Below are 70,810 nucleotides of genomic sequence, written 5' to 3'. Positions count from 1 at the left end.
TTTGCGGTACGCGGGCCTCTCACTGTTGCGGCCTCTCCCGTTGCGGAGCACAGGCTCCGGACGCGCAGGCCCAGCGGCCATGGCTCACGGGCCCAGCCGCTCCGCGGCATGTGGGATCTTCCCGGACCGGGGCACGAACCCGCGTCCCCTGCATCGGCAGGCGGACTCTCAACCACTGCGCCACCAGGGAAGCCCTATTTCTTTTTTGATATGTAAGTTATTTTGACCAAGACACAGAATCTAATTAAGCTAAACCCTTTAAGCACATGAAACAGTTCTATCTTCCTTCTCATTCTGCAAATGTGCTCAAATCTGAAGGCTGGTCTCCTACAAAGTGCAAAATGTACTGTTGGTCTCTTGGAGTACTGCTCCATAATGTCACAGTCTCCATAAGGAGCCGAAGGGTATTTCTGAAGTCCATTGCAGGCAAGCAGAAAAATCACATGTGGGATGCCCCTCTGGCAGTCCTGTTAGGGGACTTCATGGTAACATCTGTAAAAGGCATTGAGGTGAACAAAAACCTGAATTATATTTTTGAACTCAAGAAATTCACTGCAGTTTTAACCTTGAGCAGATGCGTGACTGTGTCCATAATCTACCGTTAAATCCCTTCAGTTCTTTCTAACCAAGGCTCCTAACGTCCCATCAGCTGAATTATAGGGCAGCAGAACTGTGGAATAACATCATCTGTGGTTTTAGGGTTTTCAGGGGAAAAAAGAGACAGCTCTACTAGAGTCAAGATTGTGGTGGGACTCAGTCAGTTACAGCCTGCTCTCTGTTCCTTTTCGACACTTGGCTCTAAACGGCTCTTCCACGGCTTGGAGCACAGGGAAAGCTCGGCTGGAGGAAAAGGCTTTGTTTGCTGCTTCCCTTCGGGCACACGGGGGGCCGGACAGAGGCAACCTTTGCTCTCGCCAGGAACAGTCAAATAATTTACCTCTGCGGCAGGTTAATTGCCCTTCCCAAACTGAGCTACCGTCTGTGTGCCAGTGTCTGTTAAATGACCGCAGATGTCCTGTTAGCAGATGGGAGCGGAGCCCTGGGAAGCATGGCTGTGGAGGGACAAGGACGTGACATTCGAGTTCAGGGGAAATAGCTGTGCGAGCACAACCCAGGGATGTCCAGGACTGTGTGTTTACCGACCCCCTGCTAAGGCTCTCATCCACAGTAAGAAGATGGCCTCCTTAGAGAGACACCAGCATGAACAGGAAAGTCAGAGAGTGACGAGCTTGCTACAGCAGGTAGAGCCGACGGTGGGCGTTCCCTTGGCCGGTTGTTCCCAATTGGTCCATGTTACTTGGATATGAATCCATTAAAAATGACAGATTCTTGGGCCCTGTCATGGATTAAATGGTGCCTCTCCCGGAAAAAGATATGTCCCTGTTGGAATATCTGGACCCTGTGATTGTGACCTTATTGGAAAGAGTCTCTCTTTTTTTTTTTTAAAAACTTTTTGTTTTATATTGGAGTACAGTTGATTTGCAATGTTGTGTTAGTTGCAGGTGTACAGCAAAGTGATTCAGTTATACATATACATGTATCCACTCTTTTTCAGATTCTTTTCCCATGTAGGTCATTACAGAATATTGAGCAGAGTTCCCTGTGCTGCACAGTAGGTCCTTGTGAGTAATGGAGAGTCTCTTGCAGACGTAATCAAGGATCTTGAGATGAGACCATACCATACGGGTGGGCTCTACACCCAATGACAAGTGTCTTTTTGAGGGAAGGGGCGGGGCAGAGACACGCAGAGAGAAGGAGGCCGTGCGACGAGGGAGGCGGCCATGGGAGTGACGCTGCACAAGCCAAGGAGCGCCCAGAGCACCGGAGGTGCACAGAGGCAAGCAGGATGCTGTTTTCCCTCTGGAGCCCCCGAGGGGCGTGGCCCTGCCCACAGCTGGTCCTCGGGGTTCTGGTCTCCGTCTCTCCTGTGTACATTTCCATTCCTCGTCAGTCCTCCTTCCTACCATCTCCCTGGTCTCCTTCTGCCTCGGTGTCCCCGTGTCCATCGCCCTTCCGTTAGGCCTCCATCACCTCCTGCGACCTCTGCACAGACTGAGCGAGCCTCGCTCTTTTTAATGTCTCGTCTCGTTAATCCAGTCTTCACTTCGCTGCCAGAGTATCTTCAACACAAGTCACCTTCTTTCTTAAGACCTCTCAATGGTACCCTTCCCTTGGAGGAGGAGGTGTAATCTCCTCAGCAAAGGAGCGAACATTTTCCTGACCGCAGCCCTTTCTCCTCGTAGCCAGGCTCCATCCCAGCTTTGTTGTGAGGCCCCGGGGAGGCTTCTGGGAGGCAAAAGAAACAGGACAGCAGGCTTGGAGATGGGGCAAGGTTCGGGCAGGGCGACAGGGGGCACCTGGGAGACCAACCCTGGGGCCGCAGCGCTGGGCTGTGAGGGGAAGGCAGAGCAGTGGCAGAGCTGAGAACCAAAGAGAGGCTCAGGGGCAGGGGGGACGGGAGAGGGCGTGCAGCGGAGGGAAGGAAAGGGGAGCTCGGGGGGGCGTGGAAGGGCCGAGAGGAGGCGGCAGGGAGAACGAGAGCTTCGCCGCTGCGCATCCTTCATGCAGACCCGACCCTCAGCTAAGGCGGGACCCCGCAGACATTCCTACCCCACCTTCAGCTGCTTCCCTCCAGGGACCTTACGGTTCAGCCCTCTGATGGCCGACAGCCCCTGGTCACTTCATGCCCCGCTGGGCTCGGCTCATGAAAAAGGTGTCTATTGCAATGCCACCCCCTAACAGATGCTCTTCCTTTCTTTAGTTCCTCAGAATTTGACTTCTCTATTTTTGACATTTTTCTGCTTTATTTTAAAAATCAACTCTTTACTTTTTTAGAGCAGTTTTAAGTTCATAGTAAAGTAGAGGGGAAGGTGCAGAGATATTCCACAAACCCCTGTCCCCACGCAGGGTACAGCCTCCCCTGTTATCGACACCCCCAGCAGATGGTACATTTGTCACAACTGATGGACCCACAGTAACACATCCTTATCTCCCAAAGGGTGTAGTTCTCATTAGTGTTTATTTGGAGTAGATTCTGTAAGCTTGGAGAAATGTATGATGACATGTGTCCATCACAGTACCCTGTGGAGTATTTTCACTGCCCTAAAAATCCTGTGTTGCACCTATTCATCCCCCGTGCCTGCCGTAAACCGCCCCCCAACTCACCCCCTCAACCCCGGCAACCACTCTTTTTATTGTCTCTATAGTTTTGCCTTTTCCAGAATATTATACAGTTGAAATCATAAAGTATGGAGTCTTTTCAGATTGTCTTCTTTCACTTCGTAAGACGCATTTAAGGCTCCTCCATGTCTTTTCATGGCTGGATAGCTCATTTCGTTTTCGTGCTGACTGATAAGCCGTTGTCTGGATGTACCGCAGTTTACTTATCCATTCACCTACTAAAGGACATCTTGGTTGCTTCCAAAAAATTGCAGAGGAAAGAACACTTCCGAACTCATTCTTTGAGGCTGCCATTACCCTGATACCAAAACCAGACAAAGATACCACACAGGAAGGAAAATTACAGGCCAGTATCACTGATGAACATGGACGCAAAAATCCTCAACCAAATATTAGCAAACCAAATCCAACAATACATTAAAGGATCATACACCATGATCAAGTGGGATTTATCCTAGGGATGCAAGGATTTTTCAGTATATGCAAATCATTGTGATACACCATGTTAACAAATTGAAGGAGAAAAACTATATGATCATCTCAATAGATGCAGAAAAAGCTTTTGATAAAATTCAACATCCATTTATGATAAAAACTCTCCAGAAAGTGGGCATAGAGGGAACCTACCTCAACATAATAAAGACCATATTTGACAAACCCATAACTAACATCATACTCAACGGTGAAATGCTTAAAGCATTTCTTCTAAGATCAGGAACAAGACAAGGATGCCCACGTTTTGGCAATTATGAATAAAGCTGCTGTAAACATCTGTGGGCAAGTTTTTGTGTGGACATAAATTTTCAACTCCTTTGGGTAAATGCCAAACGTGATGGCTGAATTGTGTGGTAAGAATACGTTTTGTAAGAGGTTAGTTTTGTAAGAAACCGCCAAACTGCCTTCCAAAGTGGCTGCACGCTTGTGCGTTCCCACCAGCAATGAATGGAGTTCCCGTTGCTCCACAGCCTCGCCAGCATTTGGTGTTGTCAGTGTTCTGCGTTTTGGCCATTCTATTAGGTGTGAAGTGGTGTCTCAATTTGTTTTTAATTTGAATTTCTCTGATGACATAGGATGTGGAGCATCTTTTCATATGCTTATTTGCCATCTGTCTGCTTTAGTTTTCAATCCTTTGTTTACATTTTTGTTTCTACATGCTGGCGCTTGCTACAGGGCTAGTTGGGACTGTGGGGGTTTGTCACTCTTGATCTCAATGTTTCTTTCACTTACTGAGTGTTTAGTATGTGCAGGCACAGTGAGATGATCTATACTAATGAATTCATATGTTGTCCTCAAAATAGAGGATGCCTTTTCCTTTATTCAAGTATTTTTCTTTTAATCTCCTTCAGTAGAACGTTAAATTGTTCTTTATGAAGTTCTTGTGTGCTGCTTCTTTTTTTTTTTTTTTTTTGCGGTACGCGGGCCTCTCACTGTTGTGGCCTCTCCCGTTGCGGAGCACAGGCTCCGGACGCGCAGGCTTAGCGGCCATGCCTCACGGGCACAGCCGCTCCGTGGCATGTGGGATCTTCCCGGACCGCAGCACGAACTCGTGTCCCCTGCATCGGCAGGCGGACTCTCAACCACTGAGCCACCAGGGAAGTCCATCTTGTGTGCTTCTTGATATGTTTCTTCCTAGGTGTTTTCTAAGCACTTTACACATAATTATCAAAAGAAATTGTGAGATAGGCACTATTATTATTCCATTTTACAGAGAAGTAAATTACGTATCACACAATGGTGGGCAAAATTGGGACTTTAACTCAGTTAAGATTTTCTGAGTCCAGAGCCCAAATGCTTGATCATAAAACGAAATAGCTTTTTAAGAAAAGTAGATTGAGACCTTGGACCTATTCACTGCAAATAAGAAAACAAAATTTTGAGCAGCTGCTTTGAGAATAAAATGGGGTCCTGGTGCAAGATCGTTAGCAAGATCGGTGGGATTCTCGGTGTCACTTAACTGACTTAATGAAATGACACATTTCTAATTCTATGCTTCTTCCAATTGGTGAGACACATCCTCACCTCTCCTGATCCAGTGACACCCACAAGATCTATCTTGCCCAATTTAAATCAGGAAGAAGGAACATAGATGTTTGTAAGTCTTTATTACAGTCTGTTAAGGAGCAAATAGGGAGAAGATGGAGAAATGGAGGAGGGAGGAGGGAGGCTGGAGAGAATAGAGACAGAGAGTCGGAGAGTGATGGAGAGAAGGGGACACACTGAGGAAGAATGTGGGGGAAACTGAGGCTTGATGGGTTTTAAACGAGAGTTAGAGACTGCATCCTGCCATATCCCCAGGGCACGAGCTTCTGTGCGAAGTCGCCTGGTTATTGGAGCGTGTGGCCCCTGTGTGCTTCCCTCCCTGGAATCCCGAATCTCTAGTCCAGCCTCTAGAAGTCTGCAGGTGCCCTTTGTATAGGAGGAGTGTCAGCAGCCCACTTAGAACACATCCTCGGGGCTACAACCACAGGAACCAAATCAAGAATGCTTCAAAGGCCGGAAGCAATCAGGCCACGGGCAGCACTCCTGTCCCCCACTGTTAGAGCGTAAGGCGAGCCCTGCAAGAGTGGTAGCTGCCAGGTGGCATCACTAATGAGAAGCTGGGCACATGCATTGGCATGCCCCGGTTACATAAATTAGAAATAAAATACATCAGTATTAATAATAATACAAACAAATGATGCCGTCATGCTCGATAAAGACAAAAATTAACATTTTTATAACTCTGACATGAAAAACAATAAGCCTATTACAATCCAATTATTTGAAACTACTTGAAATGACGTATTATTTTTATGTATTATGTCCATTTTGTACAAGTGTAGGTTAAATACAATGGATACCAATGACTGTGACACTTAGCTTAATAGGTTTATGGTTTTTATCTGAATCGTTTCTAAACAAAATTGGCAGCATTTACTGGCAGCCCATCACACACAGTGGCTTCTTGGGAAAACATAATAGCTGGTTTTCATCGTCTGTGCCTGTTTGGGTCCTTGTGAAGTCAGTACATGGCCCTTTAGTGTCTCCTCTGTAGGCAGAAAGCCATGTGCCTCGCTCAGTACACATTTGTTTTATACTGTTTACTTCTCTCTGAAACAGTGCTGACAGTTTTGCTTAAATAAATGAACATTCCCATTGCCACGTTCTCATGTGGCAGGAACAGTACGTGAATGTGAACAGTGGGTTCTCATAAACGAGGCTCCCCTGGACTGAAGCGTCATTACTGACAAGTCATTTGATTCTTCTCTTCATTGTTGTGCTGCCTCCTTCCCGTAATTCGATGCTACAACACCTATCAAATACAACGTGAGCAATACATGCCCCGATTGATACCGATTGCCTGCAGTAAAGTCAGGATTCTCCAGCTAAGGAATTTGACCTTTTCAACTAACTTTTCGTTTTGGCATGCTTCCTTTTATTATTATTTTTTAAATGGCTCAGATCTTTTTTTTTTTTTTTTTAACATCTTTATTGGGGTATAATTGCTTTACAATGGTGTGTTAGTTTCTGCTTTATAACAAAGTGAATCAGTTATACATATACATATGTTCCCATATCTCTTCCCTCTTCCGTCTCCCTCCCTCCCACCCTCCCTATCCCACCCCTCCAGGCTGTCACAAAACACCGAGTCAATATCCCTGTGCCATGCGGCTGCTTCCCACTAGCTATCTACCTTACTACGTTTGTTAGTGTGTATATGTCCATGACTCTCTCTCGCCCCGTCACAGCTCACCCTTCCCCCTCCCCATAACCTCAAGTTCGTTCTCTAGGAGGTCTGCGTCTTTATTCCTCCCTTACCCCTAGGTTCTTCATGACATTTTTTTTTCTTAAATTCCATATATATGTGTTAGCATACGGTATTTGTCTTTTTCTTTCTGACTTACTTCACTCTGTATGACAGACTCTAGGTCTATCCACCTCATTACAAATAGCTCCATTTCGTTTCTTTTTATGGCTGAGTAATATTCCATTGTATATATGTGCCACATCTTCTTTATCCATTCATCCGATGATGGGCACTTAGGTTGTTTCCATCTCCGGGCTATTGTAAATAGAGCTGCAATGAACATTTTGGTACATGACTCTTTTTGAATTTCGGTTTTCTCAGGGTATATGCCCAGTAGTGGGATTGCTGGGTCATATGGTAGTTCTATTTGTAGTTTTTTAAGGAACCTCCATACTGTTCTCCATAGTGGCTGAACCAATTCACATTCCCACCAGCAGTGCAAGAGGGTTCCCTTTTCTCCACACCCTCTCCAGCATTTATTGTTTCTAGATTTTTTGATGATGGCCATTCTGACTGGTGTGAGATGATATCTCATTGTAGTTTTGATTTGCATTTCTCTAATGATTAATGATGTTGAGCATTCTTTCATGTGTTTGTTGGCAGTCTGTATATCTTCTTTGGAAAAATGTCTATTTAGGTCTTCTGCCCATTTTTGGATTGGGTTGTTTGTTTTTTTGTTACTGAGCTGCATGAGCTGCTTGTAAATTTTGGAGATTAATCCTTTGTCGGTTGCTTCATTTACAAATATTTTCTCCCATTCTGAGGGTTGTCTTTTGGTCTTGTTTGTGGTTTCCTTTGCTGTGCAAAAGCTTTGAAGTTTCATTAGGTCCCATTTGTTTATTTTTGTTTTTATTTCCATTACTCTAGGAGGTGGGTCAGAAAGAATCTTGCTGTGATTTATGTCATAGAGTGTTCTGCCTATGTTTTCCTCTAAGAGTTTGATAGTTTCTGGCCTTATATTTAGGTCTTTAATCCATTTTGAGCTTATTTTTGTGTATGGTGTTAGGTAGTGATCTAATCTCATACTTTTACATGTACCTGTCCAGTTTTCCCAGCACCACTTATTGAAGAGGCTGTCCTTTCTCCACTGTACATTCCTGCCACCTTTATCAAAGATAAGGTGTCCATATGTGCATGGGTTTATCTCTGGGCTTTCCATCCTGTTCCATTGATCTATCTTTCTGTTTTTGTGCCAGTACCATACCGTCTTGATAACTGTAGCTTTGTAGTATAGTCTGAAGTCAGGGAGCCTGATTCCTCCAGTTCCTTTTTTTGTTCTCAAGATTGCTTTGGCTATTCGGGGTCTTTTGTGTTTCCATACAAATTGCGAAATTTTTTGTTCTAGTTCTGTGAAAAATGCCAGTGGTAGTTTGATAGGGATTGCATTGAATCTATAGATTGCTTTGGGTAGTAGAGTCATTTTCACAATGTTGATTCTTCCAATCCAAGAACATGGTATATGTCTCCATCTATTTGTATCATCTTTAATTTCTTTCATCAGTGTCTTATAATTTTCTGCATACATGTCTTTTGTCTCCTTAGGTAGGTTTATTCCTAGATATTTTATTCTTTTTGTTGCAATGGTAAATGGGAGTGTTTTCTTGATTTCACTTTCAGATTTTTCATCATTAGTATATAGGAATGCCAGAGATTTCTGTGCATTAATTTTGTATCCTGCCACTTTACCAAATTCATTGATTAGCTCTAGTAGTTTTTTGGTAGCATCTTTAGGATTCTCTATGTATAGGATCATGTCATCTGCAAACAGTGACAGCTTTACTTCTTCTTTTCCGATTTGGATTCCTTTTATTTCCTTCTCTTCTCTGATTGCTGTGGCTAAAACTTCCAAAACTATGTTGAATAAGGGTGGTGAGAGTGGGCACTCTTGTCTTGTTCCTGATCTTAGTGGAAATGGTTTCAGTTTTTCACCATTGAGGATGATGTTTGCTGTGGGCTTGTCATATATGGCCTTTATTATGTTGAGGAAAGTTCCCTCTATGCCTACTTTCTGCAGGGTTTTTATCATAAATGGGTGTTGAATTTTGTCAAAAGCTTTCTCTGCATCTATTGAGATGATCATATGGTTTTTCTCCTTCAATTTGTTAATATGGTTTATCACATTGATAGATTTGCGTATATTGAAGAATCCTTGCATTCCTGGAATAAACCCCACTTGATCATGGTGTATGATCCTTTTAATGTGCTGTTGGATTCTGTTTGCTAGTATTTTGTTGAGGATTTTTGCATCTATGTTCATAATGGCTCAGATCTTAATCAATGGAAATGACACATGTTAAACATCTCATGAGGTCTTTGCATTGTTAACTGTTTTTTAAAAAATAAATTAATTTAATTAATAAATTATTTTAATTATTAATTTAAATTAATTAATTAATTTTAGCTGCGTTGGGTCTTCATCGCCGCGTGCCGGCTTTCTCTAGTTGTGGTGCGCGGGCTTCTCATTGCGGTGGCTTCTCTTGTTGTGGAGCACGGGCTCTAGGTGCACGGGCTTCAGTAGTTGTGGCTCACGGCTTCAGTAGCTGTGACTCGCGGGCTCTAGAGCACAGGCTCAGTAGTTGTGGTGCACGGGCTTAGTTGCTCTGCGGCATGTGGCATGTGGGATCTTCCCGGACCAGGGCTCGAACTCGTGTCCCCTGCATTGGCAGGTGTATTCTTAACCCCTGCGCCACCAGGGAAGTCCCCTGTTAACTGTTTTTAACAAAAGTTTGCCATTAATTCCATGAAGAAGGGGAGAGGACAGAAAGAGGAGAAGGAGAGGCATTTTATAATTTACCAGAGATCTTATTAGTATGATGGTTGTAAACTAGAAGCACTGACTAATTTTTTCTAGGTTGGTTGGGGGATTTGGAGATGGGATGTTGGTGGAAGAGGGACAGAGGACCTCCGCAAGTTGTCTGGGTGTCAGGGGAGATGGGGGGCACCTTCCTTACAAGCTCTGTGTAAATCACTGACTGCTGGCAGCATCACATGCCTTGTGGTAAGAAGAGGGGTGGCCCTGGGATGCCACCTTGCACAGTCCGTGGATAATTGCAGAATATCCAACGAGTCTGGTTAATGCCAATGGTTATTCTGAGCTGCTTATGTTGGAGTTTTTGAGTAAATAGTTACACAATTTTCACTGCAAAGAAATGTTTGATCACAAAAACGTTCTTTTCTAGAAGTGCACAAAACACTTTAGGGTCAAATCAATAGACATGAATCAAAGCATTTACTGTGGCTCTACTAACTATTTGATCAAAATATTACTTTCTTTTCTTTGCATTTTTGTTTTATCATATTATGAAGTAGGTGGTTTTACAAGTTGGTTGTTCCATGAACCATCTTTTGCTGGTGTGTGTGTGTGTTCTGAAGAGGAATGTATGTTTTCCTTTTTCCAACCCTGCTCCTAGAGGAATTTCAATCTTTTAAAGGCATTAGATTTATGTTATTTTGGTTGTTATTTTGTTTTACTGGTGCAGGAATGCTCTGGACTGTGACAAGACTGCAGCCATAATTTTTGCAGTCTTGTTTCTTAGAGCTGGCATACTAGGACTTCAGCAGCTTTTAAAGTCACCCTCTGAGAACTGTGTTGCCTGTTTTAGAGGTATCTATAGATGCTTCTAAGGCTTAGTGTTTTTTTTGTTTGTTTGTTTTGTTTTTTTGCAGTACACGGGCCTCTCACTGTGGCCTCTTCTGTTGTGGAGCACAGGCTCCGCGGCCATGGCTCACGGGCCCAGCCGCTCGGCGGCATGTGGGATCTTCCCGGACCAGGGCACGAACCCGCGTCCCCTGCATCGGCAGGCGGACTCTCAACCACTGCGCCACCAGGGAAGCCCTAAGGCTTAGTTTTAATAGAACTTTTGAAAACCTACTATCATCGAAATACTCTAAGAACTGACGGTACAAAAATGAAAATGGTACCTCCTCTGTCTACCATCTAAACCTAAAGGGAAGACGAGATCCTCCAATAGCTGCAGTCTAACCAGCTGCCAGCTGCTGAGGACGTGCCTTCCGCACCAGCACATGGGATCCTTATAAAAACCTTACGAGGTGCTATTACTGTCCTCATTTGAGAGACGAGGAAACTGAATTGCAAAGAGGTAAAGAAATGGGAAAGGCAGCATCGGGTTACGCTTAGGACGTGAGTCAGACCAACCCGTCCGTATCCCAGGCTCCGAGGTCACACAGAGTGGATGAGCTCGAGCCCCTTGCTGCTGTAGCAGATGCTCTTGGCTGCTCCTGAATGCTGGGCCCCGGAAGATAAGTCCACATTGTGAACATTACCCTATAAGGCCCAAGGTGTGAATAAGTTGAGGATCTTGAGGGGGTGAGTTCATCCCGGATTACGCGGTTCAGTGGGTGGAGCGTGATTTGGCCCCAGGCTTCCTGTTCCTGGAGGTCTCGTCCTGACTTTTCTCGTATGATGAGTCCAGTGTTCGCCAGCCCCATGACCTTCGCTTGGACCATTTCCCTAGCCGTGCTCCCTCTACTGTCACTGTCTCCTGCTTTGGTTGGCATATAGTGTATATGTCTTTTCTGAGATACTATGAGGGTCTGGGAGGCGCAAAGGAAGGTGAAACAAAGTGGGAATCAGAAGAGGTTGGTCCCAATCCCCTAGTGGGTAGCGACCCCTCGCTCTTGTTCTGCATCAGGTGGACCCAGCAGGTGTTAAAAGACTCTAAAAGGTTGAATGGATGAGTGAGAAATCCTATTTCTGGTTCCCAACGAATAATAAAGCCCCATGTTCCCCATCAGTAAAACTAGAGCCCCTAGTCAGCCCCCTACACCTGTGAGAACCTAAGGAGAGAATGTCTGGCAAGAGGTGCTTCTGGTGGGCTTCACTGGTGGCGCAGTGGTTGAGAGTCCGCCTGCCGATGCAGGGGACACAGGTTCATGCCCTGGTCCGGGAGGACCCCACATGCCGCGGAGCGGCTGGGCCCGTGAGCCATGGCCGCTGAGCCTGCGCGTCCAGAGCCTGTGCTCCACAACGGGAGAGGCCACAACAGTGAGAGGCCCGCGTACCGCAAAAAAAAAGAGGTGTTTCTGGCTTTGCAGACATACGGCCGGGACTGCAGGAGATTTGGCAGTCTACTTCTTTGTGTGCTGTAAATGCACTGTCAATAATTATGGGGCAAAAATAATGCCTTGTGACCCCAAGGAATTTTATGGAATGCTGTAGAAAGCTTTTGAAACTGCCACTGAGGGGAGGAAAAATCCTACTCTGCCAAAAACTGGCCTGATTAAGCATTAAGAAAATTCCAAGTGCCTGAGAATGTTTAGTAGCAAAACACACATAACCTTCTTAAAACAGCCTACCAGTGAAACTTTGTAACTTAAGGGTCTGAAGGAGTGGCCCCGTGGAGTCTGAGCTGGTCCAGGGTGGCTGGACTAGGCTTGGGGGAGGGGGGATCAGGGGGAAGGGACTGAGGCAGAGTACTGGGACCTGACGGGATTTACCGTTTTCAGGGCATCTGGGAATCACTGAAGGATGTGAGTGGGCACAGGGCGCAATCAGACCAGAGTTTAGAAAGCGGCTCTTGTGCCATGAGGAGGGAGATTAGTTGGGGAGAGACAAGGGGCAGAGACTGGTGTGGAAGCCGATTCTAACTTCCTGGTCGAAGGCCTCTGGGAGCACCCAGCACACAGGGGCGGTGGGAACAGGGAGTAGGGGATGGATTAAAACTAATGTATGCAGGAAGGAGAAAAAGGTGTAGCCGAAATGGTAAAATTAGATACAAGTTAGGCTACTGAAAGAACACAATGTTATTTTAGTGGAGAAGAGCAGAAAACAGGGTTTTGACCTATCTGTACACTAATGCATAGTCTGGGGAGGCTTGAGGATTTAGGGTAATAAGGTAGATAAACTCTAAGGCTGAGACTAGGCTAAGGACACACTCAGGCCCTCTTCCAGGCTGCAGAAGTCCTACTGTGTCCTCACTTGGGGGAGGGGTGAAGGAGTTCTGTGGGGTCCCTTTTTTTTTTTTGGTCGTAACAAAAAAAGTTTTATTAGAAAATGTGGGGTCCCTTTTATAGGACACCAATTCCATTCACGAGGGCTCCACCCTCATGACCTAATCACCTCCCAAAGCACCCCCCCCGCCCCCTGGGGCTTAGAATTTCAACATATGAATTTTGCAGGGACACAACCATTAAGACCGTAACTGAGATTGCATACCACAGTATTTTAAAAATCATCCTTCCACCCAAACTTGCCAGGTTTCTGCTCTTACGTATCCTGTACTTGGCTCCGGGTACATGGGACGGAGCGAGGTCTGATAACACTAAGGTACCTGCAGAGGCCCACACACCTGGTGAGAGCCCAGGTCCACCCAACTTTAAAGCGTGCACGTGTCCTACCGTGCACAAGTACCCAACTCACAGAGGGGGAAACATGAGACAAACTAGATTACTAAAAACCATGCAACGTTGGGCTTCCCTGGTGGTGCAGTGGTTGAGAGTCCACCTGCCGATGCAGGGGACGCGGGTTCGTGCCCCGGTCCGGGAAGATCCCACATGCCGCGGAGCGGCTGGGCCCGTGAGCCATGGCCACTGAGCCTGCGCATCCGGAGCCTCTGCCCCACAACGGGAGAGGCCGCAACAGTGAGAGGCCCACGTACCGCAAAAAGAAAAAACAGAAAAACAACAAATAAAAAACATGCAACGCGTACACCTATCTATGATAATTTTGGAGAGTGTGTCACTTGGTTCCCTATATTTCTCAAATATTTTCAAGTGTTTCTCAAGTCAGATTCCAAAATATGTGGAAGGAAGCTGCTTCTGACATCTTTCTGTTAGTTTCAATTTTATTTCACAGACTTTTTACAGTTATACAACATGAAAAAGCATTAAATACCTCTATTTTCTTATTTACATGGTGTAAAATTTTTAATAACAAAAATTTCTTATCATAAAAGATGATGTTAAGTACAGCAGAAACACCGCTCATGATCAGCAATTCAATGATTTAACATAAGGTGTGCTCTATTTCATGATTTTTCACTGTACAAGAAAACCTCTAATTCAGTTTGTCTAAATGCAACAACTACCCAGTTGCCTTCACTTTTATGAGCTACACTCCTTCCTGTTTTATTCGAAATAGACTCTGGAAGAGGGCTGTGAAGATCAGAGCCTTCATGTGCATTTTTCCACATCCGTAAGGAAACACGTGGTTGCTTGTTCTTTTAATTGTCTTAAGATCGATTATCTTCAATGACAATAGTTCTTCTAGAATATGGTTCAAGTTCTACAAATATATATTGAAATTCATATTCGCCGCTTTCTGGGTTCTGGAAAAAAATAATGAGTATCAAGGTGCTGCCCTGCTCTTTGGCACTTTACGTTGAGTTTGCGTCCAAGAAACCCCATCCCCACATGATCTCACCTCTTTCACTTCAAGATGCACAGTTCCTTGCTTCCCGGGCTCGGAGCCCTGGATGTAGAATTTCACACGCATGTGTTTCAGCCCATCTTTTACGTATTCAATGAAACTGTCAAGACAATGAAAACACACAAGCCTGAATTCCTCCCACTTAAACATCACCCCAAGCTCTCAAATCCAAGCCGCCTGCAGTACCTGACATGCTGCCTTCTGCCACGTCTCGTCATCTCCCCATAGCCTTTAAGGGGCTCGCCGAAGACACTTAGCACCTGCAAAGTAAGGTGACGCTTCCTCAGTCAGGGCTACTTTTTTTAAGCTTCCTAGGGAAATATTTTCTGACAAACTGAGTGGTTTATTTTAGAAAAAAAAAAAAAGCCTGGGACTCTTTCAAAATGATATCTCCAATGATAAGAAAACTGGGAAAAGAGTTATTATGCAAAAATCATCCCATAATTAACACTCAAACTTTTCATGCACAGAGAATGAAATAGGTAACTTTATGGTGTTACTTGTAGTTTCAGAACAGTTAGGCTGAAGTGGAGCTGTTTCCACTCCCCTTTTACAAAAAGAAACACGATGTAACAAAGTGTTCAAATATTTAAATGTCTGAACATTTTTAGTGAAATTTACCCAATGGGGTCTAATACTAAAAGCTATGAGATCAAAATAATTTTTTAGTTATTAAATACACAAATAAAAACAAGTAATGATTTATTTAAAACAAACCAGATCTAGAGGTAGGAATCCATTATTCCCAATGGGAGAACTCACAATGAAGTGTAAATGTAATTTTTACTGAATTTAAAATGCAAATACTTCGGAACCTTTTCAAAAAAACAGAAATGTGATATCAAACTAAAACAAATATTGCTTCAACTCTGGAAATTTTTCTTATTTGGTCTGTTGGGCATCTTCAGTATCAAAATTTTCAGGCACATATAGACTAATATGTAAGATGAGACGTATTTAAGAACTGTGTAGCTGAAACGATTGTTCAAATAATTTAATAGATTAAACATGTCTGTATCAAAACATAAGTATTTTCTATTTCTCAACCAAGCAAAGTGCCTGGCAAACAATAGGCCCCTAATAAATCCTAACAAAATCGAACTGTTGAAGTTTAATTATTCTTCATAGAGCTCTTTTAGGCGGCAAATTAAGTTATGACCTTAATAATACCTCGCTCTCTGTGTTTATTCTGTGAAGTTCTGTTTTGTTCAAAATGCTGAAGATCTATGAAAGACCGAGTTTGTGAATAACACAGCAACTCTTCCTCTCTTCTTAGAGATGCACCCTGACATGTAATTATGCTACTGCTCGTGTTTATTTCTGGACCCTGTAAAGGGTTTCTTGTCAGGGGTAATTAGGACCCCCAATAACTCTAATGGGAACCTCCTTTACTCCCTGCTGAGTTTCAACTTACTCAGAGGGACACCTCCCCCTCTGCCTTCTCCTCCACAGTTCTCAGACTGCCCTGAGTCCAGGAAAAAGAAAGATGCCGGAGGCCTTAGCTCCTGCCGTTTGCACCCTGACAAGATTAGAGACACTCATGGAGCATTTGGAGGTGGTGCCCCAGGGAAACCCAGGGCAGGGCATGGATGCTGAGAGGATCTGCGGGTTCCAAAGCTTCCCCTCCCCAGGGGCCTCACGGCTGTTTCTCTGACATTTACTCCCTGGTCTGTGTGAGAAGCAGCCCTGATATTTATGATGCCACCTGCCACTTTCTTTCAAAGTACAAGAATTAAGATGTCAATGAGTAAGATGTTTCAGTGCCAACGTTTTCCACCCAGGAGTAAAATCTGGCACTGCACGGGCTACATGCACTTTCTCTCTGTGACTGGAAAGCCTTATGAGAAGCTTCCTCTGGACGAGATCCTTAAAAGAATGGAGGTGGCTTTTCCACATCTGCATCCTCCAGGGCGTGGCTCAGGCAGGCTGTGCTTAAGAGCCTAAGTGTGGAATCACCCAAACTGGGATTGAGGTTCTGGCTCTCCCTCTTACCGGTTCAGTCATGTTAGTGTAGTTACTTAATCTCTTTAAATATCAGTTTCCTTCTGCAAACAGGATAATAGTAGCACCCAACACAAGTGGTTCTTGTGAGACTCAATAAAGACGATGTGCTCCAACACTGAGCAGAGTGCTTGGTGCATAATGTGCTCTCAATAAGCATCAACAGTTACTATTATGATCACAAGATCATGAATCAGGGTTTTAAAAAGACTAGTGAGTTTAATACTCTGGTATATTCTAAACATTTATTATTGATGACAACTAGTACAACGACTCTCTTGTACCCTTAGGATGGAAACACCGCCGCATGGACCTTTGGGTGCTACTCGTAATCAAAGCATTTCAAGTACAGAACAAAGAGCTAATAACGTAATCACAATCCAACCACTACGGTTTTATTATTATATAAATCCACTAGTCTCAGAACTAGCACGTGACCTCTGCCTGCCCCTCCCACCACCACATTTCTCTCCCTGATCAGAGTCTGTGTAACGCAATCTTGAGGACTAACCTCGGGATTTAATCTGCATTTTTCTAGGGCTTTCCCATATATCTTATTAGGACTGGATGAAGAAAAGAGTTCTCTGAAGATCGTGTAAAACAAGCCACCTGAAAATCAAAGAAAAAGCTCAAGCAAAGCGAGAGCGAGACAAATGGAAAATGAAAAAGATATTCAGGGGTTTTATACTTGCTGTGTTTTCAACCTGTAATGGTGATTCCAATAAGCACCACTATTAAATAGGTAAAATCTCTTCCAGCTTCTTTCACTGTAAAGAGAAAACACCACTGGTTACATGTGTGCCGGACGTCAGCAGGGATGCTTCTGGCTTCAGGATCTCTAGCAGGTGAGACGTAGGCTCAGGACCTAATGAGGGGGTCGGTACATGTTCTGGAGCAGCTATTGTCAAATCTCTGTGAATCAGGACCACCTGAAGAAACTTTCTGAAAGAACCGCGGCAGGATTCTGGGAGCAGGGCTTAGGAATCGATTCTTTACTTTAGGTAGCGTTATGATTTTAATGCCTCCTTATTGTCTAAGATGAGGAAACTCTTTGAACAAGTGATCCAGTCCCTCTGAGTGGAAACAACAGTCCTTGATTAGGCACCACTGGATACGGTCTGCTGTTCACACAGTAAGAGACCTGTTGGCTTTGTCAGCTGCAGTCAAAATGGGCCTCGACCCTCAACAGTCAGTGACCTTCCCAGCCTGCCACCCTGCTGGCTGTGAAACAACAAAACAGAACTGAATTTAGAACAGGACTTTGCTTGGCCAGGCAGATTTGTGAATCGAACTGCTTTAGAAAATGAAGAACCTGCACAGATACTGCACTTTCTTTTTTTTTTAAATAACCCATCTCATTCTATTCTCTACCGAGGTCACAAAACACACTTAATGAGCAGTAACTGCCCGCTGTGAGCCCGGCGGCACGCTGAGAACACGGCACCCCGCGCTGGTCAGGAGCCGCGACGTTCCCTGTGACCCAGATCAGGCCTTTGCCCCAACACCTTTGCTCCCGATTCCTGCCCGGCACACTCACTGCTGCTTCGCTTAGGCTCTCGGGAAGGCTCTTCCCCGTTTATTCAACCACAAACATCGACTGTATGTACTACGTGCAAAGCCCGCACCGAGTATCACTCAGCCCACGCGTTCTCGAAGTTTAAGCATCATGTTATTCTTCAGCAGAAGCTGCTCATCGTCTACCTTCCTCTTCTTGACCCTTTCAGACCGTATACTTTCACACAGAACCCCTCCTGCCATCTGTCTCTGCAATGAGGGGTGTTGTGGTGACCACCCACGTGCTTCCCGCAGGACCGAGGCTCCCGTCACCCCCGGTGCGGGGAGCTGACATGGCTTCTGGCTGGCGGAATCCCTGCATCCAAGGCCCTGGCCCTCCCCACACCCAGTGCCTGGCTGGTGCCCAAGCCCCACACCTTGAGATGAGAGGACTGCAAGGGCCAGCCCAGCCCCCGAGCTCCTGCAGGACCGGCGGAGGCCCTATCGCAAACGCCCCATGCTTCAGCTTCTCCCTCAGCCCAGCCCAGCCTCCCCACAGGAGGCCCCCAAACCTCCTGCCCACAGACCCCACTGAGTCTGCTTCCCTGGAATTCGCCCTATGAAGGGACTACAGGAGTGGTCCTAGGAAGCAGCTCCAAACTGGGATTTTGGAGCTGGATCACTGGCCACTGGCTGGCCTCGATGACTCGTCCCTGGTGGCAGGAGGAGCTGAGGCCCGGCAGGGAGTGGTCGCACAACTGCCGCGGCTCTCACCGCTGGTGGCCTGGAGCACCGGTGGGAGGGAGTGCACTGATGGGTGTTGCGTTTTGGGAATTTAGGGGGAATAAGCAATTATAAGGACTCGGACTGGATGGCTGTGGTAGCGGGCTGCCAATGCGCTGGAGAAAGGTAGTGAGAGGACGAGGTAACTGATCACCAATGAAGGTCAAGTGTGAAAGTCAGACGCCTCCTCCACAGCAAAACAGGAGACTCCTTTGTTGCACCCAGAGGGCAGAAAAAGCTGAGGACCAGGCCCAGGGCAAAAGAGTAGCAGAGAGGCTGGACTCTCACCCCACCAGGTCTCTTGTGCCAAGGCCAAGGTCGTGACTTGGGAAGAAAGGGAGCCTGCAGCTTGGCAAGGGGGTATCAAGGCTGACGCACTCCAGAATCTTGAGTCCGCAGGTTCTCCTGAACCCTCTAGCGTGAAGCAGCAGCTCATGCCTCCCAGTTAAAGGCTAGCTCTTCTTCCTCCTTGAAGACCTGGCGGGGGCTTCCATCTAGCGAGACATGTGCTCTGGCCAGGTTACAACATAACTGGGAGGAAAGAGGAAACAGGCCATCCCCAAAAGGGGCTGGAAGCCCTACCAGCAGAGCCGGCTGTATCCTAACGGCAGCGTGAAGGGTCACAGAATACAGAACTGGACAAGTGAGAGGAGATCAACAGGGGCAGTACTCTCTGAGCAAAAACTCAAGTCTGACAAGCAGCCTGGGAGCTGGTGCATGGCTACGTTCGCTCTTGCAAAGATGAGCGTGATCCACATTAAGTGAAGTAAAAATAACAGAACTGCCATGGCAAACTATGGGCACGCTACAGTGGGTATAATACACCGAGGGCAAAATCCACCAGCCGACTGTCCTGTAGGAGGGCCTGGAAAACACTTCACATCGTTACAGAACAAAGCGCCCTGACGCCATGGGGACGGCCGTGGCATTGAAGCCAGGTGGGAACAACCATGATAATGAACGGCTCAATTTCTGGACGTGAATCAGTCTTCAGACCTGGAATCCATTTACTGAAGGAAGACCAGCCTCTATACTGAGCAAGTATATGTGATTCCCCTGGTCCTTCACCTGAGCCCTATGGCCATTCACTTGGTGACTGTATGCTGGAAAAGGGGGACACCCAAACACTTCAAGGTCTGCTGGACAGAGTCTGAGCTGACATCAATACCTCAAGGAGTCATTATGGTCCCTCTGTTATGTACGTATGGTGGCTGTATAATAAAGAGCCTGGCTCGTAAAAGGTTCACAGCTGGGCCATGGACTTACCTGGCAGTCATTTCCCCGATTCCCAACGTATAACTGGAATGGACATTCTCAGTAATTGGCAACAACAGTCCCTACTTTAGTTCCCTTGAGGCAGATTAAAAGCTACCATAATGGGTAAAGTCCAATGAAAGCCTGTGAAACTGCCTCTTACTGACCAAAATAGTAAATCAAAAGCAGTATCACATCTAAGGGGGAATGCCAGAGGCAGTGCTATTCTGAAAGACTAAAGATACAGGAGTGGTTGTCCTGGATATCAGAAAACTGAGACTGGGAAAATCTGCATTCAATTTTTAGTTGTGTGAAATTGGGGAAATATGCCTTATACGTACTAATGAGTACTAATGTCTGTCTGAAACAGTAAATTTGAGGCTCAAATGAGATGAACTAACATCTGGGAAATCTACTTGTTTATTATAAAGTTCTAAACAATGGTTAAGTTTTATATAGCTGTCACCAAACTAAGAAAAGTTGAGAAAAATTTATAGACATAATTCAGCAAAGTTATATCAAAACCAACTTTCAAATCTGAGTTCAGATCTGTGAAGAAAATTGTGGGCCTGTATTCTCTGGTTCTAAACTGTGTTTAACGGTTCTACCTTTTAATTTGTGTGAACTGTTTATTCTTAGCACTGAACTTGTGTAAAAGGGCACTGGCAGCCCTCATCACGTTTGCTGAAAGACTGACCGTTACAGGGACTTCCCTTTTACCTTTCTGTGACGTTGAGATGGCGGTCTTCCCGCTCTGACTTCCGTGCACAGACACTTGTTTGCTGCCGTCCTCCTTCGCTCTCTGCGGGCTCTGTCCTTGCGTCCAGATGGTTTTCTGGGTGACTCCCAAAAGACACCTAGGTCGCACCGTTTTCTTCTGCTCTTGCGGCTCCCATCTCCAATTGGGCTCAGTCTTCAAGCACGCTTTGTTAAGTACAAAGTGTGCCAAAAACAACCGCTCCCCCGAGGACCTGTGCAGCTTCTCCGTACACCGTACAGCTCGTAGGAAAGTACAAATCATGTTCCCGGAAAGCCGCTCCGCTTAGGGAAGATGCCAGCTGTGACGAGTAAACCTTCACTACCTACCACACACCCAGCCGGACGCGGACTCCAGTCGTCGCGTTCACACCGATAATTCTGGCTCCAGCAACGTAAATCAAGATAAAATCTCCCGAAAAGAGTTGATGTTCTCCTTCCCTTCTCTTCGGCCCTCTTTTTACTGGAATTAAAGTGATTTGATTACTTTCAATGCTGACATTCACCCCATCCCCGTCAGGCCTTTGCAAAGCAACCGGGGAAACCCCTAGGAGTCCTGGGAATAGTAGTTTGAGGGCGTCACTTCTCCCAGAGTTGCCGCAGCGGGGAAGGCACAAGGACTACATCTCCCACAGTGCAAGGCGACCAGAGCGCGCGCTGACCTCTCGCCGCCTCCCAGACTCCCCTGCGCGGGCCCCTGCGCACGCGCCGCAGTACCTGGCGCGACAAGAAGGCGGGGCCGTGTTGGTGGTGGGCGGGGTTTGTGCCCCTGGCGCTAATTCAAATAGAACTTGCAAAAGTCAATTTAGCAATTATAAACTGCTTGTTCCTGCGACCCCTAGAGATCCCCCTATAAACAGAAATCCTCGTTCTGATTGTCGCTATCATATTCCTTATGGGCAGATGATGTAGACTTTGCGTTTGTTCTTCCTAAGGAAACCAGACAGGAAACCGCGCAAACTACCCCAGAGCCAGCAGGTGGGAAGGGACAAAGTCACCACAAAGCCCACGGGGCCGCCAGGCGTCCTCGGCGTCAGCACGTCGGGCGTGCGTAGAAGCCGGGCCCCGGAAGTTTCTAGAACCGCCCCTGGAGCCCGTGGAAAAGCGGTACTGTCCTCGGCCCTGCCCCGCTTCTGCGCACGCGCATGGGGCGCGCGCTGGCGTAGGGTGGGCGTGGCCAGGGGCGGTGCGACGGCCGGAAGGAGGAGCGTGCCGAGCAGCATATGCGCTGGGTCTCCATGGCGACCGGACGCGGCCGGCAACTGCAACCGCCCTGGCGCGGCCTCATGGCGCGGACCCCGCCACTCGGCGGCGACGGCTCGGCCCGCGGGAGAGCGGGGAAGGCAGCCGGGGGCTCGGGGTTCAGGTGACTCGGGGGGCGCGCGCCCGGGGAGCCCCTGCGAGGAAAGCCCCTCACTCCCCCGCCTCCCTTTCCCTTTATTTTCGTTGGTTCCGCCGTGGCGGGTCGCTCGCCGCTCCTTTTAGCGCGGGAAAGGTCTGGAAGGACGGCGGGAGGAAGTCTCTAAAACTTGGAAGCGTGGGGTTACCCCAAGTCACGATACAAGTAGAGGAGCTTCCCGGGAGTATTCTTTCCTCAGTTCGTTCGGTTAGTGGGCCCTGCGGGGAACGGCGGCGTGCGAGCCCCGCGACCCTGAGCAGCCCTCGCGGTGAACCGCCGCGTGAACGCGCTCACCTGCGGGGGCTGGTGCGCAACTCCGCGCTCCACCCGCGGCTCGCTGGCAGGGTCCCCTCCAGAACGCGTTCCCAAAGTTGCTTCCTAATTCTAGGACCGGGAGTCACCTTTTGTGTTTTTTATGACTTTATAACTTAGAGAAGTAGATTCTTCTTATCAAACATTATCGGTTTTCTCTCCCGCTCCCAGTTCACGAACGGAGGACTCAACCCCTAACCAGGTAACTCTGTTAGGCAGGTTGGTCTGGGAGCTGCACCTCCGACGTCAAGGCCTGGTCTGAGTTTCTAAGCAAACCTGGAGGGATGCCTTCTAGACAGTTACCTCTTGGTGCTCAACCTCTAATCCTCTAATGCCGTCTTCATGCCCAAGCGCGGGGGCGTGGGGTGTTCTTTGTTTTGGTGTCTGGAGGCTCGTCTCGGTTCCATTTCTCTTGGGGTACCATGGGCCTGAAGGGTGGTCCTCTTCCACAGTGAGAGAAGGCAATTTCGAGGAGTGAGCTGGGGGAGGAGCGGGTAGTGGGAGCCGGCAGCTGCTTTCCAAAAGGAACTTCAGCTTAACTCCAAGGATAATGGCTCACTTCTCAAAGCGAGTGATCCAGTTTGTCAGAAATATCCACGTGCTGTCGTGATGCCTTGTTAAACCCCTCTTTCTTTTATCGTGAGCTGGTCCCAGCTCTGCACGCATCATCCCAGTTAGATTACCAAGTGGAGGGATAATGCTAAGGACTATTTGCATTGTTGAGGACTATCTTTTTCCTTGTAGGTATTCTCCATTTATAGATATAAACAGTCAGGCATAATATGCCTTCTAGGAAACCAGATGCCTATGTTTAAGCATAGAAAAGTATTCTGTTACTTACCAGCTCAACTAATTAAGGTATATTTTTTCCCCTGAATCTCCAGGACTGTGTCCTCTGTCCATCCTGGGATCCGCTAACCCTACTTACACTGGTTTCAGAAGCAGGGCCCTCTCCCTTGGTATTACGGTAATAGTTGGTTCTTGAAAATAGCTGTAATGCTAGACATATCACAAGCCTCTTGACAAAATGGTGACAATGCCTGCAAAATTTCTGTTATGTAGGAGAGAAAGACAGGAATTTAAAATAGGAAGCTTGAACTTTACATTAATTTGCCACTATTACTAAAAGTAGTCTTTATATATAATGTGCTTTTAGTGGAAGCGAAATGACTGTTATATGATGAATCTTTTATTACTTTGAAAGTTGAGTGAACTTTTTGTTGAAATGATGTAATTAGAATGCCTGTAATTATGCCTGGCTTGGGAGTCTGCACCTCAACCTGTGATTTGGTGAGATGTAAGTTCTTTTTGGTAAAGAAAAGTCAGCTCCTAAGAATGATTATGGTCTACGTAGGTGGTTATTTTTAATGTCTCGGTGCAGAAGAATTAGTTTTTAACAAGGAATCACACAAAATGTGTGATATGTGTCAACCTTTTTAACCCAAAATGTGAATTTGTATAAATAAATACCTTAAACTGTAAGAAATATAGCAGAAAGCATATCAAGTTGGCTTAATTTCTACTTGGTCTAATTTCTTTGATTTGTCAGATATTAAAAATCAGGCCCAGAAAGTAGGTTTTTAAAATACCAAACTTAATTCAAAGCAATCAGGTAAAGTTTGTCACTTGAAAAAAGGCGGTTTTAAACTAAATGTCATCTTACTAATTATATCAGCTAAATGTGTACTTAACTTTGTAGACGTACAGAGCTTGTTGCCAAAATCTTGGCTTCTATACACCGGTGCCGAGTAGAAATACAGAGACAGAATTTAGGAGGAAAGAAAAAAAGTGGCTTTATTTCTTTGCCAGGCGAAGAGGGAGCACAGGGGGCTAGCGCCTCCGAAAACTGTGACCCCCTTCCAGAGGGTAGTGAGAAGTTTTATAGTAATGGTTTAAAGAGGGCGTAATCAGCTTGTGGACATTGTTCTGATTGGTTGGTGGTGAGGTAAGTGGGAGTCGACATCATCATCCTGGTTCCAACTGGTCTGGTGTCTCGGTGGGTACTTGTGGGCAGCATGCCTTCGTTAATGGTTGACTTCTCCCACCTGGAGGACGTTTTAGCATCTGCAGAACAGCTCAAAGATGTGTGTACCCATTGATGGGGCACCAGGACCTTGCCCCAAGGCTGAACTATTGTTTTCCTTGACTTTTTCTTGCTTTTCTTGTATCCCCTCCCTTCCCTAGTTAGCAACTGTTTGAATCTGCCGGTTGGAACTCAGGGAAGGTCAAGGAGGCTGGATGAAGGCTATTTCCTATAATCAAAGAAATGGGGGGCACAGAAAGGCTTTGTGTCCAGGAGTCCCACAGGGCCCTGCTAGGGATCAAGCTCCATGAGCACATGCATGGAACTTACTGACTGTTAATTGTGTGGCCCCTAAAAATGTGCAGTTAGTTTATTTTATGGAGAAATGGAGATGTGCTTTCAATGGTACCAGAATCCATACTGATAAGATGTATAGTAACTATAGTAACACGGTGGAAGGAGCTCTGGCGGACAGTCAGGAGGAGAGGGCCCTGGGGCTCTTGACCTCTAGCTTGGGACCTTGAAGAAGTCAGTGTTGGCTGCCTCGTTAGAGACTTAGTCTTCTGCTCTAGAAAGGAGGGACTCAGGAGATCTATTTTAATTACGGAAAAACAAAACAGCAATAAATAGGCTGTACTTTTCGAACAGATAGGAGCCAGTGGGCAGGGGGCGCCTTCCTGACATGGAAAATTAATGTAACAGCTTTGGGGGAAAATGTTAAATAACTGGTGAGTCATATAACACATTTTTATGATAAGACAAACACTGATAAGATATCCAGTAGAATGCAATATTTGCATTAACTTTTAATATTAAATAAGAGACCTCAAAGAAGTTTTGTGCTTTCTGCAGGCTGTGCTCCAAGATTTCGGGGGGCCTGGTACCCAGAATGCTGTGTAGGCCTTTGAAAACCACGGCTCCAGCCTAAAGGATGGTGCTGTGAAACTGTGCTCCCAAACTTTCTTGTATATGGGCTCTCAGTTTTAAAGCAACAAAACCCCCACAATTCATTACATTTTCAGTATATTAAGAAACATTAGAAAGTACATGGTGTTCTGTCCCTTCAATCTTCCAGCCCCCGTTTAAAAACTACCACCTGTAATTCCATAATCTTGTGAATCGGATGTATTACCGGTTAATACCTTGTTATCTTCCCTCGAAGATCGCTTTTCTTTGTATGTATGTGTTTACATTTTCCCTTAAGAGAGAAATACAAAAATAAGATTATGTAGTACATACTGATGTAGCCTTTTTCAGTTGATGTTATTAATTTAGCAGATATTTATCGAATGCCTTCTGCATGCTGGGCATGTTGTGGGTTTTGAGGAATCAGCAGGGAACAAAACTCGTGCAAAAGACCTGCCAGCATGGTGCTTACAACCCAATGACAGCAAACAAGGTAGACAAGCAAAATGAGTGGTGTCGGATGGCGGTAGGTGCTGGGGGGGCATTGTGTGTGTGTGTGCGCGCGTGCACGTGCGCCGGATATGGATTGGAGTTTTTAGAGAGCATGGCTAGAAGATCTCAGGGAGACAGTGACATTTGAATGGCGGCCTGTATCCAGGAGGTGAGGGAGCTAGCTGGCCGTGCAGACATCTGGGAGATGTCACGAACTTGTTTTTGTGCAAACACTTCCACCTGTATTGAAACTGTCCCTTTTTATTGGCTGAACGTGGCTCACTTTACAGAGGTCGTGGGGTTTAACTGATGTCTATACAGTTTCTGGTACTTTTCCAGGTGCAGACAGCTTTGAGATGGACATTCCTGAGTGAAGTCTTTGGGCTCGTTTTTTTGCCTTGGGTTGTATTTCTAGATGTGAGATTCTTGGCTTAAAAAAACCTGTGCCTTTTAAGGACTTGACTGTCCATAGTGTTTGCACCAATCTGTGGTCCCAGCAGTGAAGGAGAATGCCTGTTTGTCTGCAGCGGAGCTGCCCTTGTCCTTATCATTTATTTGGTCTTTGCTAACTTGCTAGATTGAAACTGATCAATAGATTGTATTGATTTACTTTTTTTCAGTTCCCTTGGAAAGGTTTAGGGTAATAGTTTTGATTTTTTTTTTGCATCTTTTGATTGAGGAAATACATAATGGTAAAAAGCTGTTATCAATTTACTGATGCTTCTAGACAAATTTATATTTGATCAACCACAGCAGTGTTCATTTAAGTTAAAAAATAGTGTATCAGGGAGAGTCCTTCATCAGTCTTCATCAGTGTGTGTCTAGACTCTTAGACTTCTTGGCACGACCCTTCACACTTGTAGTGGTCTAAGGGTCACCACCTGGGGACTCTGGGTAGATATTGTTATTATTTGATGGACAGGTAAAAGAATTCCTTTTGTTTAAAGCCTAAGTGTCAGAAACCTTTGTCTCCTGCAGATATTTTCGTTGAATCTGTAACACAGGTCATATAGAGTTTGCAGGATTAGTTAACCACTTAAAATAAGGAATGCTTTTAAATCATTTAAAAATACTTAAAAAAATTGTGTATCACGTTGAATAGTGCCCCCATCTCCCCCCGCAAATTCATGTCCACCCAGAACCTCAGGATGTGACTTTATTTGGAAATAGGGTCTCTGCAGATGTAATTAGTTAAGATGAGGTCATGCTGGATTAGGGTGGGTCCTAAATTGAATGTGACTGCTGTTCTATAGGAAGACACACACACAAAGAGGGAAGATGGCTTTGTAAGGAGAGAGCAGAGATTGGAGTTAGTTAGCTTAGCTGCCATGAGCTAAGAAACACCAAGGATTGTCAGCAACCATCAGAAGCTGGAAGAGGCAAGGAAGGATTCTGTCCCATAGTCTTGGGAGGGAGCATGGCCCTCCCAGCACCTTGATTTTGGGCATTTGGCCCCTAGGTCTGTGAGACAATAAGCCACCTAGTTTAAGGTACTTTGTTAAGGCAGCCCTAGGAAATTAATACGATTAGGAAATTGTAGTTTACCTCTGATTACTGTTAGAGCCAGGGCAGTGGACTTAAAGCTTTTCTACTGTGGAAATGTTTGCTGAAACAACAGAAGTATAAAATTACAGCACAGGTGGAGTTCTCTGGTCAAAGGGAGAGAGGGCGTTGCAAAGCTCTCCAGATTAGCATTTCTCCTTGCCCTTTCCCTACTGCTCTGCATCTGGCTAGGAAGTCAGATAAGATGAAGAGCGCCTGAGTGCCTTTTGCTGAAGCTGGGATGGAGAGGCGTGGGGAGCAGCAGGATCTGGAATGGTTTCCCGTTTTCAGCCTCTCCTGGGTTGAGGTGGCAGCGTGCAGAGGATATCTCATGTTTATTGAGGGCTTACTGTGTGCCAGCCATTATGCTTGTTTCTGAAGAGAAAAATCTGTTAAGGGAAGAGAAGCTCATCCTCTCGCTGGTCAGAATCACCTGGGGCATCGTCAGGCGACTTGAGCGCTTGCTGACGCGTACATCTTGGCGTGTCCATCTCCGTGGCAGGCACCAGGCTACTCCGAGTCCATGGGTGATACACTCCCCGTGCCTCCTAAGAGCAGGTTATGCTTGGGGTTGAGGGCCACCCTCTGTTCAGATCTGTCTGTGTGGATTTCATTCTTCCACTTCCAGAGAGACTGTTGCCCTTACTTCCAAGTTCTTAGGCCCCCCTCCTTTTGCCCCCAATCATTGCCCATATCCTTTTTGAGTGATAGTCTAAATATATCCAGGAAGTCATCTTGGTGGGAAAAATGGGGTGGGGGAGTGGTAAAACCCTTGGTGAACAAAGGACATCCTCAGAGCCGTAGCGCTGGCGAACTAAGCATACAGATACACACACTCTAGATTTTAGTCACTTCTGAAATAGCATGCTGGCCGGGAGGTGGGGCAGTTATCGGTGTGTGTATTGGGGAGGGGGTAAAAAGGAAGCTTCCAGATCTTCCCAGGAGAAGTCGTGTGCCCACCAGGAGCGCTCTCTGTGCACTGCTGCCTAGAAGTGGGAAACTGAGCTTGGTGACTTTCTGGGCATTTCAGATCCCTGCCCAGCTGCTGTTGAGTACTGCTGGTCTTGAGGACTGATTTTAATAAAAATTTATTTTGGGAGGTTCTGAAAAGGACTAACTGCATAAAATATTAGATCTCATTAAGTCTTAAAAGCCATTGACTATAAGATTCACTATTATTTTACGTTTATTATTTACCACTGAAATAAAAAGAATGCCAATTAAAACGTGTTCCATTGAATGTGAGATGTAAAGGGTAAGCGAGTTTGAGGATGAGTATGTGGTCCTCCTGTGGCTGTGACTGCCAGAGCTGGAACCAGCCGTTATTCCTCAAAGGTCGGCAAACTCGGAGACTGGTGGCAGCTCTGGTTCACAAATTTACATTTTTTTACTCTGTGGATGTTATCTTTATTAGGTTTCTGTTGTGTTATTGGAACTGGACAGCTGATGCATTTTATCTATTCCCTTTTTATTTCCATTCAGTACACTTTATAGCAGCTCTTTGATATGCTGACAGCCTATAATAAAACACGTCAGTCAGAGTGAGTCCAGTTTTCAGGTTTACTCAGGATGCTGAATGTCTCACCATCCTCCCTGCTGCCCGCCCTCCCTCCCTCCCTCCCTTGTTGTAGATGAAGTTTCATAGTGAGTAGTCTTTGGAGTTTATGAATCCTTTATGTTTTGTAGAGGGGAATGGACAGGCGCCTTTATACTTTGTATTTTCCATGTTTGTTTTCAGAACCGGGTGAGGTGTCAGGCTGGTCGCGGGCTGCGCCTCTCTGGGTCACCGTGCCCGGCTGGATGAGCTCTGCGGGAAATCCTGCACCGGCTGCTCTGTGTCTCTGGACGGGTAAGGAGCGGAGGTGGTCTGCTGCTCTGGGGGGGGCTGCATATACCGGGTTGCTCTTTTTATTTTATTTTATTTTATTTTTTATTTATGGCTGTGTTGGGCCTTCGTTTTTGTGCCAGGGCTTTCTCTAGTTGCAGCAAGCGGGGGCCACTCTTCATCGCGGTGCGCGGGCCTCTCACTATTGCGGCCTCTCTTGTTGTGGAGCACAGGCTCCAGACGCGCAGGCTCAGTAATTGTGGCTCACGGGGCTAGTTGCACCGCGGCATGTGGGATCTTCCCAGACCAGGGCTCGAACCCGTGTCCCCTGCATTGGCAGGCAGACTCTCAACCACTGCGCCACCAGGGAAGCCCATGGGGTTGCTCTTTTGAGCTCTCTAAGAATAGAACTGTGTCGGAAGAATGCACAACACGGAGAGGATGATTATGAGTCATCAGCCTGTCATTATTAGACTAGTTTCATGAAGCTAAACTTCTAAAAGTGACAAGTAAATTTAGTTTTCCTTTTTAAAAAAGGTTCTTCAGAATTATTCACTTCCCATTTGATAAAGACCCTTGAAAAACGAGAAAGAAGATTAAAGTGTGTTCTTCTGAAAGCTTACGAGATCTCTGACTTCTTTAGCTTTCAGGATTTTGGGAGCCTCTTTTGCCACGGCAGGTTCTGTACTGTGACCCTCAGCAGCAAGATCTGTAGAAACTTTTTAAAAAATGTATCATTTGAGATTGAAGCTGAAATGCTGTGGATCCGTACCGTGCCGACGTTGCTGGAGCACCAGCTGTGCGCTCAGTGTTGTGTGCAGCCCTGGAAGCCTGGCGCTGCTGCAGCGTCTCACGGCGCAGGGCGGGGGGTGCACCTGGTCTACGCACTTCCAACGTAAATTGCCTGACTTCAGGTTTTGGGCTTTTAATACCATGTCATAACTAGCTCAGCTAACAGTGTACATACTTTCACTCTGATTTTGAAAAGAAAGAGAAGGACAAAAAAGAAAGATTTAATTAAGGACATTGATTTAAACTTTGTATACTCTGGGAATAGAATCTGTCATATGATAACCTGATAGGACAAGTAGGACAGATACGCATCCAGCTGGTCCCTCTAATCAGTATCCGAGGACCTTCTCTGTACCAGGTGCTATGCCTGGAGGAGAATGCAGGTGGCGAGCCGCTCACACGTGTTCTCATGAGGCTTACGGTCTTGTGGGGGGAACACAGATTAAAACAAGGAGTGGATTATAAATTGGGGTATGTGCTATCAAGAAAACAAATGGACTCCATAATCCAGATTAGTGGGCTAGGATGGTCAGGAAAGACTTTGCTGAGGAGCTGACATTTAAGCTGAGAACTGAAAACTGAGATGAGAGGGCTTGGAGAAGAGCATCTAGAGGGGAAGCCAGGTGGGCAGAGAGGGGGCCTGGACCTGCTGCAGGAGCAGGGTCGGTGGGCAAGGGGGAGGGGCCCAGAGGCCATGGGGAGGAGTCTGGACCTTATTCACGGTGTGGGATTTTTTAAATAAATTTATTCTTTTATTTATCTTATTTTTGGCTGCGTTGGGTCTTCGTTGCTGTGCACGGGCTTTCTCTAGTTGTGGCGAGCAGGGGCTACTCTTTGTTGAGGTGCACGGGCTTCTCATTGCGGTGGCTTCTCTTGTTGCAGAGCACGGGCTCTAGGCACGTGGGCTCAAGTAGTTGCGGTGCTCGGGCTCAGTAGTTGCGTCTCGAGGGCTCTGGAGCGCAGGCTCAGTAGTCATGGCTCATGGGCTTAGTTGCTCCACGGCATGTGGGATCCGGGATCTTCCCGGACCAGGGCTCGATCCCGTGTCCCCTGCACTGGCAGGTGGCTTCTTAACCACCGCACCACCAGGGAAGTCCATGATGTGGGATTTTAAGCACGGAGGTGTGATGCCATTTGATTTCTCACATTACCTTGTTTACTTGTTTACCTGTCTCCCTTGTCTAAGAGGAGGGGAGATAGAGAGACACTGGCCAAGTTGAGGTACATTTGGGGCATAAGTGACATGACTCGTTTATGAACCAGATGTGGGTGTTTGGGGAAACAGACCTGAGGCGGGAATCCCAGACTGTTGGCTTGAGCGGTGTGTCCGTGGAGGTGCTGCCTGTGGGGTTGGAGAGTGCTGGGGGTGGGAGGCAGAATGACAGCTGGGCACTGGACACAGGCAGCGAGGATGCCGGTGGCGCCGGGGAGAGTGTGGAGGTGGCAGTGGAGGGGCCTCAGGGCTGAGCTCAGAAGGCCCGGGATGTTTTGAACCACCGGGGAGCAGGAAAGACCAGCGAGGCCCCAGAAAGGGAGGGGGGTGGCGTGTGACCTGGGAGAGGGGCTGGCTGCTAGAACAGGGGTGGCTGGTTCAGCGGTGCTGGGCGCGGGGCCACCTCTGCAGCTGTTCCAGGCCGGTGGCGGGCAATGGGCTGCACTTTATTTCGCATGTAGTGTGTGTATATTTCACACCGAATGTAGAAAGCCAAAAGGAAGTGGGAGGCAGGGTGGTGGAGGCAGCAGGTGTGGACAGAAGCTTGGCAGCGAGAGGAGATGGGGGACGAGGAGAGCACTGTCTCGGTGCACTTTCGGGGGAGGGTTTTCGGAGGCTGATACGGATGTTGGGGAAGAGCAGCGGCCGGAGGGGAGGCAGGGCTGGAAGGGCTGGGTCCCTGGACACACACGGGCCTGGGCACCTGAGCGTGGGTCCGCACGCGGCTCCGCAGGGCTTGGGCTTTCTCTGTGGGAACAGGGAGCAAGGACAGCGTGAGTGGGGATTGCAGAGGGTCCTCAGTGTGGACCGTGAATTCCCACACCCTGAGAACGAGCATGCACAAGTCACATTTTCTCGGGGAGGTTTTCTTTGCCTGTCCTGCCCCTCGCCTTCCTCTGTCCCTTTGTCTCTCCCGTTCCCCCCGCCACCGAGTACAATCTCCTGTAGCTGTTTTTTCATTTTTCCTTTCGCCTGAGGTTCAAAAGTGCCCATTCCTGACTTCTAACACCAGTCATGCTTTCTAGGCGTTTCAGATTCTTACAGTGTTTTGTAAAATTCTAAGATCATAGAAATAGATGGGAGATTAAGGATGCATCTCAAGATCCTATTTATTTGGGCAGATGAATGAAATGAAAAGGACACTTCAGAGAACTTTCCGGGGCCTGGCGTCTCCTTGAAGCCCCAGAGGAAGCATCACAGGGGTGAGGTCTTGCAGGAGGAGGGTGCGGGTGTCGCCTGGGCTGGGGGAGAACAAGCTGACGTATCCTATTCCGCTCGTGTGTTTTGGAAGCGGGGGTGGTTGTGTTTTTCTTATTAATACGGGCAGACCTCGTTTCACTGCGCTTCACTTGATCGTGCTCTGCAGATACTGCGTTTTTTACCAGCTGGTTTGTGGCCACCCTGTGTCAGCATGTCTGTCAGCACCAGTTTCTGACAGCATGTGCTCACCTCTTGTCTCTGTGTCACATTTTGGTAATTCTCACAATATTTCCAACTTTTTTTATTATCACTATATTACGGCAATCTGTGATCAGTGATCTTTGATGTTACTGCTACGATTCACTGAAAACTCAGGTGATGGTTAGGATTTTTTAGCAATAAAGTATTTTTTTAATAAAGTACGTACATTGTTTTCTTAGGCATAATGCTATGCACACTTAATAGACTATAGTATGGTGTAAGCATAACTTTTTATATGCACCAGGAAATCAAAAAATTCCTGTGACTCGCTTTATTGTGGTGGGTCTAGAGCCAAACCCACCTGCAGTAATATCTGAGGTCTGCCTGTAGCCACGAGTGCGTCCTCTGTCTTTCATTTCCATTTCCAGTGTGAAAACCTGATTAAAAATACCAAGGAAATTAGCTGTTTGTACCCTTGGGTCTCTGCGTTGGTTTAAGTCATGAGAATTGTAACAAGCAGAGCGTATCAGTCGAGAAATGATTGAAGACGAGGGTGCAGTGTGCCTCTTGTGCAGGAAGCATCTGTTTGTTGCCTTCCATTTGGAGATGCACGGCCAGTTGTTTTCTGGATGTTTCTCTGATTCCTCCCTCTCTCAGTTTGCCTTCAGAAATCCTGCTGAAGATCTTGTCCTACTTGGATGCGGTGGCCCTGCTGCGCGCCGGATGTGTGAACAGGCGCTTTTATCACCTGGCCAATGACAAGTAAGGAGAAAAACCAAATCTCTCTGTCGTGTTTGATGGTGTTTTGATGGAAGTCGTGAAAACTAGTAGGAGCTTTTAAACCATTTTTTAGAATTTAAAAGAATTTCAAGAGTAGTTTTATACATGAGTAGAAATATGTCTAATGTGTGATATTTTCAAAGGCTTGCATTTCCCTGCATCTCTTTGCATGAACTGAAAAAGGTGAAGCTTGTTGCTGGTGTAACTGTTGGAGAAAGTGGCTTTTGGTCTGCTGTCCGGGAGGGTTTGCTGTCCCCGAGGCAGGCAGACTTACCCACACAGTCTGCAGCAGCAGTGTGGAGCCTGCCCCTGCCTAACCCCAGCCTGGGCCTTGCAGAGCAGACCCTAAAGAAAGACAAGGAAGGGGCTTCCTTAGGTATGTGTGGGGAGAACCGAAACTGGCCAGCCATGGAACTTGCTTGGTGGGGAAGCGTAAAGCAGGCGGGATAGGAGAGAACATGCGCTCAGGGAGCCTTTGCCCTGGAAGCAGGAGGCCAGTGGAGCATCCCTGGGCTAGCGGAGATCTATGAAAAGAGGGATGAAACCCCTTCTTTTGTTTTGTCGCTATGATCTTTGTCTGCAGCTCAGAAGTTTATCTTGGGAGCGAGAGGGTGGAATCCTGCAAACTTCTGGTGAGGTTTGTGGTGTCTTGGCTTTGAGGTCACTCTGTCCTTGAACATCAAAAGATCAGACAGGTACTGATCCCACATGGAACCCCCGTATCAACCAGGGAAAAGAGCAAGATAAGGGGGAATGCAGATTTCACTGGTGGTTTAATAGGGCGAGGAAACGGAGAGTAACAGATGGAGGGCTGTGATATTGTTGAATGTTGAAACGCAGTGAGCAGGAAACATCTCTACAGTGGTTCTCAGATGCCGGTCCATGGAGTGGCTGCATTAGAAAAGCTGGGAGAGTTCAAAAAAATATTTGGATCCCCGGGATGTACATTTCTGCAGATTTTAACTCTGTGTTCTAGAATCTGTTTAAAATTTCTCCAGGTTGTACTAACAAACAGCCAAGTTCTCATAATAAGAAGGGGACACGTATTATTCTCTGGTTGGGCAGGGCGATTTTCTTATCTCTTAATTTAAAAAGATATTTCCTGTATTAGAGAATACACGTCTGTGTCAGTATACACGCAGTGTCAATTCCTGAAATAGTTCTAGAATGAATGTAGGGCAAGTTTTGTGTGTCTCTTTCTTAAAGACCCTTAGTAAGAGATGAAGACATTCACTAAAGCAAAGTGCAGTGAGGCATTTTTCAAGGAAGGGGTCAACTAAATGTTGAAAACTGTAGCTTTTTTGCAGGTTCTTACCTTACTCAAGGATAGAACTCAGACTATTTAGATAAACTAATAAATTATAAGTTTCTTAGTCTCTAGCGCCTCTATCCAAGACCCACACGGGGCGGGCACCGGGCCTCTCAGCGCATGCGTGGGCTCAGCTCTAGTGAGAGTCTCTGCATACTTGCCCATCCCACTTTCTTGGAAGTAGCTGTCCTCTGAAAAGCTGAACTTCTTAGGAAGTTAGCCTTCATAAGGTTTGTTTCCTTTTTTGCAGGAGAATCTTAATTGTGTCAGTTGAATTGTATTTTCTTACAAATTTCTTTATTTTATTTATTTTTGGCTGCGTTCAGTCTTCATTGCTGCGCGTGGGCTTTCTCTAGTTGTGGAGAGCCGGGGCTACTCTTCGTTGCTGTGCGTGGGCTTCTTATAGTGGTGGCTTCTGTTGCGGAGCACAGGCTCTAGAGCGCAGGCTCAGTAGTTGTGGCACACGGGTTTAGTTGCTCTGTGGCCTGTGGGATTCCCAGACCAGGGCTCAAACCCGTGTCCCCTGCATTGGCAAGCAGATTCTTAACCACTGCGCCACCAGGAAGTCCCTGAATTGTATTTTTAAGAGTGTGCTTTCATAGCCAGACTTCATAAAAGGATGTATTAACAACTGGATAGGTAAACGATGAATGTTTCTGGAAAGTTTGTGGTACTTTCTAAGCATTGTCTGAGGAGAGGACAGGAGCCCTGCTGTAGCCGATTACACTGCTGACTTTCCGGAGACCCGCTGCAAGGGTGGGGTCTCCCTGGCGCCCTGCCGTTTCGGTGGCGCTGCCTCCCTGCCCTGCGTAGGGCAGCCCTTGGCCTGAGCAGCAGTCTCTGCGTGGGGTAACAGGGAGGCCTACATCGGGCTGGATCTGGATCGTCACGTGGGGGGTTATTTTCCAGCCCTCTGGGAAACACTGTTTATCAAAACATTAAACTGGCCCTATGTCCTGAACAACCTGACGGAAGTTCTTCTGTGCTTGACTGATAGTCAGATTAGACAAATATGCTCTTGTCCTCAGATCTGCTTTAGCTTTTTAACAAGGTGGAGCATTTTGTGATCAAGAAATGAATGTATTTGGGGTTGGGGACTGTCAGAAGCATCCTAAACTTGAACTTTGTGTTTTATAAAGAATCAAGGGGAACAATATATGTAATATTTTAATTCCGTAAGACGTTTTCATTCTCTTGAGGCTCCCCTGACCGTGAATTAAGTGAGATAATGTGTGTGAAAATGGTTCATCACAGGAGTGTTAGGATGGTTACTGTAACCAACCAAGGGTGTGGAGTCGAATTCCAGCGTTGTGGCTGACTGGCTCTCTGAATGTGGATACAGTTGTTTGAACCCATTTCTTTGCGCTGTTGAAGCGGCAGTGACATTCAGGGGTTGAGGCTGCGTGGATTCAGTGGCAGTTCTGTCACTTACGTACAGATCTGGCCTAGGGCACTTTGCATCTGGGCCTCAGTCACATCATCGGTTCGGTGGGGACAGTAGTAGTTGCAGCTTCATGGGTTTGCTGGGGGGATGAAGTGAGTTAATGCATACGAAGTGCTGAAGCAGCGCTCAACACCTGGTGCTCAAAAACGTGAACTGTCACTGTTAGTTGTCATTAATCATCTTTATTTCTTTCCTCTTTGTGCAAGCAGTCCATGTTCACTGTTGAAAAATTAAAATATAGAAAGGAAAAAGAACATACAATTACAAACATGTCAGTTACTGTTGACATGTCTCTGTGTGTGTATATATCTGTGTCTATCTATCTAAAACTCCTTTCTGCTCTTTTCAGAAACATTTATGCATTTAAGATAGGGAATCATATTGTATACACTTCCTGCTTTTTTCTATAATTGATCTTCTCTTCAATTACTGGTGTAAGATGGCAGTTCTTATTAGGGATGGTACCAAATAATATGAGATCACTCACTGTAACTCAGCCCTGGGAAGCAAGCTTTTCCTGTTAGTATGTGTTTCTAGGGTTGGTGAATCTAAAACGCCTACCTCACACTACAGTTCAGTTTAACATATGAACAACTGTAAGTGTTCAGCTTGACTTGTTCATGGAAATAGACTATTTAAAAATGATTGCATGTCTCTAATTTAATACATTCCAATTACAAGTGCATTACAGTGTCTCTTAGACAGTTAACATATTTCCTCTCTTCCCCCAGCTTTATTTGGATCAGAATCTACTCAACTGCCTTTTCACCTAAACGATCTAATTGGAAAGTTAATTCAGTAGAGAAGACAGCCGTGTCTATGAACTCACTGTCAGCTGGGGATAAAGAAGCTGGATATTGGAAGAAAGAATATATTACAAAACAAATAGCGTCTGTAAAAGCAGCTCTAGCTCGGGTTCTCAAACCTCTCCACCCTTGCACAGGCCTCCCAGTTAAGACCAAAGAGGCCCTCAGGTAGGCAGGCGTGGCTTCTTGGGGGTGGGCGTGTGGTGGTCGCGAGAGGGCCGTTAAACACTGAGATGCACCATCACCTTAAAGAAGAAGGGTGGTGTAAGTTCCAAGTATTGTGTATGTGGGACCGATGTGTGGTTTGTATTGTGAGGGACTGTTGGATATTTTGTGCTTTTGTGTATCTATAAAATACATAGTATTTTCCTATTCGTATATTTGGATCAGAGGTTTTATGAAAAGCAGAAGCAGCCTGGTCGTCAGCTGTAGTAAAGCAGGAGATTCATTCAAGGCATCCCTCCATGGGCAGAGCCCTTCGTGTTCTTTATCTGTGTATCACCAGTTCCTGGAACAGAGCAGCTGTTCCGTGAGTGTTTGTTAGGTGAGGAGATAAGTCCTAAGAGAGAACTGTTGTGACTTGAAAATTTATGTCGAGCGTGTTCTAGGAACTTTGGCTTTGGCCTTTAGGGTACCAGGTGCTTTAGAGTTGACATGTGGTAGACTGCAGTTCTTTTGTTTTTTGTGTTTTTTTTACTGCTAGGCAGACATTTTTGTTTGCTTTTCTTTCTTCAGAATATCTGGTTTAGGTTGGGTAATTATATTGAAAGAAAATAGTGGAAAAGAACACATCCTGGAGCACGTTGATCTTTCCTTCAATGATTCATCAGTCACGGCCATGTGGTATGGCAAAGACTGGCCACGTCTTGTCACACTGTCGACCTTAGATTTGTGTGGGGTGACGCCAGTGTTTCTGAACCGGTCTCAAACCCCCATGAAAAACGGGTAAGTACTAATCAGCAGAACCTCTGGGTGAGGACTTCGTATATGTAAGTGCCAGTTGGCCTTCCTTTTGTCATTAAAAAATACCAGTGGTGTATATACCTTGATTGCATCTTAAAGCCTTCCCTTCATTCTGGATCACTGTCATATCGGAAAAGCAGGGGTTTCTCACACTGATGACTAAGCCTGAGCTTAGGCTCCTCATACCTTGGTTATCTATAACTTAGGGAATGATATTCTCATAATAATTTCCCGGATGACAGATGGCCGGCCTTTGGAAGTTTTTAGTTTTAACCATGTTAACACAAAGATATATAAAGCTATTATATTTTTTTTCTTTAGTAAGGGATACAGTAATCATAGTTTAAACACTAGATCGTAAAGTCATTAATTTTTTTTTATGTACTTCTGTGTTGAACTTGGCTAGATTTGCAGTCTTGTGCAGGTGACTTTTCTGTGCCTCTCTTTTCTCGTCTGTAAAATGGGGTGATGACAGTCGTGATGTAGGGTTCAGCATGCGTGGCTGCTGTGAAGAAGAGCGAAACATTTCATCATCAAATGCATAAATCAGATGCGTGTGTGTCGTATTGCTGATGCTTACTGAGTACTTATTATTATTCTGTCATGAGATGGCTTTGCCCTGGGTTCATACTCATTATCAGGCTTTTGCTTTTCCCAAGAACTCTCTCATGCTCACTTTTCTCACCACTAGTCGTTTTCTTCCAAAAGCTGGACTGTGGCACACATAGCACCCTGACCTCCTGACATAAAATGTATGGAAACGCGAAGGTAGCTGCCTTCTCCTTCTCCAGTGTTGGTTTCCTGCCCCCGGCTGCCTCCTTCCCTCTTTCAGGCCCCTGTGACCTTGCAGGGCATCTGTGGGCGTTGTTCTTACCGCCTTGTGAGCTGCAGCCCCACCGCGGGCTTCTCTCCCAGCCCTTGCCATGGAAGGTGTTGAGATCTCGCTTTAGGGTCTGCATCTCCACAGAAGAACCACTTTCTTTCCTGGTTCCCCTGCGTACAGACACATTTGAATGGTACCTTTATTTGCATAAATCTCTGAAATTCTATATGGTATCATGACGGACCCCAGAATTTTTCTAATGCGGTCTTTAGGTTTTGTGCACCATGAAATTATATTTGGAGAATGAGTCTGCAACCTCTGTACTAGTTTGAACACTATGTTATTTGATATCATGAGATATTGTTTCCAGGGATTAGGACAGAATTGTTGACATCAATTAAATGATCATGAACGTTCATAAATGGATAGTGTTGAATTGTAAAGCTCAGTTAAAGATACTGTGTTCCTGAAATTGTCATCCAGGTCAGGAATACTAGATACTGCACAGTGACAGAAATGCCAAAATTCATTGGGAAAATTCATTTTATTTAATTTATATACATTAAAACTCAATGGACTTCAGACTGCACTTGATAAACAGTGGTGAACAAACCCTGAAAGTGTTTTTCAGGAATCTCTTTTGATTGACACTTTTATCGCAAGTTTGTGAGCAGATGCTTTCGTTGTGCGGAAACAAGTCCTTTTGCGCGTCTGTGTGACAGCAGAGGAGAGACTCACTGATTCTGATTTGGGTCTTTCTTGTTTCCTCCGTGAGACTTTTTTTTTTAAAACAGTGAAAGCCTTATCTATGTAATTTGCAGTTTGTGTGTCCCTGTCATATGTGCCTTCCCGGTCGGACACTTTACGCTGTCACTGTGGCCAGCGTCTTCCATTCTGCAGGTGACGCCCTGCGTCCCGAACTTCTGAGAAACGTGGGGTAGACGTCAGCCTTAGTTTCTGCACCAGGACGGACCTGTGAGGCCAAGGCAAAGGGAGACCAGCATGTTCTCTGTGGAGTCCGTCCAGCTGGTCTGGAGCCTTGCGTCTGAGGGTGTGGGCTTCGGGCACATTGAGGGCTGTTCTCCCAGCCCCGGCGCCTCGTGGCCACACTGATGATGTCACAGCAGTGGCTGCGCCGTGCGCTCTGGGGAGGTTCTCTCATTTCATTTCCCTCCCTCGAAGGTGGGGCCGTCTCCCTGGACACAGGTGAAGGTCACGCTGAGGCAGTCTGTAGGGCTGAAGCTAAGGTTTCAGCTCCGGTTCCCAACCTGGCGTTCAGCTTCCCCCGAGTCTGCTCTCCCGTGCTGAGCATATTTTTAGGTTCTCCCTCACGCGCACGCTCACCGAACGCCTCTCCCTGACCAGTGTAGCTCTCAGCGCGAGAAGCTCTCTGAGTGAGGGGCCAGGATGGTCTGGCAGCCAGGCATCTGGTTTCCACGCTTACAGCCCCCTCTGCTTTGAGACAGTGCACGGCGGAATGCCTTGGCTTTGAACTTCTGCTTAACGAACAGTTGAATACCTGTCACCTGCTGGCGTGTGTCGTAGGTGCTGGAGGCGCACCCTTGGCGCCAGCTCCTTGGAGACTTTCCTCTGGTGCTGAGCTGTGTTAATTGACCACTGAGATTGCCTCTCCCTCAGGGTTTCCTGAATTGCCTCTGGGAATGACAGACATCTCCGCCTACCGTGATAGAGCAGATAGAATGCTTCCTTCTGTTGATTTTACGTGTCATGAACAGTAGAGCTGAGTTGTGTTTTCTTACACATTTGAGTTACTTACTCTTAGACACTAATTCTAATATCCAGTTCATGCTCTATCTCCTTCATGAAAACACTCATGATTTTGGTTTAAATTTATTTTCCGACGCTACAGTTTTCACTGTCTCTGAGCTATTCTTGATAATAACTTTAGAAGGTTAACCTGCTTTCAGGCAGCCTACTAGACCCCCTACTTTATTGTCATTTGAGGGATTTCATCTTTGCTTATGCATCCCATACATTGAGAATCTATTGCTGATTGTGGCGTTGTGCTGGGTTTTGAGGGGAAGAGGATAGAAGCCAGTTCTTCCTCTCCCTCACCTGTGTGATTCTTCAGCTCACTGCCGACGGGGCCGTAGAGTTGACAGTAAGAGCGGGGGTGGGGAGAATAAGATAGACGGTAAGAAATCTGGACTTATCCATTTTGCCTTTTATTTATACAAGTTGTTTCTCCTTATTAGCCATGTGTGCGTGATTGGCATGTTCTTAACAGTCTTTTTAGGCGTGCCACAGAGAATCGACAACACGGGGGAAGCCAGAGCTCATTTCTCTCTCTCCTTTCTTTAGCATGATGTTCAAAGACCTCGGTGGCATTCTTTAATTGCAAAGTACAACCTGAGTCACTTAACCGAGTCCACCATGCTTGGCTGTGATAGGCTGATCCGGATCTTCTGCCTGCACCCGGGCCTCGTGGTGGGGCTCTGGAAGGTAAGCCCAGCCTGTACCTGCCATGTTTGCTCCGTCGTGCATGGGGTCAAGGGTTAAGTCCTTTAGATGTTCAGCGACTGCACCCTCCTACGGACCTCATGTTCCCCGCTGCCTGGCCCTTGCGCCTTTGCAGCGGGTCTGCCTTTCTACCCTCACCTGTGACACACGAGCCCTTCCCGCCCGGGTGCTTTGGTTCACGTTACCCCTTTAACATCCTGGGACTTTCCCCTTCCTCCTCCAGCTGGTCCACATTCCATCCTTCTGCTCCTTTCACGCCCTTCCTCTGCCAGAGCGTCTCCTGTGCGTTTAACCTGGGGCCCGCAGATGCATCTCGCCTGGAGCCATGTAAGGATGGCAGCTCCCAAGTTGACTCTGGGGACAGCACTCACATCTGTACACGACGGCCAGGCAGAACCCAGGTCCCCACGCCAGCCTCCCGACCCTTTCTTCCCTCGTCCCGCTCTTGCCGTCGGGTCGTCTTTCTCCCTCAGTCCCTCTGTACAAGGTGACTGGGGGCCAGGCAGCACTTGGCTCGCTCTGGGCTCTTGAGTTGGTCCATCCGGGTTGGCCGAGCGGAAGCCAGGACTCTGGTTGACTCGATCGTCCCATCGGCCACTGGAGAAGGGCAGCTTCAGGCTGCCGTCTGGGTCACCTTCCCCCGGCAGGGCAGCTGTGCCCGGGGAGAAACGGGTGTCGGCTCCTGTGCCATCCTGTCCTGTCTCCTGCTGCCCGACCTGCTGACGAGTGGACTTGGAGTCTAATCCCTCCCACTGGGTTTGCCAAGTCAAACAGGTCCTGCCACAGCTGCTGAGTGTGTGTGGGATTAACCTTGTGAAGTTCTTACCAGCCTTCTCTTTATCTTTGAAAAGACTTTGAAACAACCTGGAACTCACAAAATGTATTTCCACAGGCATCATATGTCAGACAGCACTTTGATGTTTCATAAATACTAGGGTGTTAATCCTTTCGGTACCGCATGCTCTGTGTATTTGGGTGCATTGTGGTCCTGCTATCAATGTGACAGATAAGTCTTATTAGACAGTGATAATGCATTGGCGCTGCAGGAATCTTAGATTGTAAGAAACCACATCTATCTGTAAGATGAATGTGCTGCGATCTTCACAACGACCTTATGAAAAATTAAAATATTTCAGTTGAAAAATGTATTCTTTTTCAGAGGGAGGAAGAACTGGCTTTTGTTATGGCAAATCTTCATTTCCATCACCTTGTGGAGAGGAGCACGTTAGGCTCGGCTGCTGTGTATGTATTCGTATGCGGTGTATTAAATTTTGTACAGTCAGCATAAAGGATCCGGAGTTGATACCATCTTAATATCCTGAGAATAGCTACAAAGACATTCTGTCTTTAGTCACTAGACAGAAGCCAACAGACAAAATTATGTAGCTGTTGCTAGAAACATTGGATTATCCATCAGTAGCTGTTTGCCTCATTTGCTTGGGTTCAGGGTGACGCACCTTGTGGAGTATGATTTACAGGGCAGGGAAGCTTCATTACTGCCAGATGCTAGTGCACTGAGGTGCTGCAGGTTCTCTGCAGTAGTTTGCATTTTCATGTCTTGAAAGGCAGGCAGACCTGTGGCCCACTTGGCCTGACCTGCAGATGTGTTTTTGCTTGGTTGGGACAGTGTGTCTGTTAATGGACTTCGGGCCATCAGGTGGGGGACACGCTTTCCGGCTCACTGCTCCTCTCACCCTTCCCCTGGGCCTGAGACTCCCATATGCCTTTTTTTTTTTTTTTTTTTTTTTTAACGTGAAATGCTCCCCAGTGCTTCTGAGTTTGTTACGTTATATAGTAACGCGTTTCTTACTGAATGAAAGCTCGTTCACTGTGGCTTTGGGTCTTCTTCCGGGGGAGTCCCTGAGCTGTAGGTCTGTTGTTGGGTGCATTTTCCTGCTGCACATTCAGCCCCCTGGATGCCGAGACCACTGCGGAGCAGAGCGGAGCTGCTGCCCCGGGTGGATTTCAGAACCACGTTCTGTCATGGTGGTCTGGGGATGCGCAGGGAACACACGCTTCTGCCCATTTCTATGGAAGTTGGTAGAAGGAACGGGGGGCCATTCTTCTGCGTCTGTGGCACTGAATGTGATTGGGAATCTGTAGAGGGTTGATGAGAGCTGGTGCTTTGAAGGGGTGTTAGTTTTTTAAAGAGTATTTCCAATTCAAGCATTTTACCTCTGGTGTTGACAGGTACATTTTGTTTTGCTTTTTAGCCCCTACGAGCTGCCTCCTCATAGCCCCCTTTCGGATGACAGCCCGGAGTGTGGACTGAGTGGCTACCAACTCCACGTTGATATGCACAGCGGGGGAGTTTTCTGCCTGTGTGGCACATTTGGCAACCTCTCCACCAGCAAAGGTAACACTCACTGAGTCTTTTGTTTCAGGGTGGAATTCCAAGGCTGGAGAGGCGAGGGGACCACGTTTTATATCTGAGTTAAGAATTGCCCCCTGGCTGGCCCCTTAACCGTGTCCTGGCCCTCCGTCCTCCCAGACCCTGATCACTAGGACTTGTGCAGTTCCTCAGCTGCTGGCTCTGTCTCCATCATCACCGTCACCCCTGCTCTGCCTTCTGGAATATTCTCTGCTCAGCCTTTCTCCTGGCACTTATTGCTTTGCCCTACCGCATCCCCCTCTCCCACCCGAACTTCTGCTCTTCTTTCTCAGAGGAGTTTGGTCGATTTGCCAGCAGGGCCAGTGTCGAGCCCGTCCAGGATGAGAGTAAAGGCAGCGAGCCCTCTGTCCTGCACCGTGTTTATCACGCTCACGGAAGCCGAGACACGGACTGGGGCGGACAGAGGAGAGAAGGGACACCAGTCAAGAGGAGGAAAAGTGGGAATGCAGTGTGCCCTGCTCTGGTTTCTCTGACTGGTTCCTCTTGCTCTCTTTCCTCTGTATCCCATGACCTTGAAGTTTGGTGTAGAGACTTGCATAGACTGAACTTTAACATTTGTCGTAAGAATATTTTACAGGGGAAACTATGCACTTCGTTTCTGAATATCCTGTTCCCAAAATTCTTTTAGCTAATGGATTTGACATCCATTAATACTCCTTGCCCAAATCAGTTTTTTTGAGTTTAGAAAATGGTGGTTTTAAAATTATGTCATTGTGTCCACATTTATTAGCTGAGCTTTTGTAAAGAGCTTTCCTTCATCAACTGGGTGGATTCCTGTAATGGCAGGGTAAACGCTTGCATCTTTTCTCTTGTAACCACCAATTTTCCGATTAGGAAAGTGATGTAATTGTCGCCTCCTGTGGTGGGAAACGGTTTTGAGTGCACTCTCTCCTCTCTGTCTTTCTTGTTTAGTGTCACTTTGGACTCTCCGGTTTTTATTTACTCAGTAATTTATAATCAATTACAGACATTGTTCTTTGTGAACCTAAGTTTGTTCTTTGTGAAGTCCCCAGTTTGGTCGGTGGGATCCACATCAGGCTGGCTTCTGTGCCATTTTCAAAGCCTCCTTTCTTCTCTGAGCCGTCTTTGCATTTGTCTCGGGAAGATTCTAGATTTTTCTGTGCTTGTTGGCACCTCTGATAGAGCTGTGACAAATGTGTATATTAACCTAGGGTGGACTGACATCTTTGTCGTTGATTTATCCTACCCATAAATGTGGAATGTCTTTCAGTTTGTTCAGAAATACTTTTATGTCTTGTAGGAGTGTATTAGAATTTTCTTCATACTAATTTTGCACATTTCTTAAGATTGTTAGTAAGTATTTCATCTTTGTTATTTCTGATATTATATCTCCTAATTGTTTTGTGATGTCTTTGTGTGGTTTTGGTCTCAGGCCACTGCTGATCTGATAGAATGAGTTGGGAAGTATTCCTAACACTCGAATTTTTCAGAGGATTTTGGGTACAACTGGCAGTATTTCTTAAGTGGTTGGTGGAATTCACCTGTGAAGCCATCAGGGCCTGGAGCTTGCTTCGTGGGAAGGTTTTAAACTACAGTTTCAATTTCTTTTACAGATGTATGGCTATTTAGGTTATGTATTTCTTCTTGTGTGAGCTTTGGTATGTTGCGTCTTTCAAGCAATTTGCCTAAATATTAAATAGGTTAAGGTTGATCAGTGGGTTCAGGAATTTTTCAGCCTGCTGCTTCTATTGTAAATTTCTCCATGAATGTTTACCAGATGATGGGTACTTATATCCATCATTTTATTAGAGATTGTAAAATGATGATCCCCTAATTCTGTCATTCCTTCTGCATCTGTTATTAGCATTCTTTTATAAAAAAGAGTTTTCTATTATCAACTATTTAATTACCACGAAATATAATTAATATAGGAAAGGCATGGTACATGCTTAATTCTTCATTAATTTACAACATAGTGATTAATGCTCTAATAGTCTTTGAAGATAACTTGAAAGTTTTTTGGGGGGGGGTATTATGAATTCATGCATTAAAAAAATAGAGGTTATGTTTTTTAGTCCACTTGAAGTCATTATTATTTTTATTGTTACTGTAATGTTCAAATTGTGCTGTCATCTCATCTCATCTCCTGTTCTTTTGATATGAGTGTGGTCATCTTTGGTAACTTGCTTGTGTTCTAACAGGACAGGATACCTCAGGCTCATTTTGTCTGTTTCCTACCCAGACCTGGAGTTGGCCATTTTCCCTAGGAGCTCTGGTTCCTTTTCGTTCCCACTACACTATGGTATTTAGAGACCATAATCTGCATCCTGGGGATGCACGTTACTCTTGGGTTTTCATTTCTTTTAGGGTTTTCAGTAGGCAGAGCTATGAGGTTTGTAGATTTTATAATACGTAGAAATAAATCATACATTCATTTAAATTAAAGATCTTGGGGTTTTTAATTAACCTTTTTTATTATACACTTATATTTCTTTTCTTCTGCTCAAAGTCTTTGTGCCAAACAACATCAAAATATATAATGATTTCAAAAACAGTACTGAAATTATTAGTAATAACCTACTGAATGTTATTTTAATTAAGATTTTCCTTGTGGTTCTTTATGTGTTCAAGATATGTCATGTTAGAAAAAGTTAAGTCACCTAAAATAATTCTGCTGTCTGTGGGTATGCTATCTCTTTGATATACAATTAGAGTGATTTGTTTCAGTTGATTTTTTATTTTTTCAGGATTCCTTTGCTCCTACTTTTACATTTAAAAATTACATACAACATTTATATGGTCCAAAGTTGAAGTTACAAAGCAATGTAGTTCAGAGACATTTACTTCTACTCTTGTCCCTTCACTTCTCTTCCTTTCCTCCCCTCAAAGTTAACCCTTTATATTAGCTAAGGTTTGTTCTTTAAATGTTTCTTTTTGAATACATAATGCTATATATCAATATATTCATATTTCTTCCAGTTTTTTTAAATGAGGCATACTATACTCCCTTTTAAGATCCTTCCTTTTTCCCAATTAATAATTTATTCTGGAGATTAGTCTTTATTTATTTATTTTTTTAATGGGCATGTTGGTTTGTTTGTTTGTTTATTTATTTATTTATTTTTGGCTGTGTGGGCTTTTCTAGTTGTGGCGAACAGGGGTTACCCTTCGTTGCGGCGCGCGGGCTTCTCATTGCAGTGGCTTCTCTTGTGGAGCACGGGCTCTAGGCACATGGGTTTCAGTAGTTGTGACGTGCAGGGTTCAGTAGTTGTGGCTCGTGGGCTCTAGAGCGCAGGCTCAGTAGTTGTGGCGCACGAGCTTAGCTGCTCCGCGGCATGTGGGATCTTCCCAGACCAGGGCTCGAACCCGTGTCCCCTGCATTGGCAGGCGGATTCTTAACCACTGCGCCACCAGGGAAGCCCTGGAGATTAGTCTTTAGAATGAGATACAGATCTTTTTCATTCTCTCTTTTTAAAACATCCATAGGTAGGTGGTTTGTTAATATCTTTTTCCGTGGTTTCCAGTCTTTGCTGTTACAGGTGGTGGAATAGCGAATATAAAAAGAATAGCGTTGTTCACACATTGCTTCATGTTTTGGCAGCTTGTCTTTGGGAGGCTTGCTTAGAAGTAGGGTTGTTAGCTCACAGGGTAAATGCAGATGTAATTTTGAAGAACACTGGCAAATTCCCCTCTTGTGAGGGTATTACCAACTTAATGGGAAATTAAGTTAATAAAATACGTTATCACTAAGTATGTTTGTTCCAGGTTTTTGTTATGTGTTCTTACAAGTTAAGGAAGTTTCTTTCTATTCCTGGATTTGTTGGATTTTTTGAAAAAAATCAGGAATAATTGTTAAATGTTATCAAATACATTTGGGCAACTGTTGATGATATGATTTTTTTTTCTCCTTTACACCATTATAGTGAATTTCATTAATGTATCTTCTATTCGTTAACATCCTAGAATCCCTAAGATAAGCTTCTCTTGTCACATGTATGCTTATTTTTAAGGTACTGGTTTCAGTTATTTGGTTTTTAGCATTTTCCATTTAAACTCAGGGTACAGTTTTCCTTTATTTTTTATGTTTTAAATCTGTTTCTGATTCTGTTATAATCAGGTTTTCTACTTTTAATTGAATCAGTTTTAGTATTTATATGATTTTCTAGAAATCATCTGTTTTCTTTAGGTTTATTTTGATCTTTTTCTAGCTTTTTTGAGTTGACTGCTTAGATTGTTTAATTTTCAGGTTTTCTTCAGTGGTCTTTTCTTTTTTTTTTTTTTTTTTTTTTTTGCGGTACGCGGGCCTCTCACTGCTGTGGCCTCTCCCGTTGCGGAGCACAGGCTCCGGACGCGCAGGCTCAGCGGCCATGGCTCACGGGCCCAGCCACTCCGCGGCACGTGGGATCTTCCCGGACCGGGGCACGAACCCGTGTCCCCTGCATTGGCAGGGGGACTCTCAACCACTGCGCCACCAGGGAAGCCCTTTTCAGTGGTCTTTATGCCCAGAATCTTGGACTCTCAGAGTTAGGAAGGACTGGTGAGGTGATCTAGAGAATGACCCCTCCTGGGCTTGAATTTGCTCTGCCCGGAAACAGCCCACCCGCTTTTGTGAAGGTGTGAAAATTTGGCCTTTCACTGAGCCCAAATTATCTTCTCTGTATTTTAACCCATTTACCTTTATCCTGATATTCAAAATAGAGGATGAAATCTATCCCTTCTCCCGGTATACACTGTCGAGGGGACTGCTGACATGCCCCCTGTCTATACCCAGGGCACAAACTCATGTGCCTGGGGCTGGTGTTGGCAGAGAACTTGTTCTCTCGCTCTCCAGGGCTCCAGCCCTGCATCCTCAGGGGCCCTTCACTTCCAGCATTTCCTACCTGACACGATCTCTGTTCTCCAGGGGTTGGGTTGAGGTCTGTCTTAGGCAGGTGCTAGGACTTCAGAGGAGAGGATTCCCCTTCTCCTCGTTCTCAGCAAATACAGCATCATGTTGATGAAGCTTTGTGTGTGTCCCTCATGCCTGAGCTGTGCCCGTGATGCTGATGAGGACAGGACGATGGTGACAGAGAACACGGATGGGCACTCATCAGAGGTGCTTGCTGAACGTTTCATATTTGCATTAATCTCCACGGCAAGCCTGTGGGCTGGGCACTGTGATCTCTCCCGTGTTGTTAACAGGGCGGCTGGAGTGGACCGTAGGCCAGTTCTTGAATGACGAGCAGCTGGTGCATGGCGGAGCTCCATTTGCACCCGAGCCTGGCCGCTGTCTCTCTCCACCATACTTTGCAGTGATGTGCTTCTAGAGTGGATCTTCTTGTGTGTGTGACTCTGTCTTTTCAAGGTGTTGACATTGTACAGGTATCAGGTGGGGCCCTTCTCTGCTGGAGTGCTGACACACTCCTAAGAAGGTGAGATGGTTGTTAGGACACACAGGAGGCCAGGTAAAGTGAAGGAGGACAGGAAACTTCTGTGGGAATAATTCACCTTCATCTGTTGTTTTCACAGTGAGGAACACTTTCACCCTAAGACTTCACACAAGACTCAGGTGCTTCCTCTGTGTATAGTTCTGCGATGAGGGTCAGCAGGGGGCGCCGTTGCCATCAGAGTTGTCACATTTCACCGGAGTACAGACTCCAACGCCTGCTACAGTTTTTGAGAAACTGTCTTGTGGTACCAGGGAGTATATTTAGTAAATTCCAGCGATGTCATTGCAGGAGGGGGTGACAGCACTGTACCCCATCAAGGATAAATGTTCTATCATCACATCCCTAGAGCTGGGGGCATCCTCGCCTGGCTCTGAGGAGGCAGCCTATGGGGAGTGGCAGGAAGGAGAGGGGACCAGGCCCATCTGTGTGTCTGGTGCGTGCATTGACAGTTGCTGGCGGGATGCAGGGGGTGTGCTGGCGGCGGATGCGCACGTCTCACGCGTGTCGCCTGCCCTCCATGACGGGTGCAGAGAAGCCTGCTGGGCCAGGTCGCAGGCCCTGGGGAGGGTGGCTCCGGGGGCTCCCGGAGGGCTCTGAGGAGGGGCAGGCCAAGGGGGGCCGGGGCCGGCGTAAAGCGACTAGTGGTGGCGCTCAGACGGGTTAATGGGGAGTGGGCCAGACCCAGTTAGGAGGGAGTGGAAAGGTACAACTTTAAATATGACGTAATTGATGGACAGAGCCTGAGTTTGGTCATTTCGTAGGACTGCTTCCAGCATTCCATCTTTAAATAAAACGTCTGAGGCTGTACCAATTTAGTCCACAAATTCATTACAGTTCTATTAAAAAATCCCAAAGGGAATTTATTATGAAACTTGAAAAGTTGACTCTAAAATCCATTTACGAATACACATGAATATGGCATGGTTGATAAAATTTTTGTTTTAAAGTTTTAAGTGTGAGGTAGTGTCATCTTTTCTCTGTCCGATGTGTGTTTAGACTACAGAAAAACAAGCAATTAAAAAACCCGTGTAGCCACCACACAGTGTAAGAAGTAGACCATTACCCGTAACTCTGAAGCCACCTGCGTGGTTAAACTTTTTTTGTATTGTTAAATGACACAAGGAGAAACGCATAAAACAAATTATCATAAAGCAAACAACTGTGTGACCACCATCCAGGTCTTGATTAAATTTTGAAAATAATAAGAGGGCTACTGGTCTTACCAAATGTTAAACACACAGTAAAACTACAGTGACTGAGAAAGCATGGGATCATTGAAGCAGCAGCTGCCCAAGGTACCGTGCACATCTTTTGCAGTTCCAGATTCTCTTGTCAGGTATTCTGATAAATATTGGATTATAGCAATTCGTAGCTATTTTAATTAGTTGTACCATGATATGTCTATAAACCTGAGCATGCCTTCATCCTTTAGAGGAAATGTATATATTTCTCTAGAGTTTTAGTATAGAATGCATTGTGTAGAATAATTTGCCTACGATGGGCTAAAATGATCTCCAGAAATGACTGTGCAGTCAGTTCATATGCAGGGACTACAGATAATCAGAAGATTCACGCCATGTTTATATTCATGCAGAGCAGCCGCAGTGAAGCACTCAGTGAGTGCTGGCCATTTTATGCTCTCTGCCTCTCGGTCACAGTATTTTCTCTGAATAAAATATCCCTCTCTTCTATTTTATTAACTCTGTCTCATGTACTGTGCTACCAGGTTCTTTGGATTTTTATTGTTGCAGTTGCAATACATGTTACTAAAATCAAACCAGAAGACCCTAGTTGGTTCTTGGAGCTGGAGTGAGATCCCTGAGACACAGAGCTCACCCTTGGGGGATGAGCACCCTGGGACCCTGCACTTGGCCAGCGCTGTGAGGCCACAGCCAACGCCTCTGGGCTGTGAATTCCCACACTTCTCTGGTGGGCTCGGCTCCCACGTGGTGACACCACGCCTGCTGTACTGTTCACCTTGTCTGCCTTTCAGGTCAGAGCAGGCTCCGTGCTGGTGGCTCTGCCTGGTCCTCCAGTTTGCCAGTGCAGAGCTCGAGCTCTAGACATTATCCTCCTCAGTCAGACGCTGTCCAGGGAGAGGATGTCCTACCTCTCAGCACTGCTGACGGTGAATACAGAGAATCCAGGTCCTTTCTTCTTTCCCTAAAGGTTTCTTTGACTGCTTCTCCTTGGAACTTTGTCATATTCCTCCCCCCAAGGACCTGGGATGTTTTCTGTTTGTATTTTCATGTGTTCTGTCACTTTGATGAGTCATGGCTGCATTAAGAATTTTCTTAAAAGGAACAGTATTACCTTTTTTTTTCAAAGGAAGGTTCATGATTCCTGAGCCTGTCCATGTTTGCTACCTGCTTCTTTGGGTATTGCCACTAAAATTAAACTAAAAGGATGTTTAAGTGAAGACATATTTTGTTACCTGAATTGGATTTATAAGAGAAATAATTTGTAAATGGAAACTTGAAGTAAGCTTCTTAAAGTGCATTGTGGGTTTTCCTGTGCACATTATGATCTCTGTTCTTTTGCAAATGTGGGTAGACTGTTGGCATTGGGTCCCCAAGACCCAGTGGATCTGCTGGGAGGTTCATTGATCCGCTGGGAGGACTCACAGGTCTCAAGGTATGGTTTTATTAATGGCTAAGATTTATTGCCGCCCGAGGGTACAGAGCAAAGTCAGTGGAGGGGAAAAGCCTCAAGGGGTGAAGTCTAGGGGAAGGAGGTGCAGGCTTCCAAGGGTCCACTCCCAGGATGTGCGGTCACACAGGAGTCGTGAGGACACCTGCGAAATGCTGCCCACCCGAGAAGTGTGTTGGAGACTCAGCACCCAGGGTTCTTTTTGGGGCTGGTTACATGGGCACCTGCTGCCTGGCTCACCCAAACTCCAGACTCCCAGGTGGAAAGGTATTCAGCAGGAACCACATTGTTGGTACAGACTGTTCAGGCAGGTGACCCACTCTTGTCAGTGAGGGATGGTGAGGCGGGGGCATTCCTGGAATCCATCCCCAGACACCAGCCAAGGGCCAGCCTCGCAGGCAGGCCTTGCTAAGAATATAAGAATAGACGGTCTCAGGATGAGAATGGGTGCAGCCCAGTGGAAGCTTCAGCAGACGGGAAGTAGTCCAGCTGTGTCTTTGAAGTGTTAATAGAGCTTGAAAAAGAGCATGATGAGCAGTGCAAAGTATGAAAGAATGCATATTTTTTGATCTTTGTATCAGGCTAATTATTACCAATTTTCAGAAGCTGAGGGAAAAAGGTTTTACATAGTACAGCAGATTGTAGTCTTTTTATCAGTATTGAGAGGGAGAGTGATGGTAAAGAAGCAAAGGGAAAGAATTTTTTTTTTTTTACATCTTTATTGGAGTATAATTGCTTTACAATGGTGTGTTAGTTTCTGCTTTATAACAAAGTGAATCAGTTATACATATGTTCCCATATCTCTTCCCTCTTGCGTCTCCCTCCCTCCCACCCTCCTTATCCCACCCCTCTAGGTGGTCACAAAGCACCGAGCTGATCTCCCTGTGCTATGCGGCTGCTTCCCATTAGCTATCTGTTTTACGTTTGGTAGTGGGAAAGAATTTTTAAGTAACAAGGTATGCTGCTTCTGTCACTTATTTGAGTTGTTATAAAAATGCATTTAAAAACTAATGTCTTTTTCTTATTATGGGATTTGAAAATTCTGAATATATGGACACTTCTAAAGAAGCAAATGAAAGTCACCCAAGGACAACTCTTGTTTATATTTTGGTCCATTTTCAAATCTGTAGCTGTATTTATATTTGTGGACCACATTGTGTGAACAGCGCTTGCTTTTTCCCTACGTCACTAAGTAGTACTCTTTGGAAAAATTAGATTTTGAAAAGTTGTGTGACAACCCATTGTTTGGTTTTATCAGGATTTATTGACCCAGTCTCCTTCTGTTGGGCATTTAGGTCTCCATTTTCATGATTATAGCACTATTATCATGAGCATTAATTTGAAAAATATTTGATGATTTGAGAGGTGCAAATGACATCTGATTGTTTTAAATTTGCAAATGTTGAATGTTAGGTTGGCTATTTAAAAAAGCCTGTTGACTGTAGCAGAAGTTTATGGCTACCGTAGCAGCTATCTGGTAGGCTATTTCAGGGGCGTCTTCGTAGGATCCAGATTCCGGAGTACCTGTCACAAGTGTGTGATGGTGCAGCAGCGTGAGAACCTTCCATGTAAGGTTCCCTGAGGACTAAAGTGAGGAAGTGAGAGGAAGTAAGGAGTGCTTCCAGGAGGTGGGCATGTGCTAGTGTTGTCTTGTGTTTACATTTCTCTCCTGATTGAATTTCCATCTGTTTGTGTTTGATTGGTTCCATTGTCTTAAATGTTTACAAGATTTATACGAGTTATATTTGCTGCAAGTGTTTTCTCCATTTTGTCTTTTGCCTTTTAATTTGGTATATGTTGCTTTGGATCCTTCCAAAGTTTTTAATTGTACGTAATCAGTCCTTTCTTCCTTGTTTCTTCCGAAATTTTTTCACGTAGAAAGTACTCACTTGCCAAGATCAGGCGAATATTCACCTCTGTTTCCTTTACATTATTTCTCTTCATTTTTTAAACCCACACTTCCTTTTGATTAACATAAAGATTACACGCAGCCTGCAGCTTCCTGTGCCCTTTGCGCTTCGGACTCTTTCTCTCTGCTGAGGATTGGCACCCCTTCTCCCTGTGTCTCCACCAGGCAGGAAGGCAGTTCAAGCTGTACTTGTGAACTGTGTTATGAAAATGTGTCCCTCCCCCGATGTAACATTTCTTACTGGTGAACATTCATCCAGCATTTCTCAGTTATTTCCATCCACTTATTCTTTTAGATGTAATTGATAGTCACCTGGCCAGATGTTAAATGTCTTATTTGGATTTTGATCAGATTTGTATTGAATGTGGACATTAATTTGAAAGGAATTGATGTGTTTTTATTTAGGGTTTTGGACTATCTCTCCATTTCTTTAAGTTTTCTTCTCTGCCTTTAGGAGAAATGTTTTCTTATGTAGGTCCTTCACCTTTCTCAACTCATTTTTGTGCTGCCATTGTGAAGGAATATGTTTAGATTATGTTTCCATTATCTGTTGTTAGATTTGTTCTATCTCCTATAGAGATTCTGCAATATGCTTTTCATTAAAGTACTGATTAAATGATAAGTATTCAGTGCCTTATTCTGTAAGACACAATAGAAAATATTGAGGGGTTTGAAAGAAGTTATGGACCTGAGAAACTTATTTTTATTCTATGAAAAAAGTAGGGTTGTTCAACTTTTGAGCAGCAGACACTGGTTAGCCCAGATAACCTCTCTTTAAGAAATTCTACTTTTAAAGTTTTTAGTGTTTGTTTAAGATACTTTTCATACATAGCATGTTATCCCATTTTTATTTTTGTGATTCCAAAAATAGACACTTTTTTGTTCCCTGTTTTGTTCCCTTGCTACTAATTACTTTCTATGTTTCTAGGTCAGATTATCCTCTCTAAGCATTTGTGATAACGGGAAGGCATTAGAAATAATACAGTACTTTCTAGGTGGTGATTATCTAGAAAACGTAGAACAGATAATTCTTCAGATCATCTTCATCAGTGGTTGTTAGTGCATTTTTTCCTGCTTTGTACTTTTGGTGACTCATTATGAAAAATCAGCATTACAGATTCTGTTCACAGAGCAGGAGAACGCTGATCTCCATACGTTTTATGTCAGTGCTCGCAGGGAGTCAGTGGTCCTTGCCCTGAAGCAGAAGAGGCCATGTGATTTGTGGGACCCCGTGCAAAATGAAACGCGGCGCTCCTCGGTAGAAAAGTATTAAGTTCAAAATGCTGACAGCAGCACATTAAACCAGGAGGGGTCCCTTGTATCCACACAGGTTGTGGCCCCTGAAGCCAGCCCCGGCGGTAACATGGGACCTGTGAGGAGGCGCCTCAAACCTTTATGTGATGAGCCCTCTTCCTCCTCTTTTGCATTTCCGGACTCTTGACTCTGTTTGAGAGTCTAACTTCGTGAATGCCCGGCAGTTCCTTGCAGGAAGTCACAAACGCATGTCCACTGGGGCTGTCAGACTTCAACTCATCCCTTGTTGCTACTCAGAAATCTTCTAATCAGCTCTTGTTAGTCCTGCCTTGTATTTCGCAGAAAGGCTGTTTAAACACAGTCACACGCATCTTCCTCGTTCTCAAGGCTCACGACCCGCCGTGCTGAGACTGGTCGTCCTCCCTCACCTGCCAGCACATCTCCACGGTGGCACGGTCTGTTTGTAGGCTTGATTTTTCCTGTTTCAGAGAAAAAGATGTCTCACTGTCTTGCCAAAAGATTTTCCAGTTTCCATTCCTAAATATACCTGCTCCTGCCTGTTCCGGGACCTTTATTTAGCCCTTGGTCTCTTATCTGTTCATTATTTCAAACCAGTTTTCCATCAGCTCCTCTTCCACTTATAAATGTATTCACGTTTTCTGATTCAAAAATTATTTTAAAAGAAAACAACACTTCTGTATAGATGGGAAAGTTACTTTTTGTTTGAAAGCTACCTAGAACCTAATTTTCTACATAGAAAACTTCGCCTAAAGCTGGCTTAGCAAGAAGGGTTCATGTTGAAAAACCCAGGGGTAGGTCTTCTTCCCAGTGCAGTTTGCCGGGTGGGCTTGGTGCGTGTCAGTGGGACTGGATGTGTCCAGCAGCCTTCTGTCCCTCCTTCTCGCTCCCATTCCGACGTCTCTTTTTTTTTTTTTTTTTTTTTTGCGGTACGCGAGCCTCTCACTGTTGTGGCCTCTCCCGTTGCGGAGCACAGGCTCCGGACGCACAGGCTCAGCGGCCATGGCTCACGGGCCCAGCCGCTCCGCGGCACGTGGGATCTTCCCGGACCGGGGCATGAACCCGTGTCCCCTGCATCGGCAGGGGGACTCTCAACCACTGCGCCACCAGGGAAGCCCAGTATACCAGAATTTGCTCACCAGTTTTCCTGTTGATAGAGAGGGAATTAGGGTTGTTTTTTGTTTTGGGCTGTTATGAATAAAGCTGCTATAGATTTCTTGTGCAAGTCTTTTTTGTGAGCATATGTTTTCATTTCTCTTGGCTAAATACCTAGGACTGGGAAGTCGAATTAGAGCAGGTTTAATTATGGATTAAAAGTTGCCAGTCTTTTTTTTTTATGTATAAGAAATTTTTATGTATTAGAAATTGCCAAACTTCTTTTTAGAGTTGTTGTACCATTTCACACTCCGTCATCTGTGTGTGAGTGTTCTGGCTGCTCCTGGGCAACCGTTGATGTTATTAGTCTTTTAAATTTTAGCGCATCTGGTGTATGGTAGCAGTAGTTTCTCCCTAATGGCCAATAGTGCTGAGTACTTTTCCACGTGCTTATTGTTCATTTGCATATCTTTTTTTGAAGTGTCTTTAATCCTTTTGTGGTGTTTTCTTTTTTTTTTAAATCAGTATTTGTTTCTTTATTTCTCAACCATAGAAGCTCTTTATATATTCTGAATAACAGTCCTTTGTCAGATATATGTTTTGAAAATATTTTTTTCCAGTCTATGGCTTGCTTATTCATTTTCTTAGTGGTATCTTTTAGTGATCAGAAGTTTCTCACTTTGATGAAATCTAATTTATTATTTTCTTGTTTTATGGTATTTTCTTTTTTCTGTCTTAAAAACTTTTCCTACTCCAGGTTATGGAGATGTTCTTTCTTCCAGCTGGATTATGGTTTTAGCTTTTACATTTAGGTCTGTGATCCATCCCTAATTTAATTTTTGTGTGAAGTATGAGGTAAGGGTTGAGGTTCATGTTATTTTCCCGTATGAATAGCAAGTTGTTATTGCACCATTTGTGAAAGGGCTTTCTTTTCTCATTGAATTATTTTGATGTCTTCATCAAAAATCAGTTGCTTGTAAAAGTGTTGGTCTATTTCTGGACCTGTCTGTTCTATATTTTGATCTGTTTGTGTATCTTTGTAGTAAGACCACACTGTCTTGATTGCTTTAGCTCTATAGTAAGTCTTGAAGTCATTTATTTTTCTTTTTTTCAAGATTGTGTGGCTGTTTTAGGTCTTTAGCATTTCCATGTGAATCAGCCTGTCACATCTTATTATTTATTTGTAAATTGTTTATTAAATGCCTGCTGGGATTATGATTTGGATTGTATGCCTTAACGGATGCCTTAACGGATGCCTTAACGGTGTTGAGTCTTGCATTCCATGAACATGGTACATCTTTCTGCTTGGCAGTGGGCTTGGCTCTTCAGAGGGAGTATTATGGTTGAGATAATACGTTAAGGTGCTTAGCAACCTTAGTCTGGCATTTATAACAATTCACCCTGTAATGTTACTGTTTACTACTTGTTCCACTAATCACAAAGCTTTATAAAGTGCTCTCTATTTGTGTCTCATTTTGCTTGGCTTGGAGCTTGGCCATGGTCATACCTCTAGCAAATGCCTGGGCAGGTTTGGAACGAGCTCCTTACGACTCTGAAGTCCGTGCTTGTGCGTGCATGTCGCGGGAAGCCAAGAGTGGTGAGCCTTGCATTGTATTTCTCTGCGTTTTGAGGATGGCCTTACGTATTGGTAGGTTAAAGTTAGAGTCTCCAACAACAGAATTTATTCTGAATGGTTTAAGCAGCACAGGAATGTATAAGGATACAGTAGTTCACCGTCTCTCTGGAAGAGCTAGACTCTGCGTTTGTATACGTTTGACACACTGTGGCTTCTCTTGTGAAAACATCGCCCTGTCACACCTAGTAGTCGACCCCAGAGTGCTGCCCGTGCCCACTCTGCGAGGACTTGGGCCTCTGCCCCTGCGTCTGTCAGAGGCGTTTTCCCTTCTCTACCTGCTCCCACGGCTCACTCTGACCCAGGTGAGCAGCGGCGCGTCTCAGGGAAGGAGCCAGGCCACTCACGACCTGGTTACGGGAGGGCTGGGAACGGGAGGTAGTGAGCATGGGCAAATCAGCAACAGTTTTGGGAGCCATAAACGGTTCCCCAGCGCATCTGTCTGTGCATTCTTAGATTTTTCTCTATTGGCAGTAAAATGAAAACAAAACTCCATGAGAATCTAGATCTACGTTATACATTCTCAGCTAGTATTGAAACGAATGGGTGATCATGTGTCCCCATGTTCATATCTGTTTTAATCTGTTGTAACATGGACTCCAGACGCAGAACAGGTCTGGGTCACGTTTCTTCCGCTGACCACTGCATGGCCTCGGGCAAGGAAGGCACTGCTCACCTCTCGGCGCATAGCTTTCTCACCTGTGAGCTCAGAGAATTGCAGTGTCTAATTAATAGTGCTATTCTAAGGTATTCTTTTAAGCTGCTGTACACAAAGTATGTAACATATGCTTGGTGTACAGTAAATACTCAAAAACATGACCTATTTTATTTGCGTTCACCTTCACATATGCATTCTGTGTGCAGATCGCTTACATGTTCAGAGAGCTTCACCTTGTTCTGTCTTAGAGAAGCAAGCAGTTACACAGGGTCAGTGGGAAGAGCTCTGACCTTTTAAGATACCACAGTGTTCTCGCTGTTCTACAGGGAGGATGTCTGGTGATAACAGAGTAGCAACAGTCCTCGCTTCCTACAGAGATTTCATGTTTATCAACTCAGACAATTGCCGTTGAGCTGTTATTGGCTGCTGTACCTTGGGGTCCACTTTCTGCCATGTCTTGAGGACAAGCCGGCAGTCCTGCACGTGGCTGTGTGGTGACCAAGGGCAGAGCAGAGGCACATCTGCTGTTCAGGATGTCGTTGCTTCGCCTTCTCCGAGGCCTCGCTTGAGAAGCTGCACGGTTCTCGCTGAGCACTCAGCAGCAGAGGAGGGAATGTGGGCAGCCTCTGTCCTTGGACCAGACTGGCTAACAGGCCTTCCAGGGCTGGAGCTGCGCCGCCTCGCGGGGCTCCCGCCCAGAGCTCGTGTCCTGGTCCTGATCTTTTGGCCGCACTTCCGTGAGGACACCGTCTAGAGTTTCTAGAACGGGGCTCTGGCTCCCAGGGCAGCTTGGTTCTGGTTTTATTTTGTCCCATGAAATGAGCAGCATGGGGTCAGAGAGCATGTGCCTTTCTCTGCTCTCCTTTCTCTGCTCTGCGTGTGACTCACATCTCACCCTTGATCAGGTGTTGCCTCTGAAGAAAGCTTGCGTGCGAGTGAAGGCCTGTGACCTCGTCACGGGTGATGCTCCCCTTTGCAGGACGCATTAAAGTGGTTGCACAGGGCTCAGCCGTCCTGTAGGCCCCCAGGCGTGCGTGCACCTGGGCCGTGACAGCCCTGGGTGGCGAGGCTGCTCCCGGGCAGCTCTGCGTTGGTCCAGGGAGGGCAGGGCTCTGGTCTCAGCTCTTGGTCAGCATGTGGTGGGATTTCTGCTTGTTCATACAGTCCTGCGAAGACGTGCGCTGGGCTCCTTCCCTGACCGCATTCCACGTTCACTGGCTCTCACCCCTCCTTTCTCTGGACGTCTCTCCCCTCCCTCACATTTAATGCCCTTTTCCTGTGCAGTTTCCGGCCTCGGTTTTCTTAAGTTCCACGGCTCTGGTTTCCCATTTTCCTAGCGGTTTGTTTAATCAAATCAGTGGAACCCTTGCCTCGTAGCTGTCTCCCCATCGGTGACAGGGTGCTGTCCTGTCCACCCCAGGCATCTCCCCGTCTCACCATTGAGACAAGCTCATTTCTCTGTTACAGGAATGCAGGTGGATATAGTAGTGCCCTCGCCTCAGCCAGACGCCCGAGTCAGCTGTGTCAGGGTCTCCTTCCACCCCTGAACCCAGTACTTAGCTCCACGAGGCTTCCTTTATAGAGCAGCAGATCTGAGGGATCTTGACTTGTTGTCCTGCATTGGTTGGCATATAGTAATTTTAAAAATCTTTGATCTTTTCAGAATACATTGAAAATGAATATATGAAGCTCAGTGTGATAAGTTTTAAAAATAGCACCGAACACCTACCTCTTATTGGAAAAGTTGGCCTTTCTTGGAAAACTAATATTTTTGATGGCTGTATAAAGGTAATTTTTTTTTTCTTAAAGTACCTGGTTTCTGTATAATAAATGTGTCTGTTGATGTATATGTATGATGCTGCTTTGAAAGTCCTAGATTTATTGTTCTGGTGTCTGAAGATTTGTGCACGTCCTCTTAGCCAGTGGCGATCAGTTGATTGATTTATCCAACGTGTATTGAGGGCCTTTCGTTTTCCACTGGGCGTGGTGGAGTTGGTGCGTAGGTGGCGCGCAGTGCGTTGCTGAGCGGTGTTGATTGCAGCCTCTGTTCCCTCCAAGTCCTTCTGGCTGTTCGCTTTGTGGAGAAAGAGTGGAGCCGTAGGTTGGACCAGGCAAGTAACATTTACTCAGAAACATCTTAATTACTTCTCAATTACATCTTAGGACACCAACTTAAAGTTTATTGCAGTTATAAGTTCCAGCATACAGATTTTTCCTTGAACAGTTAAATCAGTTTTTACCTCTATCACAAACCAGCCACACGGAGGGGAGGGAGGATGTGGTGGCCGGGGACTGGCGGGGGGCGGCGAGGAGGGTTCTCACGCAGTCTCGCTTCTCCTGTGATCCCTGTGCCTGTGGGTGCCCTGGTTGTCACTCCTCTCCATCTGTGTGTTGTGGGACGAACAGGATTTCCACAGGATGCGTCTGCTGTGGATGCAGAGGGCCGCAGTTAAGCTGGCTTAATTCTGCCTACAAGCATGGATGCCTTGTGACAGTGACTAGGGGTGGTGGCTGAGGCCAAGAGCAGCGTTGTTGTTGAGCGTGAAAAGCAAACACTTCAGTGTCATTAAGGATTCTCTCTTGATCCACTTGCTATTTGATATACTGAGATGTTTTATTCTGTTTATTTGTGAGCAGTTGTTTAAACCTTGGTAAAGATTTATCGCATACAAAGGAATATTATTTCATGTCTTCAGGAGCACAGACCTGACTTTTTAAAGTGGATTTAGATGAGTCTTACAAAAACACGTGCTAAAATGTTGAAGTCACAATGGACCTTGAGGACCTAGAAAGGCAAAATATCAACATGGCAGACTTAAAGGGTCAGCATAATATAAAAATAATATAATTTGTTTTGTGTTCCTTGGTAATCGAGAAGCAGATATTCAGTTCCCACTGTGGGGTGGGAAGGGAAGCGTTGTAATCGTACAGGAAACAAAGCTTTATCCCAGCTCTGACCATTGGAAAGGCAGTCTCTGCGTTTGTTGGTGCCGGTTGCTACGCGCAGGCGCAGCAGTTCAGTGATGGCCAGAGCTGACCTGGCCGCCCTCCCCACCTCCCCGCCACACCCCGTGCCGTGCGGAGGACTGTCACATGCTTGTCACATGCTGTTCCTGCTTCCTGTAATTTTGTTCTCTTCCCTCTTCTCCCTCCTCTTTCACTTAATCCTTCATGACGAGGCTCCATCTACATTTATTAAGTCAGGTCTAATTGGCCATTTTATCCTCACACTTACGAACATCTGTGTTTATTTTGTAGAGTTGCTCTGTAATGGACTTAACTCTTTTGGAAGAATATGGGAAACCCTTCTGGTGTTTCAGTTCCCCGGTGTGCATGAGACCCTCTCCCGGGCCCTCTGACGGCCCTGCTTTCTTGGGGGAGACGTACCGTGTGGACTACGCAGACGCGGAGGGAAGGGTGCACTTGGAGCTGGTGTGGATCGAGGAGACGGGAGAGTACTTTATCGTCAGCCTGGCGCTCTACCTGCGGGTGGCAAAGATAAACCACTGGTTTGGGACCAAATACTGAGCATTAGCAGTAGGCGGCAAATTATTGTTGCTGTTTGTTTCTTTTGGACTGACTGGTTTTGTTCTTGGTGTTTGTTGGAAGTTAAAATAAAGCAGTAGTCTGTTCGATGTCCTCTTATTTCACACTAGAAATCATGGTTTCTGAGTCATTTTAAAGTTAAGGTTAGAAGATTAAGTTAAATTTTAAAACCGTGAAAATAGCACATCACAGTGGAAATTCATGTAAAAGAAAAAGAAAAAAGATCCTTGCTTCTCTTCTGCACTTACACTTTAAAAAAACAAGAAAACGGATCAGACTGAAAACAGATCAGTTTTCTCTTGAGGGTGTGTGTGTGCGCGTGTGTGTGTGTTGCATACGTAGGGTTTTTTCTTTATTGGTTAGAGCCCCAAATAAAGAAATACATTTCAATGTGAACTTCATGGTATTCATTAAAATTAGAAAGTGCTGTATTCATGGCATTTAACAGCCACAGTAGTGTTCAATAAAGCAAAGTAAAATAGACAGGTGACCTGCTTCACAAGGAAAGATGCACCTGTAACCATCAGAGGACGTTGTTATCCCTTAGAAGAGCGAAGCGTGACGCACATGCAGTTCAGACACCCAGCTCTGCATCCGTGGGACAGGGAGGGAAGGACGCTCCCTCTGCAGAAGTGCTTTCGGAGGATCCGGAGACACCTGGGGTTCAAATGGAGGTCACATCCACCTAATCACGTGTTTCAGGGATCTGGTTCTAAATTTGTTTGAGATTGTATCGATTATCTTTTTCTGTCATATTTTTATCTCCCACTTAAAGTTGTTCTCAGAAGTGATCGTTGAAGTGCCGTGTTGCTCCCACAGGGGCATACACGATTAAACTCCTCCCCCCTCTCTCTCTCTTCTTCTCTTATTGAAATATCAGTTTTCTCTTGAGAGGTGTTTGTGTGTAGAATAAAGAGCTTGAAGACAGCAATAAAAGAAAAGGTTCTCAACCAAAGAAACGTGAGAGTGAAAAGGATCCCTGCTCTGAAGCCATCCTCACCCTCCCGCCGTCCTAGGTCTTGGGCTGCAGATGTTGGGGAGGGAGCGATTTGAGATCCGTGTCAGACGCTGAGAGCGCGGGGCCATGCTACTTCGTGGTCTTGCCAACAAGGGGATGTGGAGCCCCTGCCCCACCTGAGTGGCATTTGGGGGGTGGAGAGGCAGTGGTTTGAGCCGTGAGCTCAAGATGAAGGTAGAAGAGGACAGGATGCCCCGAGAGGCAGGTGGCAGAAGCCATGCGTCACCAGCAGGACTGAACTGGAAACAACCACAGAATATAGTGTGGGGTGACTCCTTGGACTCACTGGGTCAGATGGTGGCGGGACTAGATGTCCTAGAAAATAGTAGTAGAAGTGAGGTAGCCCTGGAGAAAGAGTGCTGCTCTCTTTATCCCCGGTTGAATGGTATTTGGATGGAATGGGAGCCGGGTAATTCACGTTGGTAATACCGTGGGGAAACCTATAGGCGGGAGCTCACAGTTACAGCACTTGTCTGCATCCCAGTCGGCTGGTCCAGGTAATGCAGCGCCAGGCTCATAATCCATCCTCAGTAGCTGTTGGTTACATCCATGGAAACTACTATAAGGGATATACCAGCAGCTGTGGGAGCGTGCAGGAAGCAGAGATTGATGGGGGTGGGAGTCCTTCCCATCTGAGCTAGCTTCTGAAGGAAGGTTTATCGGGCGGTGTTGGGGGAGGGGTGAACGAGGTAGTCACCATCATGGCGCCTTCCCAAAGCCGTGCGTGCACACCACATGTCACCAAGTGATGCTGGAGGGCTCAGCCTGGCCCCCACTTGCCCTTTCACGGGTCTGGGATAATGTTCAGCTTTGTAAAGCTGTTATTTGTCTTCATATTTCTAAAATAATCTGTGGCTGTTTCTGGATTTGTCAATGTTGGCGTATATTGACTTACAGTAGATAAAATATCTCTCTTTTACACCAGCTGCTTCCCCTCTTGCATCATACCAGATAATTCCTGCAGTTCAAAATACGTTGTTGTGGTTTGTCGCTGTCTATAATGCTGTTCCCAGGGATGCTTCTCGCTTTTACAACTTTTTATTTTTCTTGGATTAGTAATTGCCTTCTTTTTCTACTTACATGGTTTTCAACGAACCTAAAATTTTCCTTAAAGATCTGTCCAGTCTTTCATATGTTGGTCAGTGTTTCAGTGTTCGCCCCCAAATGCTTAAACATGTCAAATAATCTCTAAATTCCACTACTTCTCCCCGCCCAGGCTCATCCCCTGAGATCTGCCTTTGTTTGCTTTAATCTAAACTTCTCTCTAGCCCTACTGGACAGCCCACATCCTGGGAAGTTTCCTATGTGAATCCTGCCTTATGGAATGTTGTCTTCATTCTTGATTTAAAGTTGACCCTTGAACAGTGCCTATGTGGACCCTCTACATAGTTGAAAATCTGAGTATAACGTGAGGTCAGCCCTCCATATCTGAGCTTCCTCAGTATGAACTGATTCAACCAACCTCAGACTGGAGTGCAGTCGTATTTACTGTTGAAAAAAATCCAAGTATAAGTGGATGCGCACAGTTCAAACCAATGTTGTTCAGAGGTCAGCTGTATATCCTTTCTTCAGTGGCATGCGTTCTATCGGTCTCTAAGAAAGTGACACAAGAGATGCATTTGGGATCCATGAATTTCTGAGAACGTCTGTTAGATAGTTTCATTGGGTACAGATTGTAGCAGGAAGAATATTTTCTCTTAGAACCTGGAGGACATTTTGTCGTGAGCATTTATCCTGTGGTTGCCCTTGACATATATGACGCCATTTTGGTTGGTCTTCCTTTGCATGTGCTCTGTTCTTTTTCTCTTCTCTCTGGAAGCTTTTGGAATTTATGCTCGGTACCTTGGAGTGGGTCTTTATCCTTCATTATGGGTCATTTTAATCTAAGAATTTGTGTACTTCAGCTATGGGTTAAAAAAATCTGTCAGTGTTTTCTCTTGTATTTTTCTGTAACTTTTATTAATCAACTATAATCCTTTCTGGGTGGATCCTGTGAAGTCTCTTATTTTTTCCATCTTCTGTCTCTTAGTCCTTCGTTGTGCTTTCTGTAATAGGTCTCAGTTTTATTTTTCAACCCTTTTAGCTAATTTTCTTTTTTATTTTGATGACCAGGATTTTACTTTATACGAATTTTTTTCTAGCTCCATATAAAACATTCTGTACCTGCTTCATAAATGCAGTCTCTTCTCAAAGGCAGGGGTTGGCAGACTTTTTCTGTAAAGGGACCAATGGTAGTTTTGGCTTTTGTGGAACGTATGGTGTCTGTTGCACCTACTCTGCTGTGCCGTCGAGCATGAAATCAGTTGCGGACAGTACACAAGTGAAGGGCCCGTGTTCCACAAAACCTTGATTTACCGGAACAAAACCTTGATTTACCAACCAGGCTGAATTTGGCCTTCAGGTGGCAGTTTGCAACCCTGCACACCAGTCTCTGGGGTTATCAATTTTAGTTTTCAAAAACGTTTTCATCTTCACCATTTGGCAAAACTACAGCAAGAATCATCAGCGCTAAGTTAGTGGGTGAAAGTTTGATGAGAAACAGGATACTGGTGTAGTCTCAGAGTATCTTGCCACAAGATACGTACTGTTAACAAAGGAGAGGACAGTCAGTCCACAGTGGAGGGACCCAGAAAGGCTACATCCCAACCCAGTTTCCTGTCGGCCCGTGCTTCCCCCTCTCCGCTTCCCGTTTGCTGTGGGGGGGTGCCGTGCCCTGAGGAAACGCTCTCCGTTCTGCCGGGGCCCCAGCGCCTCATGCCTCTTGCGCCCCTGCTCCTGCGTGTGCAGCCTCTGCACCCCGCCTGGGCCATGTGGGTCCCGCACCCCGCCTGCTGCAGGAATGGACGTGGGGGAAGGTGGGATTTCTCAAGGGTTAACATACTGACACTGTGTTAGTTCTGCATGTCGTGAATGTCCACAGATTCTGCTCAGTATAAATAAGTTAGCCCTGTTGGGGTCTGGCCATCTTAGTATTATATGTATTGAAATTACGATATCAGGCACGAAATAAAAGCATTTGCTAATCATAGTCCTTTGTCAGGAAGCCTCTTTGTCTGCAAAGCGAGAGGACTTATGCTGGGATATCTTAAATACAAAGGATCCAGGAGCAGGGCTCGTTGAGTTGAATCAATTCAAGAAGAGTAACGGGTGCAAACCCTTCTTTATGCAGTTGGCAAAGGAAACAAGTGTGAGTTACACACAGAGAAACGTACCTACCACTAGTGTGCAGTCAAAGAGACATACTTTTATTTGAAGTATACTCCACATGTAAAATCTTGTCAGATTTAAAATCAGACCAAAGATCTGACTGGCCTTTGCAAAGATGATTTTTATACGTGACTTGACAGTTGTCTATTATTTTTATTAACATCTCCTTATAAGTCTAATGGTTATAACTGCTGCAGAAAGAAAATGTTCACACAGGAAGGTCACTCTGTGCAAAATGTTTTTCCAGTGTTTGTAGTGTAAAGAAATGTGCCTTTAAAAAACCGCATGCAGAAGTGTTGGTCTTACACACCGCGTGTATTTTGTACATGGAATAATATGGCATCCAGCTTCAGCACAGGGCGTCTTTTGTGGTCTCCTGCGGTTTCAAGGAGTAACACGTGGATTTTCTATGAGCTTCCGCTAGGCAAGCCCTGGGCTGCAGACGCCACTGGGGCTGAAAGCCATGCTCACTGAGCACAGCAGGGTAGGGCTCAGCACGGGGTGGGGTGGAGCGGGTGGGTGGTAGGATGCCCAGAGGAGCGAGTGGCTGCTGTGGAGTAACATAGTAAGGCATGGTCAGGAGCGGCTCCGCGATGCATGTCCCACTGCTGGGAGGTTGGGAAAGGGAAGGGCTGGTCTGGGGCCACAGTGGGCTAAGAGGCCAGCTGTAGACAGTGATAGGCCCTTCAGCGGAGCAAGAGAAGCCGGCCGCTCAGGCGGGGACTCGGACTCACACACGTATCATTTCAAGTGCACGTAAAATGCCGCTTTGTCCCTGAAGGTGACACACAGGATGAGTGCGTCCTCTGAGAAATGTGTAGAAATTGGGATTTGCTTTCGGAAGGTGGGATTTTAGAGTCTTCCTGAACTGGCTCAGCCTCAGCCCGGACTGCTGACCTTAGTTAAGCCTCTCACTTCACTTCCCAGCCTCTCAGGGGATACAGTGAACTCCAGGAACTGCACCAAAGGCAAATGTGTGTTTGCTGATTGACACACAGTCATGTGACTGAGTCACAGTGAAATGGGTGTGAGACACACATTCATTTTTATGTGTCTGCTTCAGGAAAGTGTCCACGGACTTGAGATGAGACACCTGTGATCTCTCACCGACTTAATGCTGCCTGCGGAGAAAGCGAGCAGTTCACCGTGATGAATAATAACAACTTCCGTTTACAAAAACTGGGAGCTTATCGTGTGCCAGGCACTGTGCAACAAGCTTACCGGTACCTTTTGAAGGAAACCCTGTGGGGTAGATGGTACGATAGTGACATCGTCCAGTGAGGAGCGAGGCTCAGAGGTTAAACACCCAGAGGTGCACGAAGCCAGGACCTGCCTGTGTCTGAAGCCGGTGGCCTCACTTGTGCCACATCCGCGGACTGTGTTCTGCCGTGTGCCCCGCTGCTCCGGGAGGTATAAGCACCATCGGGGACATCTAACACTTGAGAAAATGCCGTCAAGTAGACAGCATCACGTAGATAAGTACGTGCAGTGAAGCCAGTCCTGCCCGACAGGGATACAGCTGTTCAAAGGGGTTATGCCTTCAACCAGTGAAACTGGCATGTACCCATGTGACCACTAAGACTAACCCAGTCACTCTGAAGAAGCCAAGGAGCAGGGCCTGCTCTCCCACGAGGAAGGCTCGGCGTAAAGCCGGGAAGTATGAGGGTGCCCCTTGGTGCAAGGAAAGAAGGGACAGACGGAGCAGAAGGCAGAGCCTTCCCAGACTCTGTCAGAAACAGATGCACACAGACACGTGTTGATGGTAAAGGTGGCATCAGGGCAGAGGAGGAGAGGGGACTTTAATGGCTGACTCTGGGACAACTAGGTGGCAGTCTGGAGGAAAGAAAAGGAACCCACCCACGCCGTGCTCAGAAACACATTCCCGCTAGACTGTAGACCTAAGTGTGAAGAGCAAAATAAGAAAGCCTCTGGGAGACAGTATGGGCATCCTACAACTCGAGAGCAAAAAGCAGACAAAAAACCCCACATTACTTGCTTTAAAAAATGGGTGGAAGCCTTGATAGACATTTCTCCAAAGGAGAGATACAGATGGCCAACAGGTATGTGAAAAGGTGCTCAACCCGACTCATCAGGGAAATGCAAATGAGAACAACAATTAGATGTCATCTCACACCTGTTAGGGTGGCTACCATCAAAAAACCCCCAAAGACAACTAGTGTTGGTGAGGGTGTGGAGAAACCGGAACCCTCGTGCACTGTTGGTGGCAATGTAATATGGTGCAGCCGCTATGGAGAACAGCATGGCAGTTCCTCAAAAAATTAAAAATAGAACTACCATGTGATCCAGCAATCCCACTTCCGGGTATATAGCCTAAGGAATTGAAATCAGGATCTCAGAGAGGTTTCTGCATCCCCACGTTCACTGCAGCTCTATCCACAATAGCCAAGCTACGGAAACAATCTAAATATCCCCCAACAGATGAATGGTGAAGAATACGTGGTGTATACGTACAATGAAATGCTATTCAGTCTAAGACAGGAAGGAAATCCTGCCGTATAGGGGTGAACCTTGAGGACATTATGCTCAGTGAAATAAGCCAGTCGCAGAAGGACAAATACTGGATGATTCCACTTACATGAGGCACCTAAGATAGTGAAGCTCACAGAAGCAGAGAGCAGAATGGGGGCTGCCAGGGGCTGGGGGAGGGGGGAATGGGGAGTTGCTGTCCAGTGGGTGTAAAGTTCCAGTTATCAATACACCAGACGAATGAGTTCCAGAGCTCGGCTGTACAGCATGGTGCCCATAGCTAACAAACAATACTGTATTACGTACTTAAAAATGTATTAAGAAGGTAGATCTTAGATTAAGCGTTCTTACCACTATTAAAAAAAGACAGTCTGGGCAGTATTTCCACGTGCCGGCATCCCTGGTGGGCACTCAACTCGGGCACCATTTTTAACTCTTTTAGAAACATGACCCTCATTGTCTCAGAAACATACTCCCTCTTTTTTTTAATTTTATTTTTAACAATCCTTACTCGTGTTTGTGTTCTTTATTTTTAATTAATTAATTTTTTGGTCGCTGCGCGGCATGCGGGATCCTAGTTCCCCGTTCCCCGACCAGGGACGGAACCCGCACCCTCTGCAGTGGAAGCGCGGAGTCTTAACCACTGGACCGCCAGGGAGGTCTTAACATACTCCCTCTTCTGATAACTCGTGCTGAGTGTTCTTCCCTGTGCTGTGCCAACACCGGCCTCTAAGTGCCCCACAGAGATGCACAGAGGAAGTCTGATCCCACCTGGTCCTACCTCTGTTGTTTTTACTGGGAAGCTGAAGCAGGTCTCAAAGCATCAGCTGAGGAAGCCTGAGGAGTAATCTGAGTTACTAAGGGGATTTCAGTCAGTCATGGTGATTACCCCTACGAGAAAAAAGAGAAGTCTGTTTATGTAACGTACGCATAAATAAAGCAGAGTGCCTGGACTCGACCGTTTTAGCTGCAGTGATATTTTGATTACATACATTATTAGGGAAATTTAGACTTGGTGGAAATCGTAAACCCAAAATAAGACTGATGGTAGCTAAATCATCACCTGAGAACATTAGACTTGGAAGTAATAATGAGCATGGAAGAAAATGCTTAGTGACGAAAACCTGTTAATTTGATAGGCACCCCCCAAAATCAGTGCGTTAAATCTGTGCTGTGAAACGCACATGGAAAGGGATTGGTCCTGATGAGAATGAAAATATGCACGCAGTTTACTTGTGTGCTCTAGAAAGCTGGCCAAAGGATTGTGTTGACCTACTGGCATTTAATCTTGCTGAATTCTAAGGAAAATGTTCTTATTGATAAACAGAGTCTAAACAGCCTCAGGGTCAAAATGATGGGGTTAAAACCTTCTGTATTGATTTCAAATGTCGAGTACTTCTTCCCTGAAGTGCGCTTTAAGCTGTGCAGAAGTTATTTTTATTTAGCAGGGACCAGCAGGAGAAATGGACAAAGAAATGCAGTTTGATTTGTTGAAGTCATGGGATTCTAGTACATTTTATTTGTAATTCTATCAGCGTTGCTATGATGTAATAAAACACTTAAAAACCTGAAATTTAGGTCATGGTAATGTGAACGCTACTGTTAAATTCCGATGTAACTGGACTATGGGGCCTGCAATAAAAATTATCTGATCTTTTATTTACATACAACCTACAGCCCAGTGGTCCTCTGTTGCCCCTGGTTCCTGTGCTTTTCCAATGCATATTGATTTCTTGCCTTCGATTAGGGCACAAGAAATTGCAGTTGTCATGGAATAAGATACTAAGTGGTATTTCATAAAGGTTTATAAACCCCATCCGCCCATTTTTCCAGAACAAGATATGTTCTTTCTGTAATAAGATTCTGTTGGCCACTGTTCCACAACTAAATTGCTAATTTGCCCCGATTTTTCTTCTGCGTAAGTGGAGCGAATGGTCATGCAGGAGGGATTTGTTTTTGCGGCAGCTCTCTGAAGTGGCCAAGCTGATGCTCCTATTCACGACGTGCTCTCCACGCCCCTGAAACAGGCCAGCGTGAGCTGGAGGCTCTTCTCTTCTCTCTTGCACGAGGAGATAATTATGGGACATTTATAACTATCTTTTAAAGTGATTCTCAAAGCTTTCTGTAGGAGAAAGTCCCCAGGTGGCAAAACTTTGTTGCATGGGGTGGGGGTGGGGGCAAAAATGGAACTCCTTCCACACCGGAATTAGGAAGAGGTTAAAAGTTTCATTGTGGAGGCAGAGAGCAGGTGAAGTAATCGCACGGGTTTATGTCACCATTGCATTTGTTCCACAAGGGTGTTGTTACATTAAGAATTATAAGCATGCACCTTAATCACTGTGATTTATGTTCAAAACCTTATCGCAGCGGGGAGCATCACGCCATGTGTGTGGCGTGTCCC

General features: G+C 45.7%; 2 protein-coding genes across 2 annotated transcripts; one reads left to right on the top strand and one right to left on the bottom strand.

Annotated features, from left to right (window-relative positions):
* Positions 1 to 13,759: 13,759 nt before the first annotated feature.
* Positions 13,760 to 21,193, bottom strand: TIMM21 (translocase of inner mitochondrial membrane 21). The gene is made up of 6 exons (XM_030868177.2): positions 20,607 to 21,193; positions 17,060 to 17,122; positions 16,867 to 16,964; positions 14,541 to 14,614; positions 14,349 to 14,454; positions 13,760 to 14,253 (listed from the first exon to the last, which is right to left on the bottom strand). Exons 1-6 carry the CDS (start codon positions 20,905 to 20,907, stop codon positions 14,158 to 14,160), a joined length of 738 nt encoding a protein of 245 aa, XP_030724037.1. The 5' UTR covers positions 20,908 to 21,193; the 3' UTR covers positions 13,760 to 14,157.
* A 687-nt stretch (positions 21,194 to 21,880) lies between these two features.
* Positions 21,881 to 61,783, top strand: FBXO15 (F-box protein 15). Its single transcript, XM_060311033.1, has 10 exons — positions 21,881 to 22,008; positions 29,073 to 29,165; positions 33,205 to 33,309; positions 36,812 to 37,054; positions 37,622 to 37,831; positions 41,009 to 41,135; positions 42,313 to 42,395; positions 43,367 to 43,509; positions 59,815 to 59,939; positions 61,410 to 61,783. Exons 1-10 carry the CDS (start codon positions 21,881 to 21,883, stop codon positions 61,677 to 61,679), a joined length of 1,527 nt encoding a protein of 508 aa, XP_060167016.1. The 3' UTR covers positions 61,680 to 61,783.
* The last annotated feature ends 9,027 nt before the right edge of the window (positions 61,784 to 70,810 follow it).

This window comes from Globicephala melas, chromosome 13 (assembly GCF_963455315.2).
Source record: "Globicephala melas chromosome 13, mGloMel1.2, whole genome shotgun sequence".
In the NCBI taxonomy this organism is placed as follows: Eukaryota; Metazoa; Chordata; class Mammalia; order Artiodactyla; family Delphinidae; genus Globicephala; species Globicephala melas.
This window is presented reverse-complemented; position numbering and strand designations above follow the sequence as displayed.

What these genes read in the sequence shown, in the direction of transcription:
- TIMM21 (XM_030868177.2), bottom strand. Translation starts at nt 20,907, where the DNA reads ATGATTTGTACTTTCCTACGAGCTGTACGGTGTACGGAGAAGCTGCAC. An exon ending in TATTGGAATCACCATTACAG is followed by an intron (nt 16,965 to 17,059) that starts GTTGAAAACACA and finishes TTTGATTTTCAG; the next exon opens with GTGGCTTGTTTTACACGATC. An exon ending in AATGCAGATTAAATCCCGAG is followed by an intron (nt 14,615 to 16,866) that starts GTTAGTCCTCAA and finishes CTTACTTTGCAG; the next exon opens with GTGCTAAGTGTCTTCGGCGA.
- FBXO15 (XM_060311033.1), top strand. Translation starts at nt 21,881, where the DNA reads ATGGCGACCGGACGCGGCCGGCAACTGCAACCGCCCTGGCGCGGCCTC. An exon ending in TGCTCTGTGTCTCTGGACGG is followed by an intron (nt 29,166 to 33,204) that starts GTAAGGAGCGGA and finishes TCCCTCTCTCAG; the next exon opens with TTTGCCTTCAGAAATCCTGC. An exon ending in TCGTGGTGGGGCTCTGGAAG is followed by an intron (nt 41,136 to 42,312) that starts GTAAGCCCAGCC and finishes ATTCTTTTTCAG; the next exon opens with AGGGAGGAAGAACTGGCTTT.